Source organism: Podarcis raffonei, chromosome 8, assembly GCF_027172205.1.
Source record: "Podarcis raffonei isolate rPodRaf1 chromosome 8, rPodRaf1.pri, whole genome shotgun sequence".
In the NCBI taxonomy this organism is placed as follows: domain Eukaryota; kingdom Metazoa; phylum Chordata; class Lepidosauria; order Squamata; family Lacertidae; genus Podarcis; species Podarcis raffonei.
Genome location: NC_070609.1, coordinates 76,684,732 through 76,755,174, shown reverse-complemented (window position 1 = coordinate 76,755,174; position 70,443 = coordinate 76,684,732). Strand labels below are relative to the sequence as shown.

The 70,443-nt window shown below is 49.8% G+C and overlaps 2 protein-coding genes across 2 annotated transcripts; both read left to right on the top strand.

The window, feature by feature from the left end:
* The first annotated feature begins 49,544 nt into the window (after positions 1-49,544).
* Positions 49,545-55,909, top strand: LOC128420330 (uncharacterized). Its single transcript, XM_053401935.1, has 6 exons — positions 49,545-49,791; positions 49,945-50,113; positions 54,720-54,861; positions 54,939-55,057; positions 55,172-55,321; positions 55,736-55,909. Exons 1-6 carry the CDS (start codon positions 49,694-49,696, stop codon positions 55,907-55,909), a joined length of 852 nt encoding a protein of 283 aa, XP_053257910.1. The 5' UTR covers positions 49,545-49,693.
* A 2-nt stretch (positions 55,910-55,911) lies between these two features.
* LOC128419811 (uncharacterized) lies at positions 55,912-63,787 on the top strand. The gene is made up of 14 exons (XM_053400960.1): positions 55,912-56,146; positions 56,258-56,394; positions 56,579-56,698; positions 56,832-56,946; positions 57,325-57,453; positions 57,621-57,785; positions 58,056-58,214; positions 58,323-58,427; positions 58,545-58,650; positions 58,906-58,968; positions 59,215-59,397; positions 59,483-59,652; positions 62,658-62,769; positions 63,734-63,787. The coding sequence occupies exons 1-12, from the start codon at positions 55,976-55,978 to the stop codon at positions 59,494-59,496; spliced, it is 1,467 nt and encodes a 488-aa protein (XP_053256935.1). The 5' UTR covers positions 55,912-55,975; the 3' UTR covers positions 59,497-59,652; positions 62,658-62,769; positions 63,734-63,787.
* Positions 63,788-70,443: the final 6,656 nt, after the last annotated feature.

Sequence of the window (70,443 nt, the reverse complement as noted above, 5' to 3'; positions counted from 1 at the left end):
TCACTGCTCTTTGCCCAAGAGATTTGCTGCAGCAGAATGGATTTGATTTCTTTCTTCTTCTTTTTTTGTTGGGAGAATTCAAGACGGGGATGCCATGAAGCCAGAAGCCCTGGTTTCACTGGGACTTAGCAAGATAGCTTTTTGTTGGGCAAGGCAGGCAGACTCCAGGTTGGACCCAGTGGAGGCTTGGTGACCATTGGGACTGACAGGGCGAAAGGCTGGGAGACCAACAGTAGGGGGCACCAGAGCCAATGATAGGTGGTTTCAGACAGAGAACCTTTCCCAGCCCTAGCTGGAGATACTGGGGATTGAACCTGGGACCTCCTGCATGCAAAGTGATTGCTCCACCACTGAGCAATTGTCTTTCCCCAGATAGGAATTTGCTTTATACCAAGTCCATTTAGCTCAGTATTGTTCACACCAAACACCATCAGCTTTCCAGGGTCTGAGGCAGAAAACACCCTCAGCCTTACCTGGAGATGTTGGGCATTAAAACTGCAAAATTATTCACACAAAGCGGATGCTCTACCACTGAACTATGGTCTTCCCCACTGTCGCAGAGTGGCTGGATGCAGAGGAGTGGTGGTCGGCACCACCGGGGCACTCCCTAGTGAAACCTCAGGGGAAGAAGGCTCAGAGCCAGGGGACTGATGGTGGGATGATGATGAGTGGCTGGGGGAGAAGGAGAAGGCTGAGGGGAGGAGATGTCAGAAGCAGAAGAGATAACAGGGCTTAGTGAGCAGGAAGAGGCTGCATCAGAACACAGTTCAGACTCAAGTGCAGAAGTGGAGGCTGGAGAGGCGTGGAGCCAGGAGACCAAGAGGCAGGTGGCTGAAGAAGCCAGAGAGCCTCCTCCTACTGCTGTGACCAGTTCCCCTCCTCCCTGGTCTCCTAGAAACCGTGAAGAAATGAAACAGGCAGAACAGAGGGTGGTTGTGTGCAAACACAGCCTGAGACTGCTTGGGAAAGACCCTGGAAAGGAGGAGTCCTACTGGACACTGGGAAGGCAGGGTCCTTCAGTCCTTGCAACTACTTCATTGGGGCAAGACCTCCTGAAAAGAGTGGCTGAGACCACTAGGTTGGAGGAGTGGATTGTTGACTCACTGGCCTCAGGTTGTCAGTTCCTGCCTGAACCCTGTCCTGCTATCCTGCCGGAGCTCCTGACCTCACCCGACTACCTGCCCTGCATCCAGCTTCAACTTTTATGGACTGCCTCCATACTGCACCTTTGACCTCGGACTGGACTCAGACCTCGCCTCTCGGTGAGCCCACGGGACCAGCACAATAACTAAGCAAGTATTAGAAGTCACCCCAGAACTGGCCCGACTAAACATCTTCCAAGACAATAATGCCCACACACATTACAAAGAGTTCATAACCCACCTACTCACAGCAGCCAGAAACATCATAGTCAGACACTGGAGGGATTTGTCAGGAGTAAGCATAGACCAATTGTATCAAGTAGTATGGGAAACAGCCTTATTAGAAAAACTAACCACCAAATTGAAACTGACATGGGGACAAATAGAATAAGATGCCTTCACCCTGATATGGTACCCTTTATCACATACACAGCCCAACAAGACAATGACAAGAACCCACCAACAGCATTCAAATCAATCTGGCTAACCTGATCCAAAAACACACCCCACTCACACACAAAAAAGAAAGCTCACCACAGCCAATCTAAGACAACCAGCCACACCCTAGGCCAACTCCACCCTCTCTCACCGCCAAAGGAATACAAGCGAATAGTAAAGAGAACCCACACAAGCAACACTAACACAACCCCCCCCCCCACATACACTATGTAGAATAGAAGCATTGCCACCCCACCCCAGCCACCCACCACTCCCCCATCACCTCTTTCTCCCTCTTTCCCTCTTTTCTTCCTAATGTAACACTAATGTCTCAACAAATGAAAGTGATCTGCAGAAAATGTAACGTGAAAAAAAGAGACATTGCACATGCTTTCGTAAACCAAGAAATCTTTAATAAAAATATATATAACCAAAAAAAGTAAGGTAATTTGGAAGGAACCCGGGCCAGAGCAGTGCATCAGAGAGAAGCAGGGGGTTGCCTCCTCAATGGGATTCCTTCAGACTCGTGGGAGGCTGTAGTAATTGAAGGGATTTATTTATCATGATACACCTGCGATTCTCTTGAGGCACACGCACACACGCTGGGGAATCCAAAACCAAAGAAAGCAGAAAGTAAGCTAATTTGTACGCTCCAGACCTGCAGGCTCTCCATGGGGAGGGGGAAAGCTTTAATTACTTATGAATCCATTGATCTGCTGCTATTTCAGGAGCATCTAATGACTTGGGGAGGGAGAGAGAGTTGTATCCTAGACAGAAGCTCTTCATCTATCACCTTACTGGGTGAACACAGAGGAGAACGCAGTCAGAGTCTGACAGGGACTGAGAGCTGGGAATGGTCACCTATGCCCATTGCAGAACATCACCTAACTTTCAGTGGAAGTTCAGAGGTTTCTTCTCAAGTGAAGGGTTGAGGGAGAGGATGGAAAAGACAAGGGTGGGGAAGCCCACAGACTGAATGGGGCTTCCCAGATCCACACTCTTTTCCAACAGGCCACAGCTCTTGCTGGTTCTGCTTCTCAGCCTCCTTTTGGTCTTCCTGGAATGTGTCTTTGAACTCTGATAATGCCTCTTGCTTGCTTGGATAGTGTCAGGCTGCAGGGAATCTGATCCCTCCCACGGTAGGCAGCCAAGAAGTAGATAAACAAGAAGAGTTCTTACCAACTCTTATATTCAGTATTCACCAAGAAAGGGATAGAAATGCCATCTCTCTTAGATAATGTCGTTGCTCCGAGTAAAGCCCCACCCCTCCATCTCATCTCACCTATTATACGTAATCCCTACGTTGGCTTTCTGTCTCTGAGCTTTCTGTTCTCCTACTTTCAATGCCTGCCGAGTTTGGGGGGTGGGGTCTGGCATGCTCTCTGAAGACACTAAGTCTGTCCGCTGTCTATCCCCTGGTGCTTCTTCTTCTTCCTGGGCCTCTTCCAACATTCCCCAGCTTCTCCTCTCTGCAGCCTCTGAGCTGTGACTTCCTGCAGACCACTGTTGTGAATCTATACTGTCTCCCTCTTCTCTGGCAGGTTCAGGCTGAGGAGGAGGTGTCCACCATTCCCTCCTCAGTCCAGTCCCTGACAGATAGGGAGCCATATGTGTCTATGTCTGTCTGTAGAAACTTGCCTACACTGCAAAGGTTACTCCACCCCCTTTTGCCTCTGGCCCCACCCACCTCTGGAATGTGGCCCTCAATATATTTTTAAAAAGTTTCCCTACTCCAGCATAAGGAATAGACTAAACAGCCATCCCCTTGTTCAGTCTCCTCCCCCTAACTTTCACATGTTTTTAAGCCTATCTTAAGGACTAGAAACGAGATGAAAAAAATGTTGAAATATACATTCATAAAGAAACCAGAAGCATTTTTACTGGGCATTGTGGAAAGTGATATAAATAGAAAGGAATGTAAGCTCTTTTTATATGCAATAACAGCAGCAAGAATATTACTGGCCCAAAAATGGAAGCAAGAAGAGTTACCGACGACTGAAGAATGGAGGATGAAGTTAATGGACTATGCAGAACTAGATAAACTAACAGGAAGGATTCGAAACTGGCGGGACCAGAAATTCATGGAAGACTGAAGTAAATTTACGGACTATTTGAAAAGTATTTGTGAAGATCAGACGACGTTTGTAGGTTTGCAAGAAGTTTTGTGAGGAGTATTGTTGGAAGTATTGCAAAAATGGAGAAGAGGGATGATTTGCTAAGAGATGTAAAGGCAATATAAAGTTAAGAAATGCATAAGAAGTGGTTAAAACGGTGGATCATCAGAGGTGCTGATGGAAGTCTAAAAAGATTGTATAAGTGATAAGTTTTGTGGTACATTTTATAATTTATATGTTAAAATCAATAAAAATTAAAAATATATATCTTAAGGACTAGAAACTTCTGGGGTCTTAACAGGCACTTTCACATACTGAAGCCTACCTGAAAGACTAGAAGCTTTTAATTCCAACCCAAGGTTGGCAGGGTGTTCAGTTTTTCACCCAAACCTGCTTTTCCACCCTTGTACCAGGTGAGAAAGTGTACTTCCCTCCATTAATGGTTCTCCCTCTTAGACTTTTCGCCAGATCTTCCCACTTCCAAATTTCATTACCAACTCAGTTGGAAAGGATGCATCTTGCCCTCTCTCTGTTTTCACCATCTTTAAGAAGCGATTCTTCCAGAGCTGGAAAAAGCCACCCCTTCACATCACAGTTCGGGATGTCTTAGATTCCATCTGTCAACGCTTCATTTGTCACGCTGTCTAATTAAATCCCAATTATCCCTCCAGTGAATTGTTGAGCTTCAACTTCAGCTGAAGCCTTAAATAAATTATCATCTTTATTAAGCATTTAAACTCTAAATAAAGTCAACAGAAGCCAAACAGTGCTGATACATCTCCCCCAGTAAACCAATGCCCAGCTGAGCGACAATGAAGCCTTCCTTCCTTTATTTTAAATTTCTCAAGGATGCCAGCTTTCCATCTCCAACCTTCAAAATATCAGAAACAACCAGAGCTTCCACTCAAATCCACGCATCTTAGGGATGCTGAAGAATTCTGACAAAAACAGAAAAAAGAGGAAGAAATTGTGGGTGTTCACGGATGTCCAGAATGGAAATCAATTCAGTGGATTATCATCAGTAGTCACTGTTGTTTTGTCTGAAAATGATGTGTAATTGATTACGTCCCTCCATGCCCAGTTTGCATTATGTTTCCTTTGCATTCAAATGAATGCAATAGAATAATGTAAACAGACAAAGTAAATTATGCCATTTCAGCACAATGGACAGCGGGATGAACAATGTCGCTTTGGGTGAAGGAGGAACTGCAGCAGCATGAAAACAGTGCTGCAAGTGGCAGATTCAGGGCAGAGGGGGGAAACAGTGCTTTCTTGCCTTGCTGACTCTTCTCCGACAAATAATTTTCATTCAAAACAGCCTTGCCCAGCCCGATGCCTCATCCCTGGCAGCTGGCCATCCTGCCTGGGGCTGATGGAAGATGGAGCCCAACAAAGCATCCAGTTTAGTCTGCAGCATGTAATCTGTGCCTGGAAGGTGAAGGTGACTGGAACCGGCTTGGCTAAGGCGGGACTCATTGTTGTCAGGATCCATTTCTTTTCAATAAAGTTTTCCTTAATGAGGAAAAGGGGAGGGTGGCCTTGGCAAGATGGTGGCACCTGTGCCACCCTTGCTTAAGGGTGCTGCTTCCTAAGGACTGTCTCTCAACACGCTGCTCTCTTGCTAACTGGGTGGGGTGAAGACGCCACTATTCAGAAAGCTTACCCCAGGGGTCAGCAAACTTTTTCAGCAGGGGGCCAGTCCACTGTCCCTCAGACCTTGTGAGGGGCCGGACTATATTTTGGGGGTTACACTTTTGGGCAGCTGAGAAAGCAGTTGGTGGCATTTGAATGGGTGCTAATTCCAAAGCCTTGTTAATTGGCAATAGACCTTTAGAATATTATGAGTTTCTGATCAAAGCCGAGGAACTGGTGAGGAACAACAAAAAGTTGTACAATGCCTGCAGAGCCGTAAAGGCTACAGAATCAGTCCAAAGCACATATTTTATCAAAGCTGCAAACTCTGCAGTTCAATGGAAAACTGCAACCTGAAGCCAGATCCCATGGGATAGTTAAAATGCAGTCCAACCAGCAATTCATGTTTTGCTAGATAGGCACATGATAGGAACTGAAGCTCACACAGTTCTCCTGTAAGCTTGCTAGAGAGGACTCTACAAGAAACACTCCCCTTGTGCCCTGATAGGGGAAGAAGAAGAAGAGCTTGGATTTGATATCCCGCTTTATCACTACCCTAAGGAGTCTCAAAGCGGCTAACAATCTCCTCCCCCTTCCTCCCCCACAACAAACACTCTGTGAGGTGAGTGAGGCTGAGAGACTTCAGAGAAGTGCGACTAGCCCAAGGTCACCCAGCAGCTGCATGTGGAGGAGCGGGGAATCGAACCCAGTTCACCAGATTATGAGTCCACCGCTCTTAACCACTACACCACACTGGGGAGGGTATCCCTATATAGTCTCTTACTTGCCTGGGCACACTCTTATTCTCTTCCTCTTCCTTTTTCCCTTCATCCAATCATGTGAGAAAATCGGCTGAATCTGAGCTCCAAGCACACTCCATTTTTAAGCTAGACTTAAGTATACCTTTGTAACTGAATTGCCATTTTAAGCCTGCCAGAACAAAGCTGCTGCATCTGTTACTCTTCAACAAGTATTCTGAGTAAATGTTATTTTTACCTTTTACAAGACTATTCTGCGTGTGATTGTTATTTTAAGGGGGAGGAAAGGAGGAAATACCAGGAGAATCCAGTCTGCCTTAAAGCATCCTGGATTACTTAGAGGCTGAAACTAGCCCAAGCTTCCTTTGAAGCTGCAAATGGATGGAACTCACAAACCTGAGGTAGGAAGGTTAATATCTAATAAATGTAGCCTCTCCTAGCATCTATTCACATCCTTACACTTCCGTCCACCCCACTCATTCCCCGCAGAAGCAGCTGCCTCCTTCTGCACCACCATGTCAGCGAACGTTCAGCTGAAGAAGTTTCTGAAATGTGGAAAGAGCAAGGGAACAGAGTGTGGACTTTTGCATGGAAGAGCTGTTGAGTCTTGTGTAGTTCTTCTACTTAAAACCCAATTCCCGAGCTCCAAATCAACCTCACTCTCTCTCACACACATACTGCCTTCCCTTCTGCCTCTGTATCAGAGGATTCCAGTTCTTCCTCCTCCTCATCCCTGCATATTTCCTCCCCTCCTTCCCCTTCTCATAAAGTTTAATTATCTTCTGAGATTCAATGAATAATTATAAATCTTTTCAAGATGCAATCACGGGTACTTGCCTGGTTCATTAACAGTAGACAATCAATTGAAATCTGCGTAATTCTTTCCCCTGGGTTGGTTGGTTGTTCATAGCCTCTGAGCCTTGGTAGCTTTGTGGACACCAGAGGTAGGGAAGTGCGTGCATTTTGGGGTGCTCCATCAGACATCCACAGTGCTACAATTTAAGAAGGATATTGACAAGTTGGAACGTGTGCAGAGGCGGGTGACCTAGGTGATCAAGGAACTGGAAGCCAAGCCTTATGAGGAATGGTTGAGATCGTTGGGTATGTTTAGCCTGGTAAAGGGAAGACTGAGAGGCAGCGGGATTTTTCCCTGGATCCAGGATATCTAGGTAACCACTAAAAGGTAAAGGTAAAGGGACCCCTGACCATTAGGTCCAGTCGTGACCTACTCTGGGGTTGCGGCGCTCATCTCGCTTTATTGGCCGAGGGAGCTGACGTAAAGCTTCTGGTCATGTGGCCAGCATGACAAAGCCGCTTCTGGCAAACCAGAGCAGTGCACGGAAACGCCGTTTACCTTCCCACCAGACTGGTACCTATTTATCTACTTGCACTTTGACATGCTTTTGAACTGCTAGGTTGGCAGGAGCAGGGACTGAGCAACGGGAGCTCACCCCGTCGCGGGGATTTGAACCGCTGACCTTCTGATCGGCAAGTCCTAGGCTCTGTAGTTTAACCCTCAGTGCCACCCGCGTCCCTTAACCACTAGCCAGTTGCTAACCTCTCCCTCTTGGGCAACATTCTTGGGTGGTGGTTGCAGACCAGATCCAAGGTCTCTTGGAGGAAACTGATTTTCTAGATCCATTTCAATCAGGGTTTAGGCCTTGTTTGGGCACAGAAACTGCTCTGGTCCCCCTGTATGATATCCTCTGAAGGGATAGAGATGGGAAATGTGTCCCTATTAATTCTCTTCAACCTTTCAGTGGCTTTCAATACCATTGACCATGGTATCCTTTTGGAGCAGCTGTCTGAGTTAGGAGTGGGTGGCACCACTTTGCGGTGGTTCCAGTCTTACTTGCATGGATGTTTCCAGACACTTGAGGAGTGCTCTTTGTCCCCGTGAAAACCTCAATGTGGGATTCCTCAGGGTTCGATATTATCCCCTGTACTGTTTAACATCTACGCGAAACCACCGAGTGGGATTATCTGGAGGTTTGGGGCACATTGTCAGCAATCTGCCAATGACACACAACTCTACTTCTCCTTTACATCTGTAGATGTGGCTGTGGATGTGCTGGACCAGCGTCTTGCATCAGTAATGGGCTGGATAAGAGCCAACAAACTGAAGCTCAATCCAGACAAGGCTGAGGCACTGTTAGTGGGCAGTTCCCTAGACTGGATGGATGGCAGGTTGCCTGCTTTTGATGGGGCTACACTCTCTCTGAAGGAGCGGGTATACAGCATGGGGGTAATTATGAATCCTTTGCTGTTGCTTGAGGCTCTGGTGGCCTTAGTGGTGTGGAGTACCTTCCATTAGCTCCAGCTGGTGGCCCAGCTGCACCCCTATTGGGACAGGGATAGCTTCTGTCTTCTATGCTCTGGTATCCTCTACGTTAGATTATTGCAATGCGTTATACATGGGAATGCCTCTGAAGATGGTTCAGAATTCCACTGCTGGGTTGCAAGACTGTGGAATGCTCTCCCCAGGGACATTTGGCTGGCACCTTCATGATGCACCTTTAGGTGCCAGGCGACAACAATCCTCTTCAACCAGGCTTTTTGCTAATTAACATCCTATATCTTTTTAAATGTGTTTCTGGGAGGGGGGGTTATTGTTTGTTTTTTGTTGTTCTTGTTTTTATTATGTGTGTGTTTTTATCTTGTATTTTTATACTTTGAACCACCCTGGGATCTTTGGCCGAAGGGTGGCGTATTATTATTATTATTATTATTATTATTATTATTATTATTATGATGATGATGATGAGTTTGGATTTGATATCCCGCTTTATCACTACCCGAAGGAGTCTCAAAGCGGCTAACAATCTCCTTTCCCTTCCTTCCCCACAACAAACACTCTGTGAGATGAGTGAGGCTGAGAGACTTCAGAGAAGTGTGACTAGCTCAAGGTCACCCAGCAGCTGCATGTGGAGGAGTGGTGACGCGAACCCAGTTCCCCAGATTACGAGTCTACCACTCTTAACCACTACACCACACTGGCTCTCTTTTTTTTAATAAAAAAGAAACATCTTTATTGCCTTGCTCTGAACAGCAAGTTAATTTTGCCTTTACAACGAAGTCATGATTTTAATTTACAAAGTCATTGTTAACGATGCATTTTTCCTGAAATGGAAATTTGCCTTTATATAAATGTAAAAAATTAAAAACACATCAAGTTTCATCAATATATTTCTACAGAAGATTTAACAGGAAGTTATTATTATTATTATTATTATTATTATTGTTGTTGTTGTTGTTGTTGTTGTTGTTGTTGTGTGCTAAGAGGCAATGGGGTACAGGGCGTGCTGGACATGTAAATGATTATTAGATCTTGAGAAGCTGGCATCACTGAATCAAGTTCATTGCCACCTCCTGTCTCTCTCAGACTCCTGTATGCTATCAAAACAAGAGGAGTTCTCCTAATACTGCAGAAGATAGCCAGTAGCTGAACCCCTCTGGCTCTATGGTCTTTGTCAAGACTACAGGGTGGTGTCCTTCCCTCCTGCCATCTCCGTCACACTTTCCTGGGGCCTCGCTTTCCTCACCACAACCTTTCTAATTGCAAATTCCTAACCTTTCACCTTCAATTACCGTGGCACTTTTTCCCCCCATGCAGAATTTTTTAAAAGGGGCCGATTCCTCCCCCTCCCCACTATTTTTTTCTAAAGGTTAAAAGACAAAAGATAGAGAAGAGGGTGGGAGGGAGGGAAGAAATAGAGAGGCGGAAATAAACCGAGTCAAAGTTTGCCATTCTTGGCAATCCCCGGAGAGCTTTGCGACGGCGATGACATTTCCATACAATTGACATTTCCGCGGCACCAGCAATCTGAGCCACCGTTTGCCTGAGAGATAAGAGAGAGATATAAAGAGTCAGACACCCGTGAAAATGCCTGCTCAGATGCTTCTTCTGATGGAACGCACAACTTTTGCATCCACCTGTTGCAGCGTTGCCATAGGTAGCAGCTTCCCTGTGACATCTGGTTGCAAGGCTGATCCACAGTGCAGAGTGAGGAATGATAGAACTGGAAGGAAGCCCATCTAGTCCAACCCCTGCAATGCAGGAGTCATGGCTAAAGAATCCCAGACAGATGGCCATCCAACTGCTGCTTAAAAATCTCCAAGGAAGGAGAACCCACACCTTCCGAGGTAGTGCGTTCCACCGTTAAATGGCTCTTGCCATCACAGTCCTTCCTGATGGTTAGTCAGAACATCCTTTCTTGTCATTTGAATCCATTGGTTTGGGTCCTTACCTCTGGAGCAGCAGAAAGCAAACTTGCTCCAACTTCCATGTGACAGCCTTTCAGATAGTTGAAGATGGCTATCACATCCACTCTCAGTCTTCTTTTCTACTGGGAATTTAACTGGAGCTCGCTGTTGCCTGATGTCATGACTCCCCAGAGTCCAGCAGTGACCATGCCTACCTAGCTGGCCCTTGGGACTTTCCCTGGGCACAGCCCTCACTGGCTTTGCTCGGCATCCTCCCTGGGTGCATTTGCCTGGCTGGAATATGCCTGGTGGTTCTGGGCTGCAGAGTTACTTGCTACAGAGCCAGAGCAGGTTCCCAGTTTTGAACCTCATGCTAGCGATCAGGGGAATGGTGAACTCAAGGATGACGGGGTTTCTGAACTAGATCCCACACCATGAAAGACCCATGGAAGCCAGGACCCTCACAGGTGTACCTATTATTTCTTTGAGAGAGAGAAAGAGAAAGAGAAAGAGAGAGAGAGAGAGAGAGAGAGAGAGAGAGAGAGAGAGAGAGAGGACTTGGACTGGAAACCATATTACTGTATTGGCCTGAATATAAACCTTACATTTTTCATAAATTCCGACCATGAAAAGTTAAAGTGTGGCTTATATTTGCGACCTTACAGTATGCAGCCAGGAGGACGGGGCAAACAGTGCCAGCAGCGAGGAATGGAGCAGCTTATATTTGGGTATTTTTTCTTTATTTCCCTCCCCCCCTCCAATTTTAAAGGTGTGGCTTATATTCGGGTGCAGCTTATATTTGGGGCAATACGGTACCAGAGATACCAACTAGGACAGAGCAGGCAGCCACATTGCAAAGGCTTCCCTTTTAAACTTTAAAAACCTCTTAAGCGAAGGAAACCCAGCTCTTGGCTCTTCCCAATTGCCAGCCAATGAAGCCACTTCCAATCAACATAAATTTAAATAAATTAGATCATGTCCAACCTCAACCCCCCCTCCCTGTGGGTCAACAATGGGGGGATATAGTTTCACTCCCTGGTAAGCCATGTCCCGTCCCTGCATCCAGTTTGTGATGAGGTGGAAACTACTCTGGCATCTATTAAATTAAAATCTCACCAACCACAGAGGGAAGGATAACGAGTGGGGGAGATTGATGGTGACAGTGGTAATTATCCAGGAGACCCCGGCTAGCCTCGTAAAACCCACACGTCTCTGTGCAAAAAGCCCTGCAAAGGAGTGGAGGCAAGACAACAGCATCCTCCTTTATATCTTTCAAGCATAAAGGGAAAAAAAATAAGAACTTGTGAATAATAAGTTGCCAACCCACAGAAATCCTCCCGGGGAAGCTGGTCTATTAGGGCAAAGGGGGCACTGCTCCACCAACCTGAGGCCTTTGCTGGAACCACTTGATTACTTAGAGCTGTCTGTGGTGCTGAAATCAGCAGCTTGTTTTTATGCCTCTGATCTCATGTGTACTCAGTGCAGGCAGGTTCAGAACAGTGCTCAGGAGTCTTCTCGCAAAGCCGCCAAGCATTCTTTCCTTCTGAAGACACGGCAGCCTCCAAGTATTATTTATTTATGAATTTATTTCAGCAATCCATATGCAACACCGAAGACTCCAAGCAGTGAACGGTAATATTGGGCGGGGGGTGGAAGCACATGGTTGATTTTTAAAAAAAACGATCAAAATGAATCCTAAAAACGGAAAGTGTCCTTAAAACACCTATTCAAATAGAAAGCATTCTGTCAAGTGCTTGACATTCAACAGGGAAAGTGCCTTGCTTGATCTAAGCAGGGAGGCATTCACAATAATGAATGCATGGCTCTTGGTGGATACAAGCCTTGCAACATTTTGCACCAGTTGGAGATTCTGGGCCAAGCCCAACGGCAGCCCCAACACAGAGTGCATTGCAGTAAGCAAGCTTTGAGGTTCCTAACACATGAATCGCCACTGCCTTGTAGTTACATCTCAACAGTGATTTTGATCCATCTTCTTAAATACCTTTCCTTTGATTGCCAATCAGCGGAGTGTTGCCATTGGCAAGGACTTCTTCCTTTTGTTGTTGCCCATACAATGAAATTTGCTTGCATTGTATACCCGTCTCATGCGGTGCCATTTCTCGAACCTTTTTCACAAGAAAAGGCTTTTGCAATTGAGAGAAACGGTTGTATAATACCCCATATCCATGTCCTCTCCTGCCCTTCCCTTCCTGCGCTGCTTTCGAATTGCCAGGAGGGTTTTCTGGTGCATCATCTTAACCTTGATGCTTCTTTCTTCGCAGTAGGCTCACCCTGCCTCTTCAGGCTTGCCTCTGTGATCTCGGCCCATCACAAATTGCTGGCCCCAACACCCCAGGCACCGTGGGCGACAGACGCTTCCCAGAGAGTGACAGGAAGCCCGAGTCAGCAGAACGGCAGCCCGTTGCCATGGAAACCCGACCCCCTTTTCCCTAGCATCTTTGCCGTTTTTCAGGAAGGCAGCCAGATCCTTGCCGAGAACGGAGGGGGGGGGACGGACACCTCCTTGCAAGGGGGCTTATGGCACTGTTGTTTTTTTTCTAGTGCCCAACCGTCGCAGTCCGAGCCAATTATGAGCTCTGGCAAGAGAGAATGGGACCACAGCATGGCTTGAGTTGGTGACGTCAAGGCCGTATTCCCCAGCAGAAACGCTTGATCACCAGAAAGAGCTTGGAACTTCTGTTCCAGGAGAACCAGCGTCTCATTAGTTTTTAATATTTCATGTGTTTGGCGTCCCTTAGCGAGAGAACATTGCTAGAATATGCTCCCTGCTAAACCGCTTTTTCTTTTTTCTTTTTTTGGAATCCTTCCTTCTGCCCTTCCTCTCCATCCATGTTTTATTGTCCCATCCGCATATCCTTGGCTGTGTGGATCAGTAGTTCCCAACGTGGGCAGTGCCACCTCCTGGGGGTGGGTGGGATTACCTAGGGGGGTGCGAAGAGGCAAGGAAGCTGGAGGGATAAACAACCATCAGACTTTGAAAAACTGGCATTCACCCGTTTAGTTGAATTCGTTAAACTAAATAGTTTTAATTGGACTTTGAATAAATGTGCAATTAATTGTTGCCGTTCTGAATGTTAATGTGCCATTATCCTCTTTAGTGGGTCATGCAAACCACTATTCTGAATGATGCTTTTTATAAGGTAGAGGGCACAACACCTGCAGATCAACGTTTCACTTTATTTGTAAGACCAGCAAGCTTCCCGTAAGGGTGGTGAAGAAGCTGTTGCAGACAGCAAGGGAACTGTTCAGCAGAGGCACACCAAAGGAGGAGTTAGCTTCAGCAACAGCTAACCCCCCAACTGAGAGGCTTTATCTCTGGATTTGTTGCCCTGCTCCTTCCAAGCAAATCATGCATTCCCTCCTGGAGCACTTGAGGAAACTTGCTCCCTCCTCACAAGTAGGGCCAAGGGATGGGATGTTTGAGCAGCTGGATGGTCACTGCAAGACAGGGACATAGGAACCTGCCTATACTGGTCCACCTAGTTCAGTATAAATCTAAAAAGGTAAAGGGACCCCTGACCATTAGGTCCAGTCATGGCCGATTCTGGGGTTGCGGTGCTCATCTCGCTTTACTGGCCGAGGGAGCCAGCGTACAGCTTCTGGGTCATGTGACCAGCATGACTAAGCCGCTTCTGGCCAACCAGAGCAGCGCACAGAAACGCCGTTTACCTTCCTGCCAGAGTGGTACCTATTTATCTACTTGCACTTTGACATGCTTTCGAACTGCTAGGTTGGCAGGAGCAGGGACCGAGCAACAGGAGCTCACCCTGTCACGGGGATTCGAACCGCCGACCTTCCGATTGGCAAGTCCTAGGCTCTGTAGTTTAACCCCAGCACCACCCGAGTCCCTCACTGGTCCACCTAGTTCAGTATAATTCTAAACAGTGCCAAATCCAAGCCTTGCTACTTCTTGTCAATGGAAGCTGACATTGATTGCTTTCCCCCCACTTTCCATACATATATAAAATATAGGATTGTATCCAACTCAGTCCTACTCAAAGTAGGCCCACTGAAATTGATGGGCACAATTTAGTCAGTTTCATGCATTTCAGCAGGTCAACTCTGCAATAACCTCTAACCACAGCATCATAGTCAGACAAAGTGATGGTCTCTTTGTGTGGTGAGGCCCCAGGCCCCACAGCCCCCTCCAAAATAAATACACAAACACAGGTATATTAGATTAATGGGATAAATAAGGCCATGACTTTATTGGTTACAGATGTGAGTGGTTTGGCTTAGGCAATTAGAATGGAGGCAAAAGGAGGCTGCTTCCCCGGCCGCACCGCAATATAAACGCTTGTGGCCATGCCCCCAGGCAAACCCAATTGGCCGGCCGGGGGGGGGGGCATGATGTGGACAGGCATCCTCCTGAAGTGGACTACGTTCCTCTGCCCAGTGCCAGGTCACTGTGAGGACCCGGATTCCTGCCTTCAAAGCAGCCCCCCCAAAAGGGGGAGCTGACCTCTCTCTCTTCCTTCCCTAGATGCAGAGACAGTCTCTAGTTCATGGGTAGGCAGGCTAAGACCTGGGGGCCAGATCCGGCCCAATTGCCTTCTAAATCCAGCCCACAGGCGGTCCAGGAATCAGCATGTTTTTACATGAGTAGAATGTGTGCTTTTATTTAAAATGCATCTTTGGGTTATTTGTGGGGCATAGGAATTCGTTCAACCCCCCCCCCAAAAAAAATATAGTCCAGCCCCCCCCCCCAAGGTCTGAGGGACAGTGGACCGGCCCCCTGTTGAAAAAGTTTGCTGACCCCTGCTCTAGTTAGCAGCCATCAGCCACCAAAAGCCATCAATGCCCATTTAAGCAAGCAGCCTCTAGCTGTCAATGACCATCGAGGAACCATCCTTAGCAATCAATTAAATAAGAGAGTAAGCCTTTAGAAAACAAACTCGCTCTTTAGATGTGTTGGGAAGGAGAACAGATCAGAGCACAAATGTACATATTCTCCTTCTCGGCTCAATAAAACCTGCGCCTTTAAACATCTTCTGACAGGCAGGATTTCTCGCCCTCCACCCCACCCCGCTGACTGCCCAAGAGTCGCCTTCTGACAGCTTCATTACGAGTGACCTTCAGCACCAGCTTTGTCGGAGGAATGATTTAGAACCAATTTACCAACACATTTTCGCCTTCTGACTCTCTCACACACATACACGCACACACCCCACCAATTCCTGTTCGGTGCATTCAAGTGCAACACACGTCATTCCTCCCAAAGGCACAACAGAACTTGCAACTTCCAGAATACCGATTCTAAAAGCATCCCCAAAGTTTCCCTGAGCTTGTCCAATCTTCTGTCCCTATAACCCAAGGGCGGCACCTTGCAAACGCTGCTGAAGGAGCTCGCTTGTTTGATTTTCACCCTCTGGACATTCCACTGGTCCTCCGGGGATGTCTCGAGTTCCCACAAGTCCAAGTCCTCTGTGGGAAAAGGGCCCAGAGAGAGACAACGCTGTTGTCAGACAGCCCAACATGGTCAACAGGTGTGGAATGCTCACTGATACTTAGAGGAGGAGAAATAGAAAACAGGAGGATGGAAGGGGAATGGAATGGAGTATCTTAGAAAGGGTATGCCTGGCCTAAAAACATAAGAAGAGACTGCTGGATCAAGCCAGTGGCCCATTTATTCCATTTGTATCTGGAGATTGCTATGGTTCATCCCGTAAGACACAAGAACGCAGGAAGCTGCCATTTGTCCATCTAGCTTGGTCCATCTAGCTCAGTATTGTCTACACTGACTGGCAGCAGCTCTCCAAGGTCTCAGACAAGGCCTTACCTGGAGATGCTGTCAGGGATGGAACCTGGGATGCTCTACCACTGAGCAACAACCTTCTTCTTCTTCCTTCTCACTTTCCCACATGCATATTGGATAAACGGCGCTGAAAAGTCAAATGCCAAATCTCTTTGACATCTGATGTGAGGGCAGGCGCCACTACCAAGAAGGCCCTCTTCCTAGTTCCCTGCAGCTTGACATCTCTCAGTGAGGGAACTGCCAGGAGGCCCTTGGAGTAGGACCTCAGTGCTGGATGGAAGGAGACCCTCCTTCAGGTATACAGGGCTCAGGCCATTTAGGGCTATTAAAGGGCAACACTAACACTTTGAATTGTGCTCGGAAATGTACTGGGAGCAAGTGTAGATTTTTTTGTGATGCCTGCCCAGCTCCACACACCCAGGGTGGGGTGTGAGTGTGCTTGTGGGAGGCAGAACTTCCATCCTCAAACCTTTCTGTGTCCCCCCCCCAAAAAAAAATCATGTAGCAGATCTGCTCTTTTAAAAAGGGCTTTGGATCAACAAATCCTTCATGCCCTCAGCCAGAAGAGAAAGGGAGGGTGACAACACAGAGAAACCCAAGCCATGATCGCTCCAGCTTTATTATTTATGATGCTTTAGTTAGTTCACATATAAATAATCCATGACTGCAAAGCGAGGTTTGCACACTGAATATTCATGGCTCATATTTCGTAGGGAGGTTTTAGAGTTGTGTTGTCGGGGGTGGCAGTGAAGGTAGGCTTCGTGTGTGTGTGTGTGTGTGTGTGTGTGTGTGTGTGTCGTTGTTGAGAATCCAAGATGTCAAAAAATTCCAGACACAGAAATCATAATAATAGCATTAATAAACAGCAATCAGACAAAAGGAAGCCAAAGAAAGGGAGCTATCACAATAGAGACCTCATCTGTCATCTGGTGCCTTGCAAGTCAGAAAAGGGAGGAATGCAGCGATCCGTCACCGTCCCTCTGCCTCTAAGGACTTGCCTGTGCACAGCAACAGAAGAGGGTGGGGGGTGTCTGGGTTAATTTGCAAGGCAAGCGGACAACTCCCAGCAGGGGGGTGGGGGTAGGTAGGAAGGATGGTGCGGGACTGACTGCAGAACTCTTTGTTTTTCCACCCTCCTTTTCCAGAACACAGGGGGTAGTTTTTAACACCACTGCTGCTCAAAAGTCTCCACTGGGACCCGATCAATTTATTGTACTTTCAGAGATTTTCCTCGCTGTGCATGAAAGCAGCGTGTTAGACCTCGAATCATTTAACTTGCCCAAAGCATTGACGACATAAGCATTAGCTGTCTGCATTCTGTAAATGGCTGGGCATCTTAGGAAGCTGGCTTTCTCTTCTTCTTTCTTTTTATTAAAAAAAAATAAAAATTGAAGCTTCTAGCAATTACATTGTTGGCATCCATCTGTCTCAAAAGACAACCGAGTGCGTCCCTGGGGGTTGGCCCAACCACTGGAGAATCACAGCGCCTGCTGTGGCTGCAGAAACCAGTAACTCGTAACTGCTGCCTCCTGCATTGGTTTTGCTGCATTAGCAGCACCAAAGTGATCTGTCTGAGGTACAAGCCTGGGCAGTGTTTTATGGAGATCCTGGGCTGCCCAGATGATAAAACCTCCCTCTCAGCAGCACTGATGTGGTCCAAAGGTAAACAGATCAATACATCTGGCACCAGTTTGGCTGCCGGAATTGTCAGAAGGAAGCGTACAAGATGCCATCAAACCATCTTAGGGATCCCACTCCAGATTTGTGTAGGGTTGGTTTGTTTGCTTGCTTTACATTTGTATACCACCCTTTTATCCATAGATCTCAGGGCAGTTGACAACATAACACAACAACATAAATATACTCCTTAGCCTTTTCTTCTCCCAAAGATGTCCCGCAAGGCAGCGGGTACAGAGTTTTCCTCTGAGATCCAAACAGGGGCGTCTTACCCATAGAGGCTAGTGGCACAGGGTGCCAGGGCGCCAAGATCTGTAGGGCGCCAGGGAAGAGGCGGAGGCTGGATGCAGTGCCTCCTGGCATGAGCTTGCCACCCTCGTCCACCTCTGCCATGTTGCGCCAAAGCAGCACCGCACCCAGAGTCTCCACCTGCCGTGGCCACCATGGCACAAAGTGGCCAGCTGAGCCGGGAGCTGCCACGTCCAGCCTCTGCCTCTTTCCCACCGAAGGAGTTGCCCTCCAGCCACTGCCCACCTGTGCTTGTCCCAGGGGTTAACCGTGAGGTGAGGTCCGAGTCCAGTCTGAGGTCGAAGGTGCAATATGGAGGCAGTCCGTCAGAGCTGAAGCAGGGTGCAGGGCAGGGAGTCGGGTGAGGTCAGGAGCTCCAGCAGGAAAGCAGGACAGGGTTCAGGCAGGAACTGGCTACCAACAATGTTGCTCCCGCAACTTGGGACTGGGGCTGGCTGACTTTTATCTGTGGCATAGGGCAGCCCCGGTCCACAGGTGACTCGCCTCTCCTGGCCTGGAGGCGAGCACTCCTCCTGTGGGAACTTAGTTCCCTCCACCTCTCTGCCCTGAGCCTCTGCAGCCCAGGAGAGGCTGGAGGGTTACCGGACCCAGAGGCAACCTCAGCTTCCCCTGATGGGGCTGAGAGTGGAGCACCTGCAGGCAATGGGTCCTCCATCCCCTCAGGAGCCAGAGCAGACTCAGCTGGTGCCTGCACCTGAGGATCCAGCACAGGTGAGGACCCTTCAGGCTCATGCCCCAGCCCGGGCTCAGCTGGTTCTGGAGGAAGGGAATCCTGTGCAGGCTGGGATTCCTCAGGTTCAGCATCCGAGTCCGAATCCCAGGCCATCACACCGCCTCCTCCAGCCCCACAAAGCTGGGCGTGTCGCTGGCAGTGCCATCCTCCCTAAAAAGGTTGGCAACTCTGGGATATGGGGAGGGGGCCCCACCGGAGGGATCTTTGCACCACAGCACCGGATATGCTTAAGACGGCCCTGGTTCCAAAGCCTCTCTCATGGATGAGAATAGCCAAAAGGCAGTAGAGGTTTCGGAACTGAGTTTACCTTCTCCAAGATGGGCTCCCTTTCCAGGTTAATGAGCCTCGTCTGCCCCCCACTTCCCTCTAAAGCATGAGCAGAAACTACCTTCTTGAGCATCTGGCCCACTATTGGTCTCCTCTGCTCAATCCACTGGCGCCTGTCTTCGCATGCATGGGAAGTCCCTAACTCACTTAGGGTTTGAGACTCATCGGCTACCCTCATCTGGTTTAGCTGGTCATTCAAAGCCATTCCTGGGGTGTGAACGCTGTAACATGCTGACAACTTCTACGAGCCACAGGTGACAGCTGAGTGGAGGCTGGGGACCAAAGGTGGACTAACAACCCCTCTTAAGATGACAAAAAAATAAAAAATAAAGGTCATTGGAAAGGATGCAGGCAGTGTGTTATAACCAGAGGGGGGTGGGGATTGAGGATGTGTGCATACCATATATTGAAAAGCAATTTAGAGCGCAGGTCAACAATGTTGGGAACTGTAGTTTACTCCTCACAGAGCTACAATCCCTAGCACCTGCAACAAACTACAATTTCCAGGATTCTTTGGGGAAATCAATGTGCTGTAATTGTATTGACTTGAAATTAATCAGCACAGCTGTGGCTATTCCACCCCTCCCCCCAAAAAAGGAAACCCTGCCCTAATACAATCTAGGGGTGGGCACCCCTTCATTCTGACTACATCTGGCTTGTAGAACACCAGAAAGAATTTCCGCATCAAGGAACACAGGAAGAGTCCTCTGGAATCAGATCAAAGACATATCTAGCCTAGCATTCAATTTTCAACAGCGGCTGATCAGATGTTTGTGGGAAGCACCACAAGCAGGAAATAAAAAACACTAGCTCTACCCAGTTTGTGGTGCTTAGGTGAGGCACACGACAGGCTGGATGCTGCAGCTGTACTCAGTGAGCACAAATCTTTTATGATTCTTCAGCCAGGAAGGAACTATATCAGCCTTATATAGGAGCAGCACAGATGCCTCCAAATTTTCTCTACCAGAAGGCACTGCTTTGCTTAAAGGGACCCTGACATCTGTGGTCACCCTGCTTTCTCCATGGAGTCATCCAAAACAAGGGACAGTAGGGTCACAACCCTGGGTGGTCCTGTAGGCTCATTGAGTACCAACGCTTCTAGGGTGTGCCCTGTGGTTCCTACCCCTTCTGTTTAGAATTCTTTCACTTCACCACCTAAAGAGGACTCTGACTCCTCATCCCTGGCAGCTTCCAGACTCTGCTAGGGCTGCAGCTTAGTGGTAGCACATCTGCTTTGGATGCAGAAGGTGTCAGGTTCAGCCTCTGATATTGGTGCTGAGAATTTCCATTCCACCTTTAGTTACAGACATGGAACTGTTGCATGTCACATGTCTGTTTACATTCCAGCACAGTCTGCTGGGAACTTCCATTTGTGTATAGCTTTTGGTTTTCTCTGTCTCTCCAAGAAGACAAAGAGAGAGACGACATGTTTCTTTGTCCTGATTTATGATTAATAAATCCGTAGTTGTAGTATGCTTCCACAAGCCTCACGCCTATTCTGTGTGCGCAGTTCACGCTGCTGATATAGTGTGCCCTGGCTTTGAAGCCTGGGTCGGTGATTTACGTCGGAGCAGAGGCCAATGGGTCTTCACAGCGGGACGGCTGGAAGGAGACAACCCAGCTGGGGCTAGCCAGCTGGCCTTATGATCCTCTGCATGCCTACGGTGAATCAGGCCTATTGGTCCACCTAGTTCAGTTTTGTCTACACTGACTGGCAGTGGCTCTCCAGGGTATCAGGCACAGTTTCTTCCCAGCCCTGCTTGGAGATGTTGGGATTTGAACGTGTGATCTTCTGCATACAAAGCAGGTGCTCTGTTAGTGAGCTAAGGCCCTTCCCTCTGTAGGAATATAGGAAGCTGCATTATATTGAGTCAAACCGTTGGCCCACCTGGCTCAATATTGTCTGCACTGATGGGCACCAACTATCTAGGATTTCAGAGTCTGTCTAAGGCCCACCCGGAGATCCCAGGGATAAAACTTCGGACCTCCTGCAGGCAAAGCATTTACCCTACCACTGAGCTAGGGCAAAAACCCTCAATTCTGGCATTACAGGAAAGAGGAGCCTTTCTTTACCCAGACATTTGATGCCCTGATGCCCTGCTGACAAGGCACCTGGGTCCAACATTATCCAGTCCCATTCCTGAACCCTAGGCTGTGTACATGGACAGCAACACAGTAGAGCCATAGTTGTTGTTGTTGTTTAGTCGTTTAGTCGTGTCCAACTCTTCGTGACCCCATGAACCAGAGCACGCCAGGCACTCCTGTCTTCCACTGCCTCCCGCAGTTTGGTCAGACTCATGTTTGTAGCTTCGAGAACACCGTCCAACCATCTCGTCCTCTGTTGTCCCCTTCTCCTTGTGCTCTCAATCTTTCCCAACATCAGGGTCTTTTCCAGGGAGTCTTCTCTTCTCATGAGGTGTCCAAAGTATTGGAGCCTCAGCTTCACGATCTGTCCTTCCAGTGAGCACTCAGGGCTGATTTCCTGAAAAATGGATACGTTTGATCTTTTTGCAGTCCATGGGACTCTCAAGAGTCTCCTCCAGCACCATAATTCAAAAGCATCAATTATTCGGCGATCAGCCTTCTTTATGGTCCAGCTCTCACTTCCATACATCACTACTGGAAAAACCATGGCCATAGTAAATCCAGAGCCATAGTAGAGTAAAACCAAAAACCAGAGCCAAAGTAGAGGGTCAGTATCTTTTCAGAACCATGGATAGCAACCATCATGGTTCCAGGAGTCTTGTTGCGGGTGGAGTATGCCTTAAAAGGTAAAGGGACCCCTGACCATTAGGTCCAGTCGTGACCGACTCTGGGGTTGCAGCACTCATCTCGCTTTATTGGCCAAGGGAGCCGGCGTACAGCTTCCACTATGCCGTTCTGGCGAACCAGAGCAGCGCACGGAAACACCATTTACCTTCCCTTACCTATTTATCTACTTGCACTTTGATGTGCTTTCGAACTGTTAGGTTGGCAGGAGCAGGGACCGAGCAACGGGAGCTCACCGCGTCACGGGGATTCGAACCGCCGACCTTCTATTCGGCAAGTCCTAGGCTCTGTGGTTTAACCCACAGTGCCACCCGCGTCCCCGGAGTATGCTTTACATGTGCTTAAAATGTGTGTTGTGTATCCAGCTCCTGTATCCAGACTCTGAGCACAGAAGTTGTGCTGACATATGAAAGTTGCCACTCTATGACTCACCCTCCTCAGATGGTCTTAATTATTCACAAATGTTCTCCAGGAACCTGGCCCCTCTTGGGAGGAAACCATCAAAGCCGCCCTGCTTCACAGAGAGCTGAGTAGACACCTCCCTAAGCACGGTTACTTATCTCCCCCTTTGAGAGTCAAAAGCTTTCTCAAATTGCTTCAGGGGAGCACCAAGTGAGAGAAAGATTCACCTGAATCAATCAGCAAGCAATGATCATGATTGTCTGGAGACAGAAATGTAAACAGGGCTTTGTTCTCTGCTGGTGCAATCTGCAAGAAACTCAATTAAAGCTCCATGCTGCAAAACGGTATTTAAAGGGTGCCTTTGCTACAGGGAAACTCTTGCTTAGGGGGCATTGCAAAGGGCTGAGGGCAGGGCAGGGCATGCTGCCACTTCTGAAATTTTAAACTAGTCCAGTATCCTGTTCTCACAGGGGCCAACTAAATGCTTGCTGGGAAACCTTTGCAAGCCAGACCCAAGCACAACCACACTCTCCCTTCCTGTGTTTTCCAGCAACTGATATTCAGAAGCACTGTTGCCTCTCACTCTGGAGGCAGAGCACGGCCATTGTGGCTACTAGTCACTGGTAGCCTTATCCTTTTTTAAAGCCATTCAAGTTGGTGGCCCTCCCTGTCTCTTGTGAGAATGAGTTCTGCAGTTTCAGCATAGATTGTGTGAAGGAATTTCCCATGAGTTTTAGTGTTAGGAGAGAAGGAGTCAAACCTTCCTCTAGCCACTTTTGCCATGCTATGCATAACTTTAAAGCCTTCTGTCATGTCCCCTCTTACCTGCCTTTTCTCTAAACTGAAAAGTCCCAAAGGCTGCAGCCTTCCCTTACAAGGAGGAAAGCCCTCTCCAGGAACCCCAAACAGTAGGTGGAGCCAGAGCCCATGACAGTCAGAACCAGAGCTATTTCATCCTCCTCTCTGCTGAGTTCTTCAACGGGTAACACTGAGTGTAAAGAGGATGAAGCTGGTCACACTACTGGCAGCCACATGAACTGCTGTGTGATGACAGGCCTTACGTTTTTAGTTATATAGGAAGATAAATACACAGTGGTCCCCATTGAGACAGGTAGGGCAGAAAGCAAAAAGCCCAATAAGAGGTGGAACCAAAGCCATTGACAAGCAGACCCAACTAATTTCATTTTTGTCCCTATCCTCCCTTCTGAGTTCTACAAGGAGCAGCAATGAGACTGAAGAGGAGGAAGCTGTCGGCAGAGCTATCTCTAGTCTGGTTGTACGTAGGAAGGAATACAGGTTGCAGTTGGTGGGACAGTGCCCCACTGACCCTAATGGACTGGTTTAATAATCCTCATTTATCCTACTACACCTGACCCTTGGGGTCAGCCTCTCATCAACAGCTGGTGACAGCACCCTGCAGAAAGATCCACTGTGCCTTTTCAAAGCGGGTTGCCATCTGGAGTGATTTATGGGCCCTGTCAATCTGACAGTGTGAACTGTAGCAGTGGCTGGAACACGCAGCAAGCTGAAGAGCAATCCATCAGCGCTGGCTGGGAGTCTCCAGCGAATCCATCAATAGGTTCATGATGGTGACATCATAGTGAAGGCAGAGAAGAGGAACTTGGTAAGAGTGGGGTGGGCAGCTTGGTTGTCAGAGTGAGGAAACCCGGAAGAGTTTCTCTGCTTTGTGAGATAGGTTCTTTTTAAAAATATATAAAAAATGACAGGCTGAAACATATTTGCGTATGTTTTTGACAAGAACTTGGAACAGTCCATAGGAGCTCTCATACTGCTGCAATTAACACATATCTGGGTTGAGTCTGTTGCAGTCAGATGTTGGAAAACAGACAGAGATCTATTGAGGGAGGGTGATGACAAGTCACAGCTGTTTTATAGCTAAGGTGAAGGTGCTAAGAACATAGAAGACCAAACAATTAAACCCCTGTGTTGCAAAAAATCATCAGTAATATCCAAGGCAGCACGATGACCAAGTACAACAATGCAATGTCAATATAAACTTTATATAATCTATACGGAACACTGAACAATATGAAATATATGAAATATGCACTCTCTGCAAGACCAAATAAACAGAAATCTTATAAATCTCTGAAAGTCATAAAATGTGCACTCTTGATGGATTCTCTTGAAAACATAGAACCAAATAAACATAAGTCCTATAAGTCTCTGAAAGTCTTTGTAGACTATACAAGTCTCTGAAAGAAGCAATGGATCAGATTCTTATCTGGTGAAAACAAGCCATAAAGCTTTGTTTTATGATGTCAAACGCTGCTGAAGTGGTCCGCAAACAGACATAGTGAACAGTGATTCCGGATAGTTCTTACAGTTGGCAACCATATGCCCTAATGTGATTCTCAGCAACTGGTATTCAGAGGTATACTGCCTCTAACAGTGAAGGTAGAACATAGCCATTGTGGCTGCTAGCCATTGAAAGTCTCATCCTCCACCATGAATTTGTCAAATCTTCTTTCAAAGCCATCCAAGTTGGTGGCCATCACTGCCTTCCATTATAATCTACCTGGACAATATTTTATAGAAGCTCCCTGTGGAATTGGGCAAAGTCAACAAGGATGGTCTTATTTAACAGCACACAGCCAAACTCTCCAGAGGAAGAAGAAGAAGAAGAAGAGTTTGGATTTGATATCCCGCCTTTCACTCCCCTTCAGGAGTCTCAAAGTGGCTAACATTCTCCTTTCCCTTCCTCCCCCACAACAAACACTCTGTGAGGTGAGTGGGGCTGAGAGACTTCAAAGAAGTGTGACTGGCCCAAGATCACCCAGCAGCTGCATGTGGAGGAGCGGAGACGCGAACCCGGTTCCCCAGATTACGAGACTACCGCTCTTAACCACTACACCACACTGCAGGTCTTCTTTCCCCCAAAACCTTTGTCATTTATGTTAGAAAGGTGAAGGGTGTTCTGCTTAAAGGTAAAGGTAAAGGGGCCCCTGACCATTAGGTTCAGTCATGACTGACTCTGGGGTTGCTGCACTCATCTTGCTTTATTGGCTGAGGGAGCCGGCATACAGCTTCCAGGTCATGTGGCCAGCATGACTAAACCGCTTCTGGCGAACCAGAGCAGTGCACGGAAAAGCCGTTTACCTTCCCGCCGGAGTGGTACCTATTCATCTACTTGCACTTTGACATGCTTTCGAACTGCTAGGTTGGCAGGAGCAGGGACCGAGCAACGGGAGCTCACCCCGTTGTGGGGATTCGAACCACCAACCTTCTGATCGGCAAGCCCTAGGCTCTGTGGTTCAACCCACAGTGCCACCCGCATCCCTGTTCTGCTTATAGGAATAACAAAGTTATTGCAACCTGGTTGATAAGAAACAAAAAAGTAGCTTTGCAGGAAAGCAGCATTGCTTGTCAATAGCACTCAAACATTCTATCCTCCCTTCCACCTTTCACTCACCTTTATTTTGACCCTTTCTTTCCACTCTAAGGGAAATGTGGCTTTAAGATAGAAACCAGCTCAGGCCTTGCAGATCCCAGAACCATACATTTTGCTTCTGCAAGGGCATTGCTGCCTCCAACAATGGAAGGGTGAAGAATTAAAGCACTTGACTTTCCCCAAAGGAACCTGGGAACTGGAGTTTAGCCCTCTCCCACAAAGCTACAATTCCCAGCACCCATAACAAACTACACTTCCCAGGATTCTTTGGGGGAAGCCATGACTGTTCAAAGTGGTACCATAGTGCTTTAAATGCATGGTGCAGATGGGGCCTTAGAGTGATATGAATGCCTTGTATACCATTTTCCTATTCCCAAAGTGGAGATGATGTACAGGTAGGAGACAAGAGAACACAGGGCTTACAGAAACCCAGCTATGATGTTTATTAGCTTTGGGCTGTTCCAGCAAACCCTGAGCTCTTTCCAGCTGCGCAGTCCTGATATAGCAATTTTCTGGCGGCACATGTGAGCAGCAGGGGCACTCAGTGCATCATGTCATTATTTCAGAGAGTGGAGAGAAAGATGGTGTACGAGTAAGGGATGCTGGTGAGGAAGGGTTTTAGAAACTCATAAGTCATCTTACGGGATACTCAATCCAGAAAGAGACGCAAGGTTTGTATCCAAAGCTAGTCCTATACCCAGAGGAGACCCATTGAAATGATGGATTTTGTTTTTTGTTTTTTAATTTTTTTATTGAAGGATTTTTTTAAAAAAACAACAAAAACATAACAATACAATACCTTAAACACAACAAACAAACAAACAAAAAAACCAGGTACAATTTCCGATCTTATTTTCTTATACCTTACTTCTCCGACTTCCTCATGCCTCCCTTTTCTGTATTCCAATTTCTAATCATTTATTCAGCAAATCTTCCCTTGTTTTAATTTAGTTTGATCTTCCTTATTCTCCTTATCTTATCCATTACTAATAGTAACCATTTATTTTCTAATCCAACATCATTTTAACTTTCATTAATTTTGTAATATTTCTTTAAATAGTCTTTAAATTTTTTCCATTCTTCTTCTGCTGCTTCTCTTCCCTGGTTTCGGATTCTGCTCGTCATCTCTGCCAGGCCCATGTAGTCAATCACCTTCATCTGCCATTCTTCCAGAGTGGGTAGATCTTGTGTCTTCCAGTACTTTGCAATGAGTATTCTTGCTGCTGTTGTAGCATACATAAAAAAGGTTATATCCGTCTTTAACACCCCTTGGCCGACAATACCCAAGAGAAAGGCCTCTGGTTTCTTAGGGAAGGTATATTTAAATACCTTTTTCAGTTCATTATAGATCATTTCCCAGAATGCCTTAATCTTCGGGCACGTCCACCAGAGGTGAAAGAATGTACCTTCCTTTTCCTTACATTTCCAACATTTATTATCAGGCAAATGGTAAATCTTTGCTAGCTTGACTGGGGTTATGTACCACCTATAGATCATTTTCATAATATTTTCTCTTAAGGCATTACATGCCGTAAATTTCATCCCGGTGGTCCACAACTTCTCCCAGTCAGCAAACATAATGTTATGACCAATGTCCTGAGCCCATTTAATCATACTTGATTTAACCGTTTCATCCTGTGTATTCCATTTCAGCAGCAAATTATACATTTTTGACAAATTTCTAGTGCTGGATTCTAACAGTTCAGTCTCCAATTTTGATTTTTCCACCTGGAAGCCAGAAATGATGGATTTTGTAGGTAGGATGGGATATATTGTCTTGCAATTATTCTCCCTGTTACATGTGTGTGCAGAACATTTAAAGTAATCAGTCAAGTGTTTAACTTAAAACAATTAGCAGAGTTTAAAACACCATCCCTTGCAACATTAAACTGGAAACTAGGCTGTATAGTCTTATTTTTATTTAGCCAGGCTGTGGTAACAGTCTGGTTTTCCCCCCTTTTCCCTTCTTGATAAAAGACTCACGTAGCAGATTGTAAAGTAAGCATAAAAATAGTGTTTACTTACATAAAGTCTTGCACTCAATTCCAGCAGCAGCAGTAGTAACCAAAATAAGTCGGGCAAATTCTACTTCTAGATTACAAAACACATAATTGAGTTTTTAAAAAATGGACTCTCCACTGGAGCAGAGACCACATGGACATCTGTCTGCCTCAGAAGCATGGTGGGAAGAAAGAATGAGTTCTGAGGCAGCAGAAAAAATTTAAACCTTTTGTCTTTTTCCCGCCAGGTAACTGTCTCTGACAGTTACACTGCTTTTGTTTGCAATCCACCTGTCTAGTAATTTGCAGCTCTGTGGTTGCTAGTGCCTAGAATTACTAAACAGTAAGAATGTGTTGTTATTTTGACTGCAAACCCCACACAAACATGGCTAGTTCAGGTCCATTATTTCAATGGGTCTACACTGAGTAGGGATAGAAGAATCTGCCAATTTCAATTTCTCCCTCTTTTCCCCAATCTTAAATTCAGTTTTCCACAGTCCCACATCAGTTTGCAATTTAAGTCCTCATTCAAATTCACCCACATGCACACACACAGACACACACACACACACAAAACTGCCCCAATATAATGCATTTTTGCATTTTAGCTTCACGAATCAATGCACTTTTACATAACACTTTCCCCAATGTTATAACATTGTTTAGAGATTCAGTGTGGTGTAGTGGTTAGAGTGTCAGACCATGACCTGGGAGACCAGGGTTCAAATCCCCACTCAGCTACAATACTCAGTGGGTGATGCTGGGCCAGTCACTTTCTCTTCGCCTAACCTACCTCACAGTTGTGGGGCTTAAATGAGGAGGGGGGGAGAGCCTAACATCTGGCCATTTCTGGCTACCCTTAGGAACCCCAGCAAAGGCAAACCTTCTCCTGTATACTGTGAATGGGAACAAAATGATCTTTGATGTCCTGAAAATAAACTGCTTTCTTTCTTTTCTCTTCCTTTTAAAAAGGCAGCCAGCAGAGATTATGCTAGCTACTGAGCTATCAAGAAGCTGCATTTTTTAATCCCATTGTTCTCTGCATGCAGAAAATCGCCGCCTTCCACCCAGGCCTTCAGGTTTTCGTTACGGCTTGTTATGTTCCTTTCATTATTGTTATTCGGATGTTTTAGTCCATTTCTGCTCAGTGCAGAGGTCTATTTGTTCCCTAGGCAGTTTCTTGCCCCTCAAGACCGTATCAAACTACCTGACAGCATAAGTCAGCCTGGGCGCTAGACATACGCCCACCACCCGGCTCAGTGGCATAAAATATTCGGGAGTGGGATTCCCACAACACCACACTTGGCGCCTCATTCTTCCTGTGCCTCCGTGGCACATATTTCTCCATTTGGTGCATCCTAGTTCCTTCCTGCTGGAGGAGACTCTTGAGAGTCCCATGGACTGCAAGAAGAACAAACCGATCCATTCTTAAGGAAATCAGCCCTGAGTGCTCACTGGAAGGACAGATCGTGAAGCTGAGGCTCCAATACTTTGGCCACCTCATGAGAAGAGAAGACTCCTTGAAAAAGACCCTGATGTTGGGAAAGATGGAGGGCACAAGGAGAAGGGGACGACAGAGGACGAGATGGTTGGATAGTGTCTTCGAAGCTACAAACATGAGTCTGACCAAACTGCGGGAGGCAGTGGAAGACAGGAGTGCCTGGCGTGCTCTGGTCCATGGAGTCACGAAGAGTCGGACACGACTAAATGACTAAACAACAACAAAGTTCCCTCCATCTCCGAGCGCGTCGGGAGATCGTTTGGAGGATGTGCATATCAGCCGCCAGGGCGTTCCGCCCAATCTCTCTCCCTCTCTCGCTCTGCGTGCATTACCGTTAATCTTGACAAAAACGCATTATATTTAATACGGCTTCTGCAGGCCTCACTTACCGGATGCATAAACCTGGAAGACGCTTTGGCGGAGGGACGTAGCGCAGAGGCAAATTGGGCTTTGCTATCGCTTTGCAACCAGCACAGACTTCCCCCCACGAGAAGAAAGATGGAAGAGAGAGGGAGGTGGGAGAAGGCATTCGCACACCCAGCTCAGGATGGGGTTGACATCGGAAGATGCCTTAAACTGAGCCAAGGTGGTCCATTGTTCAGTACAGTGGTACCTCAGGTTACATATGCTGCAGATTACATACACTTCAGGTTACAGACTCCGCTAACCCAGAAATAGTGCTTCAGGTTAAGAACTTTGCTTCAGGATGAGAACAGAAATCATGCTCTGGCGGCGCGGCAGCAGCAAGAGGCCCCATTAGCTAAAGTGGTGCTTCAGGTTAAGAACAGTTTCAGGTTAAGTACAGACCTCCGGAACGAATTAAGTACCATATTTTTTGCCCTATAAGATTCACTTTTTCCCTCCTAAAAAGTAAAGGGAAATGTGTGTGCGTCTTATGGAGCGAATGCAGGCTGCACAGCTATCCCAGAAGCCAGAACAGCAAGAGGGATCGCTGCTTTCGCTGCGCAGTGATCCCTCTTGTTATTCTGGCTTCTGAGACTCAGAATATTTTTTTCTTGTTTTCCTCCTCCAAAAACTAGGTGCATCTTATGGTCTGGTGCGTCTTATAGAGTGAAAAATACGGTACTTAACCTGTGGTACCACTGTATTGCCTACTCTGTCTGACAGTGGCTTTCCAGGGTTTCAGGCAGGGTTTCCCCCCACCCCTACCTAGAGACAGCAGGGATCAGTGGTGTGACAAGGGCGGGGCAACAGGGGTGCTGCCCTGGGCACAAAATTCTTAGTGGTGCAAAATTTCAAAAGAAAATAGTAATAATACATTTAAAAAATAGCACACCTCCCACCTCACAAAGAAAACCTCCCAATATTTAAACATTCTACACCATTTTCCAACATGTCAGGAAAAATAAACACTGTATTCAGAACATGGGTGTGACCAGGATTTGTGTTAGTGGGGGCAGGACAACCACCTGCCATCGTCCTCCATCTGCTTCTGTTCAGGAGATTCAAAATGAAATGTCTCCACAACAGTTGCTTTAAATTTCTTTCTTTTGACCCCCAAGCGCTCAGAAAAAAATCTGTCAAAATCTTCAGTCATCTGAAAACCATGAAGTTACCTTAAAAAAAAAAAATTAACATCACGGAATGCCTTTCATGAAGTTCCTGAGTATATTTTGCAAAATTACAAACAGCATGCCTTTTTTCATCTTCTTTTTTTTAATCTAAACTAAAACAAGTTTTCCTGGATTTGCTGGAAACCTTTTCAGCACTTCCTTCTCAAATTCCTCCTTTTTTTCTGTGCAAACTCACTAAGTCCATTGAGGTGCTCCCCTGTCATTGTCAACCTTAAAGGTAAAGGGACCCCTGACCATTAGGTCCAGTCGTGGCTGACTCTGGGGTTGCGGCGCTCATCACGCTTTATTGGCCGAGGGAGCCGGCATACAGCTTCCGGGTCATGTGGCCAGCATGACTAAGCCGTTTGCAGGGAGTCAAACCACCGACCTTCTGATCAGCAAGTCCTAGGCTCTGTGGTTTAACCCACAGCGCCACCCACGTCCCGCTTTGTCAACCTTAGTCAGGTCTTAACTCTCTGCGAGGTACTAAATGAGCATTCTGCATTATAAGTAGCCTCAGCGAGCATTCCAATTTCAAATAGTCTTACTTTTTCTACTTTTAGTTAACTATTCTTTATTTCTTCACTTGATTTAGTGGGGGGGGGGGGGAGCTGCCCCCTGCCCCCCCCCCCCCCCGGCTACACCCATGATTCAGAAATATTGGCTCCTCCAACTGTGGAGGCATGACTAGCGCTATAGCTCTCTCAATCCCTCTTTTTTCATTCCAGCAGTGTTCCAAACGTTTTTTAAAAAATTATCCTTCTTCCACCTCAATATCCGAACATGCCTTTCTAGACCTTCCATTCCACCCCCCCTACCAGCAGCCACAGCCCCCTGCCCATGTTTAAAAGCAGCTTTGGGGACTTCCCAATGCGAGTCGCCCTACAATGACAGGCTTGAATGTCCACCGGTGTTATAATCTACTTTATCTTAATGCAATCTTTCCCCGCTGAACTCTCCGGGAGCCTTAACAGACTATTTTTGACAGAGGGCCTTTTATATGATTATGATGGTGATGATTCGATACTGTGATTACTCTCACGCTCCTGAACTTTGCGGGGAAGGGGTGGGAAATTAATAAAGGCTTTGTTTTGTTTTGTTGTGGATTTGTGTTGCTTTCCTATTAAGCACCTGAGGATCTTGCTGAATACCAATCAGCTGCGCACAGAGACTCAGCGTTTCCTCTTTACTCTGAAAAAGGTTCGTTCTGTTACTAATTCAGGCGAGGATGTAAGGGGAGCTCTGCAGCATCAGACCAGAGGCCCATCTCGTCCATCATCTTGTTCTCACAGAGGCCAGCCAAATAATGATAGGAAGACTTTGGTAGCCTTCTCCTCCATGAATTTGTCCAATCCTCTTTCAATACCATCCAAGTTGGTGGCCTTCACTGCCTCTTGCGGGAGTGAGTTCCACAGTTTAACTATGGGCTGTATGAAGAAGGATTTTCTCTTATTTGTCTTGAATCTTCCAACATTCAGCTTCATCAGATGCCTGCAAGTTCTAGTATTACAGGGGAGGGAGGAAAAAATATATATCTGTCCACTTTCTCCATGCTATGTCACCTCTGACTTGCCTTTTCTCCAAACTGAAAAGCCCCAAATGTTGCAATGTTTTGTCATCAGGGAGTCACCCTTGATTATTTCACTTGCCCTTTACTGAAAGGCACACACATTGTGACCTGTGTTCTTTCAACAGGGCTAAAGGTAAAAGGTAAAGGACCCCTGGACAGTTCAGTCAAAGGCGACTAAGGGGTTGCAGCGCTCATCTCGCTTTCAGGCCGAGGGAGCCGGCATTTGTCCGCAGACAGCTTTCCGGGTCATGCAGCCAGAATGACTAAATCACTTCTGGTGCAACGGGACACCGTGACGGAAGCCAGAGTGCATGGAAATGCTGTTTACCTTCCTGCTGCAGCAGTACCTATTTATCTTCTTGCACTGGTGTGCTTTCAAACTGCCAGGTTGGCAGGAGCTGGGACAGAGCAACGGGAGCTCACCCTGGTGTGGGGATTCGAATCGCCTTCTGATCGGCAAGCCCAAGAGGCTCAGTGGTTTAGACCAGCATGATGCCTTGGTTAGTTCAGTTGGTTAGAACACGGTGCTGATAATGCCATGGTTGCAAGTTCGATCCCCATATGGGACAGCTGCTGCATAATCCTGCATTGCAGGGGGCTGGACTGAATGACCCTCAGGGTCCCTTTCAACTCTACAATTCTACTAGTCAAACATGTTGCTGGACTCCAACTTCCATTATCCCTTGCCTTTAGCCATGTTGGCTGGGGCCAACAAGAGGAGTGATCCATGAGGATGCCACATTGGCTATCCTTGCCACACACTTACAGCATTTGGAAGACTGTGGACAGTTCTGGCCTCCTGACCTCAAAAACGATATGGTGGAGTTGGAAAAGGTTCTGGAAAGGGCAGCCAAAATGACCACGGGGGGTAGATTTTTCCATTTAGACAAATGGTAAATAAGAGGTGACACAATAGACATTTATAGAATTATTCATGAGGTGGAAAAAGTGGATGGAGAAAAGTTTTTATCCCTCTCTCATGCCTTCCAACATCCAATGAGGTTGAATATTTGAAGATTCAGGACAGGTAAAATAAAGTCTCTCTTCGCTCGGTGCATAAGCTATGGGATTTATATGGGGATGTGGGTGGCGCTGTGGTCTAAACCACTGAGCCTCTTGGGCTTGCCAATCAGAAGGTTGGCAGTTCAAATCCCCACGACAGGGTGAGCTCCCGTTGCTCTGTCCCAGCTCCTGCCAACCTAGCAGTTCAAAAGCATGCCAGTGCAAGTAGATAAATAGGTACTGGTGCGGCAGGAAGGTAAATGGTGTTTCCGTGTGCTCTGGCTTCTATCACAGTGTTCTGTTGTGCCAGTAGCGGTCTAGTCCTGCTGGCCACATGACCCAGAAAGCTGTCTGTGGACAAACGCCAGCTCCCTCGGCCTGAAAGCGAGATGAGTGCTGCAACCCCATAGTCGCCTTTGACTGGGCTTAACCGTCCAGGGGTCCTTTACCTTTACCTCTTACCTTTTAGCTCTTCCCACAGGCGCAGAACCTTCTGTTGGAAGATGCGAGGCAGGATTTTAAAAATCTTCATGCAGCACATAGTTAAAGTGTGGAACTTGCTCCCACAGGAGGCAGTGATATCCACCCACCTAGATGGCTTTAAAAGAGGATTAGACAAAGTCATAAAGAGAAGGCTTCGATGGCTGCTAGCCATGGTGCCTTTGCTCTATCTTCAAGCTTGGAGGGAGCAATGCTTCTACAACACAGTTGCTGGAAACCACAGGAGGGGAGAGAGCTCTTGTGCTTGGGTCATGTTTGCTTCTTGCATGCATCCGGTTGGCCCCTGTGATGGGCACCCTTTCACCTGATCTAGCCATCCTTATGTTCACCGTTCTCCCGTAACTGCATTAAAAGTCCCCCCCCCCCGCTCCTTCCTACATCCTGCCTCCATCTCCCTCCTGACAGGCGTGGACCAAAACATTTCCTGCCACGCAGTGAGGACTTTATGAATACGCCATTAAAAGGAAACATTACCAAGAAATGAAAGGCACTAATGGAGGAAGCTAAGAATTTCTCCCAAGAGGAGCCTCCGTCCCCTCTGCCAGCAGTACACTGATCCTGCTAATGGATTTGGAGGGGAGGGAGAAAGAGAGAGGTGGGGGAGAGGAAATATATTTCCGGAGGCCGCCTGTGCTCTGCTAATGTCCAGGAAATAATGTCTCTTGATGACAGCTTCCCTCCATCCCCAATTATAGCCCTCGCTGATGGGCTCCTTCACTGCAACTTCAGGATTTCAGCTAGGGCCAAACAGGACCTGGAAGCTCGTTCTTCTTCCCTGAGCAAATTAAAGCGATTTGTCATCTTAATCGGTTCTCCATGTGTCGGTGAGATGTGGACGCCGTCAGTCATTATGCCACACTATTAACAAATTAAAGGGCAATTGTACCGTGACTGACCAGCCTTTTTGTGCATGCGTGCGACAGCAGGCACACAGATCTCTCTTTTAACTGACTCAGGCCATTGGTCAACCCAGCCCAGTACTGTATGAATTTAGGATGGGCCAATCGGCATGCTTCCAGTTGACTTCACTTCTGAATGGGGTTTGTTCATAAAGCCATCACATTCTGCTCATACGCATTTGGGAGACACCCTGATCTTGCAACTGCAGTTCATAGAATCATACAATAGGGAGGGATCTCATCTGGTTTCAACCCCCTGAAATGCAGGGGGTTCAAACTGCTTTCAATGTTGTGTTTTAAATTGCTGTGACCAGCCCTGGGATCCTAGGGTCAACAACAACAGCAACAGCAACAACAACAACAAATACATGGACTCTCCTTCCTTGGATGTTGAGAAGCTGGAATGAGTGCAGAGGAGGGTCTGGAAACCAAGCCTGATGAGGAATGGTTGAAGGAGCTGGGTAGGTTTAGTCTGGGAAAGAGGAGACATCAGGAAGACCTTTCTGAGGGTAAGAGCTGTACAACAGTGGAACTGTCTCCCTCGGGAGGTTGTTGACTCTCCTTCCTTGAAGGTTTTTAAGCAGAGACTGGATGGCCGTCTGCCATGAATGTTGTAGCTAAGTTTCTTTCAATGGACTAGATGGCCCTTCCAGGTCTATAATTCTGTGATTTGCATGTGAAACATACTCTGCTACAGATGTACCATCCTTCCCTTAAAACATGGAAAACTGCCTTAAACGAAGTCAGATCATATGTCCGTCTTGTTCAGCCTTTCTCAACCTGTGGGTCCCCAGATGTTGCTGAACTACAACTCCCATCACCCCTAGCTAGCAAGGCCAGAGCTCAGGGATGATGGGAGTTGTAGTCCAACAACATCTGGGGACCCACAGGTTGAGAACCGCTGATCTAGCTCAATATTGTCTACAATGACGGGCAGCAGCTCTCCAGGGTTTCAGGCAGGGGACATTTCCAGTCCTATATTGGGGATTGAACCTGCTGCAGGCAAAACAGATGCCCTCCCAGTGAGCCCTTCACTCGCAACATAGGGACACTGCTGTATATTAAAGGTAACGGTAAAGGGACCCCTAACCATTAGGTCCAGTCGTGACCAGCTCTGGGGTTGCGGCGCTCATCTCGCTTTATTGGCAGAGGGAGCCGGCGTACAGCTTCCAGGTCATGTGGCCAGGATGACTAAGCCACTTCTGGCGAACCAGAGCAGCGCACGGAAACGCCGTTTACCTTCCCGCCGGAGCAGTGCCTCTTTATCTACTTGCACTTTGATGTGCTTTTGAACTGCTAGGTTGGCAGGAGCAGAGACCGAGGAACAGGAGCTCACCCCATCGCAGGGATTCGAACTGCCAACCTTCTGATCGGCTATTGGCTCGAACCATTTCTCCATATTAGCTCAGTATTGTCTGCACTGACCAACAGCAGCGACCTCCAGGATTTCAGGCAGCCCTGCTGGGAGATGAATCACAAAGATACCACAGGTGCTCCAATCGCCTCCTCCCCTTAGCGTCTAGTTCCCCCCCAGCAGCCCTTAATTGTTTAATTCATTCATTCCTCATGGCATGCTCGAGCCATTCCCCATTCGCCAGGCCGATCGAGGGGAAGGACCGCTATAAATAATGCATCACCCCGCTTATCGCTAGACTGCCGGCGGGACTCATCTATCACAGCTCCTGCCAATATGCTTACAAGCACCCTTAACACTAACACCGCTCGTGCCTCGAACGGTGGTTTACTGCTTCCGTTCTTGTAAACTGCCGCCTTAAAAAATGCATGAGTTCAAAACAAGGGTCGGATTCTGCCTATGTGATCGGGCTGGCCCCAAAGGCGGATAATCATCCTGGACTGGAGCTTCACTATTCATCTCAATTCCCTTCTTTCTTTATTTCCCCCCAGCCCTCCCTCCTTAGACTTGTAAAGGTTGCATCCAATGAAATTCCTAGCCGCTGAAATTAGAAACATAGGAAACTGTCTTATACCAAGTCAGACCAGTGGCTCCATCTAGCTTAGTTCTGCTAGCAATGACTGGCAGCAGCTCCCCAGGGTTTCGTCCAAGGGGCATTCCCAGTTCCACTTGGAGATGCTGGGGACCTTCTGGCACAGAAGGGGAAAGTGCTGTTGGGCTCAGGTTCTGCTTGCAGGTTTCCCACAGGCCTCTGGTTGGTCACAGTGAGAAGAGGGTGCCAGGCTAGATGGGCTGTTGGCCTGATCCAGTGGGCTCCGCTCATGTTCTCATGTTAACTGGCTGAAAGGTCCACCATCCAGCAGAGGTGTGTGCATGAACTTGTTTCACAAAAAGAAAAATGTCATTCGTTCTGAAATGAATGCCTTGTCCATGAGCTTCAGTCTGGAGCAAGATGGGAACTGGGAGCCGGGATCATGGATAAGCTTTCGCTTCTCCATCTCAAGCAGCAAAATGCATGTTGGAGATCCCTCCTGCAAAATTTTGCTGATTGGGACTCTTGGACAAAGCATCATAGAATTGTAGAGTTAGAAGGGATCCCACAGGTCATCTATTTCAATCCCCTGCAATGCAGGAATCTCAGCTAAAGCATCCATAGCAGATGGCCATCCAACCTCTGATTAAAAACCTCCAAGGAAGGAGAGTCCGCAACCTCCCAAAGGAGACCGTTCTACTATTGATGTGATGGCCTGGGAATCGGATTCAGAGGCCGAACCTGAGGAATCCCAGCCTGCACAGGATTCCCTGCCTCCAGAACCAGCTGAGCCGGGGCTGGGGCATGAGCCTGAAGGGTCCTCACCTATGCTGGATCCTCAGGTGCAGGCACCAGCTGAGTCTGCTCTGGCTCCTGAGGGGATGGAGGACCCATTGCTTGCAGGTGCTCCACTCTCAGCCCCATCAGAGGAAGCTGAGGTTGCCTCTGGGTCCGATAACCCTCCAGCCTCTCCTGGGCTGCAGAGGCTTAGGGCAGAGAGGCGGAGGGAACTAAGTTCCCTCAGGAGAAGTGCTCACCTCCAGGCCAGGAGAGGTGAGTCACCTGACGATCGGGTCCACCTTATGCCTCAGGGGAGATAAAAGCCAGCCAGCTCCAGTCCCAAGTTGCGGGAGCAACATCGTTGGTTGTCAGTTCCAGCCTGATCCCTGACCTGCTTCCCTGCCAGAGCTCCTGACCTCACCCGACGCCCTGCCCTGCACCCAGCTTTGACTTCTACGGACTGCCTTCATATTGCACCATCGACCTCGGACTGGACTCGGACCTCGCCTCTCAGTTAGCCCCCGGGACCAGCACAGTTGAACAGCTCTTACCCTCAGAAAGGTCTTCCTGGTGTTCAGTCGGAATCTCCTTTCTTGCAACTTGAAGCCATTGGTTTGAGTCCTACCCTCCAGAGCAGGAGGAAACAAGCTTCTTCCCTCTTCCATGTGACAGCCCTTGAGATATTTGAAGATGGTTATCAAGTCTCCTCTCGGTCTCCTCTTTTCCAGGCTAAACCTACCCAACTCCTTCAACCGTTCCTCATCAGGCTTGGTTTCCAGATCCTCCTCTGCACTCGTTCCAGCTTGTCAACATCCTTCTTAAATTGTGGGGCCCAGAAGTGGACACAGTATTCCCTCATCAAGCCCTGCCCTGGAGACACCACTGGATTCCCTGCAATCTTATAAAAAGTTGCACTTCTTTCTATAGGCAAAAGGCCTCCGCCTGGCAGGGTTTTCTTTATTTTCTTTCTTTCTTTATTTTTAATGGAAGAGAATGAAATGGGCATTGATTAAAAAACAAAGGAAACCATATCCATCTTATCTCAAGATGCATCTGTAGCTGTGTCTCACACACTGAAATTGGAACACAAGCAATGCATTATGGGTAAGGCCGGCTCTCATCGAGTGAGTGCTGCAAGCTGTTGGAAGGCTTTCTTATACAGTTGGGGATGCTGTTCCCTCCTTCCCAATGGATCAGCTCTCTCTCAAAATAGCACAGAGGAAAGAGATTGCCAATTTGGTCGTATTAAAGCTAAAGGGACCCTCCCTTTCCCAACACTGCTGTCTTTGTCTCAGCTCGACGTGCAAAAGGGCCATAGCTAAGTGACAGAGCACCAGCTTTCCATGCAAAAGGTCCCGGGTTCAATCATCAATGGCATCTGCCTTTTTTCTTTTAAAAAAAATGTTTAGGGGTAATCTCATTTTCCTACTCATATTGAAATACTGCCCCTCAATGAGGCCAAACTTAGATTCACAAAATGTTTAGGGGTATGCGTCCCCCTGCATCCCCCCCCCAAAAAAGCGCTGGGACTGTGAATGTCCTGTGTGGGCAATTACAGCTAGGATAGACAATGCTGAGCTAGATGGACCCAATGGTCTGACTTGGTATGAGACATCATCCTCATTTCCTCAACCATCCTCTGTTGGGTGAGGGTACATAATTCTGCCCTCTCTCTACAGTGTGATTACTTCACTCAGTTGTCCAAGCACTGGCCATGCTGGCTGGTGTGATGGGAATCCACAAACATCAGAAGAGCTGCACAACTCTCAGTCTTGCTGCATGTCACCAAGAGATTGTTTGGGGAAGGGCCGTAGCTCAGTGGTTAGTGCATCCAGTTGGAAGGATCTCAGGAAGAGAAGATGGGGGAAGACCCCTCTCTCTGCCTGAGCACCACCACCACCACCCCAAGAACTTCTGCCAATCAAGACTGAGCAGACAGCACAAGAGGATTAAATGGAGCTCCAAGACAAAGTTGCAAGGAACTGGGCAGGCAGTTCATAGAGATGAGCTAAGCGGCACTGAATGCTGGTGGTGATGTTGTGTTCTGAGTTTCAGGACCACTGACAGCTCCAGGTGATCCACTCCCTGACTGAACCTTTGGAGGCTCCTGCTCTTGTGCATCCAGGCTCATGCCCTAGAGATTCAGGAAGTTTTCCTCAGCCACAGGCCGGGTTGCTTCATGGCTGGCAGAACCCTGCATCCAGCCTGGCCTCTTAGCTGGAAAGTCTGCAGCCGCCGGCTCTTGAGTCTTGATTGCTGCTGGGCTCTGGGGTCATGGCAGGCACCCTTGAGTGACCTCTGCTCCAGGAAAAGAAGAGGCAGAGCCTGGGTTGATTGTCAGTTGAGAACTGAGGCTTCCGCTATGCATTGCAACTAATCTCACACCTACTTGGACACCGGCGGGGGAATTAAGCCAGCTAGAGCAAGCAGAGGTTGCAAAAGATGGGATGGAGCATGTGCAAACTTTGCCTAATCCCCCCGCACTCAGAGGAGATGCACCCCGCATTAGCTCTCTTCCTGGCAGGCCTTTTCTCCCATTCCTCCCCTGCAGCACTCCCTCTGGACATGGGGGTTTGAATCCTATGCACTAACAGCAAAAACATTCCCTGAGTCTCAGTATCTTTATGTAGCCAAGCCCAGCAGAATGAGCACATATCAGAATTTCAGAAGACCTCTCTTGGATCTGGCCAATACCCCATCTAATCCAGCATCCTGTTCTCCCAGTGGCCAACCAGATTCCCAATGGGAAACCAGCAAGCAGGACCCAAGGACAAGAGCAACCAGCAACTGATATTCAGAAACATTGCTGTCTCTGACTGTGGAGGCAGAGCATAGCCATCAAAGCTAGTAACCATCCATAGTCCTCTCCTTTCACACCAGATACTGACAGATTAGTGGGGGAACTCCAAGATTCATGGAAGCTTATATAAATCAAGTGGCAGGTGGAACCCCAAAACAACCCAATGAGTACTGAGCATACTCAGAATACTGGCTGACTGGTTTGGGACAGGGGGGTGGAATGGAATGGAGCATCCTGGATAAGGACATGACTACTGGGCTAGCATTTTGGAATCTGAACAGGAGTACTTCATACCACAACATTTGTTGAGGACCCCACTTTTAATTATCATTTTTTGCTGTCCTGGCCTAGACCCAGTTTACCTGAAGGAGTGTCTCCAGCCCCATCATTCAGCCTGGACACTGATGTCCAACTCCAAGGGCCTTTCGGTGGTTCCTTCACTGCAAGAAGTGAGGTTACAGTGGAGCAGGCAGAGGGCCTTCACGGTAGTGGCGCCCGCCCTGTGGAATGCCATCCCATCAGAGGTCAAGGAAACAACTATCTGAATTTTAGAAGACATCTGAAGGCAGCCGTGTTTAGGGAAGTTTTAAATGTTTGATGTCTTATTGTGCATTTAAAATTCTGTTGGGAGCCGCCCAGAGTGGCTGGGGAAACCCAGCCAGATGGGTGGCGTATAAACAATAAATGATGATGATGATGACACCCTTCTCTGCCCCCATCTTAGGGATGGGGTAGAAATTCAACTGGGTTTTCAGTTAAAGTCAAACTTGCTAAACTTGCACTTTATGCAACTTTATGCAAACCAAAACACAACCTTGCCACACAAACACGTGTATATAATCTTGCCGCACAAATACGTGTATATAAGAGTCAGTTGTGCCTATAAATGCACATATTGGTGAAAGGTAGCATACAAATATGCATTATATTAAGGAAGGTTGCTTGTATCAGTCAAAATGGCATTGCAAAAAAATTATTAGGAGGAAATTGCACTAAAATGTTGATGAATTCTCATGAGGACAAAAAACAACAACAAATAATCTGCAGGAATGTGGAGAACTGAATTTTAGATTGGGAAGAAAAATGCGAAAGGGAGGGAAGCAAACTTGAAAGATTCATTATCCCTACATGGTATATCTCTCATTTGTGGGTTTCCTTAATGGTCTGTGGTCTTCATAACTGCATCTCGGCCTGAAAGAGGCAGCAAGATAAAAACATTTTAAAAAATAAAAAATAAAGTTATTTTAAACATCTTTAAGCATCAAGGGCTTTTCAGAACATGTAAAACAGTTGCAGCTAATAAAGTCAAGGTTACCAGGGACCAGATTGCTTTATTCATCAAATGCCTGAGCGAACAGGAATGCTTTTTTAATTCCTCCTGAATGAGAGAATGGCTCAACTCGCCAGGGAGGGCATCCCACAAATAGGGAGCCAACACAAAAAAGGCCCTTCCCTGGATCAATGCCAACTTAACCTGCGGGAAAAACTTTTTTTTTAAAAAAAAACCCTAACCCGTGGGCTCACAATTTCACCAAAATATTGACATTCTCTGATTCACTCAAAAATGGTGCCAAACTGTTGCAAATTGTCCCCTATGGCGGGCTCTTCTGCTCTGTGGCTTAGCGTCAGTTTGGGGGTGAGTGTTGGAGTCCAGGGAAGAGCCGCCTGCAGCAGAAGAGCCGGCAGTGCTCTGACGGGCTCTGCTCTGCTAGAATGTCGGCAGTTCTTCCCCAGACTCCAGCCCTCGGCCCCGGACTCACGGCCTGGTGTCCCTGAGAGCCCGTGCCCTGCTCCGGTATAGGATATAGCCAGTGCCAGATTTATGTATAGGCTAAGTAGGTTGAATCCTAGGGCCTCTAAATCTAGGGGGCCTTGCTAGCCTGCCCGCTCCCCAGAAGGCAACCTCCCTGCTCCCAAAATTGCAAACCCAAGACTTCATGCGAGGGCAGGGCAACTTGGGCTTCTAAATCTAGGGAGCCTCACCAGCCTGCCATCTCCCCAGTGCTGCAGACTCTCCTCTCCCAAAATTGCAAACCCAAGACTTCATGCAAGGGCAAGGCAACTTGGGATCTCATGAGCTCTGTAAGGTCTTGCCTTTTCCAGTTGGCAATACATGCAGTGCTTAACAGCAACTTCGTCCTGAAGCCTCCAGGTTCCCTCTGCCTCTATGTCAGAGTCCTTTTACCAGCTGCCTGGGGTCATTCACAGGCCGACGTGTCTCTCTCTTTTCTCATTTATGGCACTTATATCCAACCTGGCTTCTCAGAGTAGTCTCGAAGCGGTTTCCTGTCTAATCAATACAAAATCTTAGAACAAAATTGTAGATTTGGAAAGAACGCCAAGGTTCATCTAGTCCAATTGCCTGCAAAACAAGAATCTAATTCAAGAATCCCTTGCAAATGGCCACCCAACCTCTGTGTATAAAAAACCTCCAAAGAAGGAGAGTCCACCACCTTATCCCATCTTTTACTCCAAGGCGCTCAAAATGATATACATAGTTCTCACCTTCTCATTTAATCCCCACAACCTGGCCCCAGGTCACCCAGTGAGCTGCATAGCTGAGTAAAGAGGTATTTGAACCCTAGTCTCTCCCAGGGTTTCCCCTTCTGAGAAACAGCTCTTTACTTCACTCACAGAAGCTGCTCAGTTCTGCTCCTGGTGAGCAGTTGCTGGTGTGGTTTTTTTAAAAAAAACACAACTGCAAGTATTCTATGATGTCACAGTAGGGGGCTTGCAGGCACTGGGCAATCAAAGTTGGCATGAGTGTTACACAAATCTGAAGGTGCACACATAGCAGACACACACCCTAGAGAAAAAACAATCCTTCACCATTCAAAAATTATAAAATATTCCCTGGAAAAAAATACACTTTCTTTGAGTTCACAGAGCAATCCTGAAGCAATCTCAACCCTCTTAATGACCCCAGATATTTACTCTGCAGTTGAAGGAAAAACCTTTCCCAACAGTTCTTTTCACTTACAAATCCTTCAAAAGCTATAAACATCTCACATAAATAGCAGTAGATCTGTGACAATAGATTCAAGAACTGAGGTATTTATTGTTTCAAGGGAACAGCTCAGACTGGCCAGGAGAGGGCAACCAGCAAGCATTGTCAGGTATCATGACAAGAGACAAGCTAGGAGACAAGACTGCCTCTTCTGTGATGTATGTATGATGCTTGTTGGGTGGGCAGTGGTTTTCAACCAGGGTGCTGTGGCACCCTTTGGTGCCTTGAATGATGGTCAAGGGTGCCGTGAGCAACACTGGCCTTTGTCCCTCTTTCTCCCCCCCCCATGCCTTCTTGCATCTCTGCCAACAAACAGCTGTTTGTTGCAGCACCCCTGGCTACAAGCTGCCCTGGCGAATGGTGCCTCTGGAGCTGGCCAGGGGGTACTTCCCAGGCCCCTGTGGGGCAACATGAGGAGGCACCTCTCTTTAGGGAAGGGGCGCCAGCTGCGGCTGTCCAGAGGACTCCTAAGGAGAGGGGAGAGGAGAAAAGGGAACACTCCACAAGGGAAGGAGTCAGAAAAAGAACGAGAGGCTGCCAGCACCGCTGGCAAGGGGTGACATAGCTGGGCTCCTGGGCCTCACAGAAAGAATGTAGTTGGTCAAGGCAGCCGTGGACTCGAAAAAGTCCAAAACCTCTGGGCTAAGAGAAACCCAGCCAGATTGGTGAGGGGTATAAAAAATAAATTATTATTATTATTATTATTATTATTATTATTATTATTATTATCATCATTTTGGGCAATTTCTCAAGTCGTTACACACACTTGTCTTGGCTCCTCACCTCAATGCAACATGTAAGGTGAGAAATTCCGTCGCAACAGTAAAATTAAGATCTGCCTTGCTTTGACTGGTTCCTGCCACCGCTCATTTTTCTCTGACCCATCATGGATTTAGCCCCAACCCCAAGAAACTAGTAACTGAAGGAGGTGGGTAGTGGGAATTGAAGCATATGCTTTCTGCATACAACACACCCACAGCCAAGCAGCTCCATCTCATCTGCCCTCAACCCCATACCACCCTCTCTCCTAAAATAGACGGGGGTCACTGAGTCCTTCCCAGCAATAGAATTAGCCATACTGGAAGATTCCTAAAATGTTATTAATCCAGAGTTCATAGTTAAGAATTCAAAGGTCCAAATATAAAATAAACGTTCATAAATGTACATGGCAAACACATAAGTAAGTACAGGGGAGCAATCCTGTCAGCTTCTTTAGGAGACAACAAGAGTCTGCAAAGCAGGATACAAATAATAGAAAAAGTATTAAACTGTACATTTCAAAGAATATATATATATCACCCTAGCGTTGTATGGCATTAACATTGTTCTAACCACAAGGCCACACGGACTCTCCTAGAACTTTGGCACTGAGGCCGGGAATTCCATGATCTCAACTGCCGTTGCCTAGCAACGGAGCTTGTGAGCGTTTGAGGTTCCTCAGCATCTCGAGGTTGACAGAGGTGGCCTGTAGTGACCTTCGCAAAGTCACTACAGTAGAGGATGGCATCCCAAAGACTCCAGGAGGTAAGTGGAGGTCGCCATGGCCAGGGGACTTACCGTATTTTTTGCCCTATAGGGCGCACCGGCCCATAGGGCGCACTTATTTTTTTTTCAGGGGGGGGAAATAAAGGGGGGAAAATTATTTCCCCCCCAAGCCCCAAAGAGCAAAGAAGCCATGACAGCGAGTGAGATGGATCCCGCTAGCTGTCCTGGCTTCGTTTTTAGCCTCGCGGCTGGGGGTCTGGGAGCGAAGGTGAGGTTGCTCCCGGAGCTTGCGGGGCTGGTGGCAGGGGAAGCCCGAGCTTCCCCCGACCCCAGCCCCCAGAACGGGTCCAGGAGCAATGGCAAGGTTGCGCAACCTCGCCATTCTCCCGGGGTTTGCTTGCCGGGCTGGGGCGGGGGAAGCCCGAGCTTCCCCCGACCCCAGCCCCCCAGAACAGGCTGCCATCCGCAAGCCTTGGGAGCCCAGTGGGAACTCCCGCCGGGCTCTCCAGGGTTGCGGATATCTGCCCGAAGCCCAGGGCGTGCTGCTCAGCGCCCCAGGCTTCGGGGTGCAGTCTGCTATCCGCAAGCCTAGGGTGCCAGGCGGGAACTCCCGCCGAGCTGCCAAGACTTGCAGGTAGCTTCCTGAAGCCTGGAGAGCGAGAGGAGTTGGTGAGCACCGACCCCTCTCACTCTCTAGGCTTCAGCGAAAGCCTGCATTCGCCCCATAGGACGCACACACATTTCCCCTTCATTTTTGGAGGGGGGAAAGTGCATCCTATAGGGCGAAAAATACGGTAACTCCGGAACCTAGATTAATGGTATCACCAAGTTTGACAAAGAGCTATCCAAAGTCAAAGAAAGCTTGGTTGAGCTTTGCCCAAGTTTTTGGAAGGGGAGAAGGAATGCCAACAAGGAAAATCCAGGGTCCTATATTGAAGTTGCCCCTTCATGGATCACTGCCTTGCCGTGGCGAAGGGGCTTGAATAACTCAGAGAAGCTATGAACTATGCCGAGCAGGGCACCCAAGATGAACAGGTCATAGTGGAGAGTTTTGACCAAACGTGATCCACCTGGAGGAGGAACCGGCAAGCCACTCCAGTATCCCTGCCAAGAAAACTCCATGGACAAAGACAACAGGCATATAAAAGTTATGGCGCTGGAAGATGAGCCCCTCAGGTCGGAAGGTGTCCAGCATGCTACTGGGGAAGAGCGGAGGACAAGTACAAGTAGATCCAGAGCTGATGAAGCGGCTGGGCCAAAGCCGAAAGGACGCTCAGTTGTGGATATGCATGGAAGCAAAAGGAAAGTCCAATGCTGTAAAGAAAAATATTGCATAGGAACCTGGAATGTAAGAACCATGAACCTGGGTAAGTTGGAGGTGGTCAAAAATGAGATGGCAAGAATAAATATTGACATCCTGGGCATCAGTGAACTAAAATGGACGGGAATGGGCGAATTCAGTTCGGATGACTATCATATCTACTACTGTGGGCAAGAAACCCGTAAAAGAAATGGAGTGGCCCTCATAGTCAACAAAAGAGTGGCGAAAGCTGTACTGGGATGCAATCTCAAAAATGATAGAATGATCTCGATATGAATCCAAGGCAGACCTTTTAACACCACAGTAATCCAAGTTTATGCACCAACTACTGGTGCTGAAGAAACTGAAATTGACCAATTCTATGAAGACTTTCAACACCTTATAGAAGTGACACCAAAGAAGGATGTTCTTCTCATTATAATGCTAAAGTAGGGAATCAAGAGATAAAAGGAACAACTGGCAAGTTTGGCCTTGGAGATCAAAACGAAGCAGGGCAAAGGCTAATAGAGTTCTGTCAAGAGAACAAGCTGGTCATCACAAACACGCTTTTCCAACAACACAAGAGACGACTCTACACATGGACATCACCAGATGGGCAACATCAAAATCAGATTGATTATATTCTCTGCAGCCAAAGATGGAGAAGCTCTATACAGTCAGCAAAAACAAGACCTGGAGCTGACTGTGGCTCAGATCATCAGCTTCTTATAGCAAAATTCAAGCTTAAACTGAAGAAAGTAGGAAAAACCTCTGGGCCGGTAAGATACAATCTAAACCAAATCCCTTATGAATACACAGTGGAAGTGAGGAACAGGTTTAAGGATTTAGATTTGATGGACAGAGTGCCTGAAGAACTATGGGTGGAGGCTTGCAACATCATACAGGAGGCAGCAACTAAAACCATCCCAATGAAAAAGAAATGCAAGAAAGCAAAGTGGCTGTCCAACAAGGCCTTACAAATAGCGGGGGAGAGAAGGCAAGCAAAATGCGAGGGTGATAGTGAAAGATACAGGAAATTGAATGCAGATTTCCAAAGAATAGCAAGGAGAGACAAGAAGGCCTTCTTAAATGAGCAATGCAAAGAAATAGAGGAAAACAACAGAATGGGAAGAACCAGAGATCTGTTCAAGAAAATCGGAAATATGAAAGGAACATTTTGTACAAAGATTACCATAATAAAGGACAAAAGTGGTAAGGACCTAACAGAAGCAGAAGACATCAAGAAGAGGTGGCAAGAATACACAGAGGAATTATACCAGAAAGATATGGATGTCTCGTACACCCCAGGTAGTGTGGTTGCTGACCTTGAGCCAGACATCATGGAGAGTGAAGTCAAATGGGCCTTAGAAAGCACTGCAAATAACAAGGCCAGTGGAAGTGATGGTATTCCAGCTGAACTATTTAAAATTGTAAAAGATGATGCTGTTAAGGCGCTACACTCAATATGCCAGCAAGTTTGGAAAACTCAGCAGTGGCCAGAGGATTGGAGAAGATCAGTTTACATCCCAATCTCAAAGAAGGGCAGTGCCAAAGAATGCTCCAACTACCGCACAATTGCACTCATTTCACACGCTAGCAAGGTTATGCTTAAAATTCTACAAGGAAGGCTCAAGCAGTATGTGGACCGAGAACTCCCAGAAGTGCAAGCTGGATTTTGAAGAGGCAGAGGAACCAGAGACCAAATTGCAAACATGCGCTGGATTATGGAGAAAGCTAGAGAGTTCCAGAAAGACATCTACTTCTGCTTCATTGACTATGCAAAAGCCTTTGACTGTGTCGACCACAGCAAACTATGGCAAGTTCTTAAAGAAACGGGAGTGCCTGATCACCTCATCTGTCTCCTAAGAAATCTCTATGTGGGACAAGAAGCTACAGTTAGAACTGGATATGGCACAACTGATTGGTTCAAAATTGGGAAAGGAGTACGACAAGGCTGTATATTGTCTCCCTGCTTATTTAACTTATATGCAGAATTCATCATGTGAAAGGCTAGGCTGGATGAATCCGAAGCCGGAATTAAGATAGCCGGAAGAAATATCAATAACCTCAGATATGCAGATGACACAACCTTGATGGCAGAAAGTGAGGAGGAATTAAAGAACCTTTTATTGAGGGTGAAAGAGGAGAGCGCAAAATATGGTCTGAAGCTCAACATCGAAAAAACGAAGATCATGGCCACTGGGCCCATCACCTCCTGGCAAATAGAAGGGGAAGAAATGGAGGCAGTAAGAGATTTTACTTTCTTGGGCTCCATGATCACTGCAGATGGTGACAGCAGTCACGAAATTAAAAGACGCCTGCTCCTTGGGAGAAAGGCGATGGCAAACCTAGACAACATCTTAAAAAGCAGAGACATCACCTTGCCAACAAAGGTCCGTATAGTAAAAGTTATGGTTTTCCCAGTAGTGATGTATGGAAGTGAGAGCTGGACCATAAAGAAGGCTGATCGCCGAAGAATTGATGCTTTTGAATTATGGTGCTGGAGGAGACTCTTGAGAGTCCCATGGACTGCATTCTTAAGGAAATCAGCCCTGAGTGCTCACTGGAAGGACAGATCGTGAAGCTGAGGCTCCAATACTTTGGCCACCTCATGAGAAGAGAAGACTCCCTGGAAAAGACCCTGATGTTGGGAAAGATGGAGGGCACAAGGAGAAGGGGACGACAGAGGATGAGATGGTTGGATGGTGTTCTTGAAGCTACTAGCATAAGTTTGATCAAACTGTGGGAGGCAGTGGAGGACAGAAGTGCCTGGCGTGCTCTGGTCCATGGGGTCACGAAGAGTCGGACACGACTAAACGACTAAACAACAACAAATATTGAAGTTGATTGAATATTATTTTGAACAGAGGATTCCTTCTGATTTATGTTCATGTGAATCTGGAAGAGACTTCATTTCTATTTATACATGCTGGATGTTATCTTTGTACTATAGTTTGGAAGGGAAAAGGGAAAACAGAAGAAGAGAAGAAAGTGTGAGTGGCTGGCCCAGTAGAGGGGAAGGGGGTACCTGGTGGGGCTGGTTTTTCTGCAGAGCTGAGGCAGGGAGCCTTGCTGCCCACCTGTCCACAGAGTCCATCACAGGAAAGGCCTGCTCCCAGGTGCAGGCAAGGGAGAGACAGGAGCCCTGGCGGAGTTCTGCTCCTGGAGGAAGGATGGATGAGAAACAGAGCCATGGGCTCTGCTAAGACAGGCCAGCTCTCTCAGGTCTCCTCTCCCCCAGCTGTCATCTGGCAGCAGCCATTTCATCAGGTTGCCTCAATGGGAGAGATGTCAGCAGCATTCAAGACGCTGGGTGGGGCCTGAGCTTGTGAGTTGTCTTTTCCTCTGCCCTCCTTGCCCCCTTTCTTTGTGTGTTGTATTTCTGTTAGTCAGATTGTTTCTTACAATAGAAGTCTGCCATTAGGGAGTTTCTTGCATTTGATTTCATGGAAGGCTCTCTTGGAGCCTTTTTGGCTTAAGAGAAGGGTACAAATGCTCTAAATGAATACAAGGTTGAATATGGTCTCTAAGGAAATGGAGGACAGATATTTTCAGTTTGTTTCCCAACCTACCTCATCTGCGCTTTCCTGATCAACACAAAAACATGAATGGGTCTGATCCATTCTTCACATTCTGATGTTCCTGTTTCTCTTTTCTCATGGACAGGGAATTGATTGTGATGAAGATGAAATATCAGAAATCAGCCTGGAAGATGGGGAGGATCTTCCTCCAAGGTAATCCTGTACTAGTCCTCTCCCCCATAATCAATTGCTTTCAAAAAACAAACAAACACCCGGTCCATTTCTATGGTGGTGGTGCTTGGGGTCTTTGAAGGATGGGAGGCAATAAACCCTTTTGACAAAAGTGCTACTCCTCTCTCCCCTCAGCATCCCAACCACAGCTTCTCTGGATGCGGCTGATCTTCCTCCTGAAAGCGTCAGCAAGGAACATCTGAAGGCCAGATTTACGGAGGTCATCGCCACGATGAAGAGTGGGAAGATCCGAAGGAAGGCGCTCCGAGATCTTTCCGCCCTCCTGCAGAAGATCCAGGAATATGTGAGTTACTGAATAATAATAATAATAATAATAATTTATTATTTATACCCCGCCCATCTGGCTGGGCTTCCCCAGGCACTCTGGGCGGCTTCCAAAAAAATATTAAAATACTGTAATACATCAAACATTAAAAGCTTCCCAAAACAGGGTTGCCTTCAGATGTCTTCTAAAAGTCTGGTAGTTGTTTTTCTCTTTGACATCTGATGGGAGGGTGTTCCATAGGGAGGGCGCCACTACCGCGAAGGCCCTCTGCCTGGTTCTCTGTAACTTGGCTTCTCGCAATGAGGGAACCGCCAGAAGGCCCTCGGCGCTGGACCTCAGTGTCCGGGTAGAACGATGGGGGTGGAGACGCTCCTTCAGATATACTGGACCGAGGCCGTTTAGGGCTTCAAAGGTCAGCACCAACACTCTGAATTGTGCTCGGAAATGTACTGGAAGCCAATGTAGGTCTTTCAAGACCGGTGTTATATGGTCTTGCCGGCCGCTCCCAGTCACCAGTCTGGCTGCTGCGTTCTGGATTAGTTGTAGTTTCCGGGTCACCTTCAAAGGTAGCCCCATGTAGAGCGCATTGTAGTAGTCCAAGCGGGAGATAATCAGAGCATTCACCACTCTGGCAAGGCAGTCTGCAGGCAGATAGGGTCTCAGCCTGCGCACCAGTTGGAGCTGGTAAACAACTGCCCTGGACACGGATTTACCTGTGCCTCCATGGACAGCTGTGAATCCAAAATGACTCCCAGACTGCGCACCTGGTCCTTCAGGGGCACAGTTACCCCATTCAGGACCAGGGAATCCTCCACATCTGCCCGCCTCCTGTCCCCCAAAAACAGTACTTCTGTCTTGTCAGGATTCAATCTCAATCTTTTAGCCACCATCCATCCTCCAACCGCCTCCAGACACTCACACAGGACCTTCACCGCCTTCACTGGTTCTGATTTGAAAGAGACGTAGAGCTGAGTATCATCCACATAGTGATGAACACCCAGACCAAACCCCCTGATGATCTCTCCCAGCGGCTGCATGTAGATGTTGAAAAGCATGGGGGAGAGGACAGAACCCTGAGGCACCGCACAAGTGAGAGCCCAGGGGTCTGAACACCCATCCCTCCCCCCACCACTTTCTGGACATGGCCCAGGAGGAAGGAGCGGAACTACTGTATAACAGTGCCCCCAGCTCCCAGCCCATCTAGAAGGTCCAGAAGGATGTTATGGTTGATGGTGTCAAAAGCCGCTGAGAGATCCAGTAGAACTAGGATACAGCTCTCACCTTTGTCCCTAGCCCGCCAGAGATCATCAACCAGTGCGACCAAGGCAGTTTCAGTCCCATGATGAGGCCTGAATCCTGAATGGAAGGGATCCAAATGGTCTGCTTCTTCCAGGCGTGCCTGGAGTTGTTCAGCAACCACTCGCTCAATCACCTTGCCCAAGAATGGAAGATTTGAGACTGGGCGATAGTTGGCCATCGTGGCTGCATCTAAAGATGGTTTTTTAAGAAGCGGTTTAATAACTGCCTCTTTCAGCGGGTCTGGGAAGGCTCCCTCACGGAGGGAAGCATTCACCACCCCACGAAGCCCATCGCCCAGCCCTTCTCGGCTAGCTTTTATAAGCCACAATGGGCAAGGATCAAGGAGACAGGTGGTTGGTTTCACTCGTCCAAGCAGCCTGTCCACATCCTCGGAGGTAACAGATTGGAATGGATCCCACACAATTTGACTAGACAGGACTCTAGCACTCTCCCACCCCAGCTCTGCTCCCATGGTGGCGTCTACCTCTTCCTGAATCTAAGCGACTTTATCTGCAAAAAACTTTGCAAAATCATTGCAGGAGATCATGTGGCCCGTACTGGGCCCCGATGTAGCAGGTGGTTCTGCTAAATTGCAAATCACCTGAAAAAGTCTCCTGCTGCTGTTTTCTGCAGGTGCAATAGGGGTAGTGAAGAAAGTCTTCTTCGCCGTCGCTACTGCCACTTGGTAGGCTCAACATTGAGCTCTAACCTGTGTCCGGTCAGCTTCATAATGCGTCATCCGCCACCGGCACTCTAGCCGTCTCAATGATTGTTTCATTGTCCTCAGATCCGTGGAAAACCACGGGGCTGTTCGGGCTCCATGGAATCGGAGAGGGCGCTTCGGAGCCCAACAGTCAATAGCCCTGGTTAATTCCACATAACAGCGGGCCACCAGGGAATCAGCTGAAAGGCCATCAACATGGGATAAAGCATCCCCTACCACTCTCTGGAAACCATTTGGATCCATTAAGTGGCGGGGCGGACCATCCAAATCGGTCCCACCTCCCTGCAGAGGGGAAGGGTCCAATTGGAGAAGTCCAATTGCACCAGGAAGTGATCTGACCATGGCACTTCTTTCATTTCGCTTTTACTTAGTGTCAGATCACCAACATCCATAGAGGTAAACACCAGGTCCAAGGCATGTCCACGGCTATGGGTTGGGCCAGACTTATTCAGGGACAGCCCCATGGAGGCCATGCTTTTCACGAAATCCCGAGTGGCCCCTAGTAAGGTCTTGTCAGCATGGATGTTAAAATCCCCTAGGACAACCAAACTAGGTGTCTCCAGGAGAACATCCGCCACAACCTGAAGCAGCTCGGCCAGGGAATCCTTGGTGCAGTGGGGAGGTCGGTACACCAAAAGGAATCCTGTACTGCCCCTATTGCCCAACTTCCAGAACATGCACTCAGAGAACTGGGTCTTCCTAATAGGACGCCTGGTGCAAACTAATGACTTCCTAAAAATCACTGCAACCCCCCTTCCCACTCACAAGGCCTGGGTTTCTGTGCATAAGAGAAACCTGGTGGAGAAGCAGTGACAAGGACAGGCCCATCTGGTTCATCCAACCAAGTCTCTGTTACACATGCCAGGTCAAGTCCTCCATCCATGATCAAGTCATGGATGGCAGTGGTTTTATGAATCATTGACCTGGCATTGCACAGCAGCACCTTCAGGTCATGTGGGTATCCCTTGCTGATTCTAGTATCCCTCCAGTCAGGACCAGACCCGGAGGCAGGGATAGTCCTCAAAAAACGACTAAACCTGCCTCCTCTGTAATGACATGGTCTGGTCTTAGCGTAACTCCTCCTCCTACCCGTGATCATTGAGATCACTTGTCCCAGCGCATCCCCCCCTGTGGAACATGCCCGAACCATTTTGTTGGCTGAGACCCACTCCCCAGCAGCCCTGACTCCTCCCCTTAAGATCAAAATAAAACCTAAAAACAAAAACAAAACAAAACCCAGAAAATAATAAAAAATACAAACAAAAAACTATAAAAATTACAAATCCATCAAAATCAAACAAATTCCCAAGCCCAACCAAACATCCACCCCTCCCCCAACCCCCACATACAAAAAAGTCAAAAGGGAAAGGAAAAATTTTAAACATTTTAAAAAGAACTATCCCTGCCTCCGGGTCTGGTCCTGACTGGAGGGATACTAGAATCAGCAAGGGATACCCACATGACCTGAAGGTGCTGCTGTGCAATGCCAGGTCAATGATTCATAAAACCTCCTGGGCAGCAGCAGCAGTGACAGCAACCGTCCTTGTGAGGCCTGTCAGGCCCCACCCTGGGCCAGGTGGTGAGTGGCAGGAGCAGGGCCCTCAGGCACTCACACAGGGGAGTCCTCCTGGGCAGCACAGCAGTAGCAGTCCTTGTGAGGCTTCAGGCTCCATCGTGGGCCAGGTGGTGAGTTGTAAAAGCAGGGCCCTGAGGCACTCACACAGGGGAGTCCTCCTGGGCAACACAGCAGTAGCAGTTCTTGTGAGGCTTTAGGCCCCCCCGGGCCAGGTGGCGAGTGGCAGGAGCAGGGCCCTCAGGCACTCACACAGGGGAGTCCTCCTGGGCAGCACAGCAGTAGCAGTCCTTATGAGACGTGTCAGGCCCCGCCCTGGCCAGGTGGTGAGTGGCAGGAGCAGGGCCCTCAGGCGCTCACACAGGGGAGTCCTCCTGGGCAGCACAGCAGTAGCAGTCCTTATGAGACGTGTCAGGCCCCGCCCTGGCCAGGTGGTGAGTGGCAGGAGCAGGGCCCTCAGGCACTCACACAGGGGAGTCCTCCTTGGCAACACAGCAGTAGCAGTCCTTGTGAGACCTGTCAGGCCCTGCCCTGGGCCAGGTGGTGAGTGGCAGGAGCAGGGCCCTCAGGCAATCACACAGAGGAGTCTTCCTGGGCAGCACAGCAGTAGCAGTCCTTGTGAGGCTTCAGGCCCCATCGTGGGCCAGGTGGTGAGTTGCAGGAGCAGGGCCCTCAGGCATTCACCCAGGGGAAGCATTGCAACCATGCAGGGCTGTCAAGACCTTCAGGCTGCTCTTTCTAGGCCCACCCTGCAAGGTGCCCAAGGGACAATTACGCATCCCACACATACCCAATTTTGAGAACAGAGCTGGGCCATAGCAGAACGAATCCCAGTGAGTAAAACAGCTGATAAAAGAAGTAAAAAGCAAACATCATGAAAAGAGGGGTGGGAAGTCAAAAAGAAATGGTTTTTTTCTGTATAGGATGCTAAATGTTTTGGAATGTTTGGAAGATTTAATAAAAATGTTATAGGAAAAATGGTGATGGGTTGCTTCTCTTATCAGTCCCTTCTCTGTGTTTCTTCTCAGCCTTCGGAAGCGCTTCCTGCATCCTCCCTTGGCCAACTGGTGGCTATTTCCTCTCTGTGCGCACTGGATCCGGACCTGGAGTGCAAGCAGCAGGCAGCAGAGGCCCTCTGCCATCTTCTGCCCATTCTGCAGCACAACGAAGGTAAGACTGGAAGAATGCATCCCAGCATGGGGTGGGGTGAGGAAGACCCAAACTAACCCTTTGGCTTTCCTTTGCAGAGACACTGGCAGGAACGTTAAGCAACCAAATACTTATCACCAGAGCTGAGAAGGTCCTCAAATCCACTGGAGGACCGGTTCCTGCATTGTTCGTGAATAATTGTTACCATCTTGCCAGGGTAAGTCGCTGTCTCTCAAGCCACATGTTCTGGGTTCCGCAGAGGCAGCACCTGGGCTTTCTGCTCCCCAGCCCTGCCCTGTGGGCATCTCTGACCTTCCTCTCTCGCTTTCAGGTCTTTGGCGCCTTTCTCCCTGCGGAGCAGCTCTTGGAGGCCATGTGCTTCCTGGCCAGAGACCTAGTTGTCGAGAGCAGCTTCAACCCACTGGATATCTCCCACTTACTGCAAGAATTCATCAAGCAGTTTGGCGGCACAAAAGTGGAGGTAAGGTGTCTGCAAAGGTAGGAGAGAAGAAGATTCTCCGCTTTGGTGTAGGGGAGGCAACTTCATGCCATTGGGTGGCCAGGACACGTGTTAGTTGAAAGGGGCCTGGCAATGTCAGGACAAGAATCTCAGCCAAGGGTCCTGAGAAACATGGGTTCAGGGAATGGGGAATTCTCCTCCTTCTGGGAGCAGACTGGCAAGCTTCTTCTCTTGGCCCACAATGGATAGGGGAACTGGCGCCCTGGAGCTACCTGGGTCCAATACTCCCAAGGACCCTGAGTGGTACCATGGAAGGAAGATGGCTGTGGTGGCACAGGTCAAGGGTCCCTCTTTCAATGAGGGATGGAGGGATCTGCCTGCGGACAGCCCCACTTCCTTGTACTTTCCAAGCAACCCTCTCCTTTTCTCTGACAGGTGAAGGTGCTGCTGGAGGCCTTCTATAAGATCGCCCAGGGGCCTACAGTGCAAGGCAGAGACATGGCCGTCGTTGCTTTGTCCACCCTGTCACACCAGCACCTGGTGGAAGTGGTGGAATATCTCTTCCAGTTTCTCTTCAGGTATGGAGCCCTCCAGGTTCGACTGGGCTAAGGGGAAGGTTGGCAAGCTGCAGGGCTTGCTCAGAAAGCCCTTGCTGCCATTTCCTCTCTCTGGAGCATGGCAGCAAGCAGAAGACTTGAATCTGACCATTGCTTTTGTTTTTGCATTCACAGAGACTGTGAGAGAGTGTGGAAGGAGGTTTTAGCATTGGCCGAACCAGAAAAGTTGATCCATCTCATGGCCAAGCAGATTTACCAAAGCCCCTTGGCGGAATCTGCCACCCAAGTGGTAAGGACCAACCACCTGCTTTCTGGCTTACTTCTTCCCAGGGTAATATCTAGGGGTTCCCGTATTCTGCAGAAAAGCAGGGAAAGTGACTTGCACCTCTCTCTCTTCCAGCAACATCTCACCAGCCTGTTGCACGCCATCCTCAGGATGGAGGACTACAAGGCAGCTGTGCGCCAGAACTTCCCACAGCTGCTGATCGCTCTCCTGGGGATGGTTATGAACTTCCACTACGACCAGGAATTCCTCGGGTGAGTAGTGTGTTGCAAAGGGACCAATGGAGTCCTTTCCCCTTCAACCTCGGGGGGTTTCCAGTCCAGCTGGTTTTCCAAGGGAGGCTCTCCTTCAGGCGGCTGCTAGGGAGGAAGGATGGGGAAGGAATTTGAGTGTGTGGCAATGACCCTCCTGGTAAAACTGGCCTTGCTTTGGTTCCAGAGGGGCTAAGGAAGTTCTGCACCTCCTTCTTGGCACCACTGGAGAGGAAGTAGAGACGGCCATCGTTGACCAACTTTTCTGCCGGGAGAATTTCAGCCAGGGGTTGTCTGCCATGGTGAGGTAAGAGGAAGAACAGGGTAACCTTCCCCAGTGGTCTGGCAAACGGAGCTGAAGGCACGGGGTTGGACTGTGCCCCTGTTTGCTTCCTGCGGTGTCTTTCCCTTCCTTACCAAGATCTGCTTCTCCATTTCAGAGCTATCGGAAAGCGACGCTGGTGGATCCCTCCCATGGCGGAAAATATCACCGCTGCTCTCAAGGACAAGGCATTTGCTGGAATGCCACAAGTTGCGGCAGCTATCTACATCGAGGTGAGGGGGACTGAGGTGCAGGAGGAAATGTGTGCAGCAAGGAGGCCCTGGCTTGGTTTCGGTCGAGTGTTGGACTTTGTGTTCTTTAGCTCCCTTTGGGTCCTTGGTTCCCCAACCAGCCTTCATCAGAATTTGGACCTTGCAGTTGCCTTTACCTTCCAAATTCTGTGGGTTATGTCAAGGCTACTTTGAGCCTAAGGACTGTTGCCTGTTTTAGTGCTCCTCAGAGTAGACCCATTGGATTTGATGTACATGACAAACTTTGATCCATTCACTTCAGTGGGTTTGCTCTGTGCAGAATTGCAAATGGTGGGTAAAAGGAGAATGTGCCTCAGCCTCTCATCACTGAAGAGTTTCTTTCTCTTTGGGCCTCTTTAGCTGCTCAGCTGCCATCTGCTTCCCTGTGAGGATACACTGGAGCAGCTCTTCAACTGGCTGGAACATGACTACCTGCAAGTCCGGAAGCTCAGCATCAGAGGGATATCCCTGCTTCTGGACTCTGACATGGCAAGTGATGCTCAGAGGGAGGGAGGGAGGGAGGGAGGGAGGGTGGGTGGTACAGATCTCGATTCTAATCATGGCCCAGCACTCTTTTGCTGGCACAATACTGAAGAGCCTGTGCTAAAAGGCGTGAGGCATTTCAGACCTTTGAAAAGATTCTCTCTTTTGTGTAGGATCCTTCGCTTCTGCGGCTCTTGCTGCTGGATTCCCTCCTTGATGCAAAAGCCGATGTCCTCCCAGAGTTGATAGAGCTGGTACACCGAGCCTACCTCTCCGGGGACCTGGGAGAGAAAGAGCTGAAGATGCTGGCGGCAACTTACTGCGGTCTGGTTGCCCATGTGAGTATGAGAGAAAACATGACATCACACACGGTGGAGAAGGAATGCTTTGGAAGAGGAAGGGTGGGGTTTAGACTGGCATGCAGCGGAGATGTTCTGGCTTCAGGAGGCTGTTCTTCTGGAGCACCTTCTCTTGGAGGAGAGTCACCCCACCCCCAGTCTCCCCCAGGAGGAGGACAGGGGTCTGAGCAGCCTCAAAACACCCCAGTGGGCAGGAGAAAGGAAACTGCTCTGATGAGAAACACAGTCTCTGATGTTTTCTGCCTACAGGAGGAAGACTCCGTCCGGGCATCAGCCATCCAACATCTGGGGCTGCTTCGAGGCTGGGTGAGAGACCAAAGGCTTCCCATAACATCAACAGAAGAAGAAGCCATTAATGAACTGGTTGTCGTCCTCATTCACCTCGAAGACGAGGATGAGGTGGCCAAGGTAAGGGCCAAAGAGGTGGAATTATGCAGTAGGAGGGAGGGATTGTTCTCAGGAGCTTCCAAGACTATGTACTGCAATTTGTAACCCTCTTCTCTTCTTGTGTTGCAGGCCGCAAGGAGGGCTCTTTCCCATCTAGCCCCAGAAGTCAAGTGGTGGGCTCATCCCAACAAATTTAGCCTCCACTTTGCTCTCCACCAGGCTGCCAAGCATCTGGTAAGGTCCCTCTGCTTCTTTGGCAGCTTTGCCCAGGGATGTCTTTGGGAGTGCAAGGCTCTTCTGCCATGCTCTCAAGCCTCTCTGATGCCACTTCTCCTTTGTCTTTGCCGACAGAGCAAGACCTTCAGCGAGGACATCCTTCGGAGTGTTGCCTTGTTATGTACGAAGCTGTCTGCAAACAGGCTGCCAGCAGTCTCCAGGATGGCAGCTCTGCTTCTGGGTAAGTCAAGCAACGTCCTTCCCTGGTAGGGATGGACAGAAATGTCTTGGTAATGATGGCAGGGAGGCTGGGCATGTCCCCAGGTCACCTGCTAGGTAGGCCTCCATCTGTGCCCAGATCTTGCTCTGAGTGCTTCGCGAGGGTGGAGGCCTCTAGATGCAGCAGAGCATACCTGTCTTCCTTCCAAGCTGCCTCTGTCTCTGCTTGCTTTGCACCGAGATGATGTCCCTTTTCTTGCCCTCTCTGTCTCTCTAGGTCATCTGGCTTTCCAGGATGCCGGTTTCATCCATAATCAAGACATGGCATCCTATGACACATGTGAGTGAGACGTACGGAGGTCAGGGAGGGCTGCTTCTGCTGAGAAAGGTCTTCAGGGGAAGGCAAATTCCCAGATGTATGTTCAGACAGAGGTGCCACAAGATGAACATGCAAAGAGGAATGGAATGTGACTTCACTGCTCTCTCTCACACACAAACACACCTGATGGCTGTTTTCATATTGTTGATGGATGGCTCTTTTCCTGTGCATCTTCACCTTGCTCAACCTTTCTCCCTTTCCACTCAGGGCTGGAAGAGATGCAGCAGCACGAGGAAGAAGGGCTCAGGCAGACAGGGAGGAGCTGCCTGAACATCATGCAGCGGGCCTATAGACATCGGGAGGAAGGAAGGGTCCAGCGCTGTTTGAGGAGGATGCTCCACTGCGTTCACAGGGAACCTTACCCACAGGACTTCCTGAGCTGCATGCCAGGTGAGGCATCTAGTGGGCTATTGGGACATCTGGTCGGCTGTTTGGATGGGACGTTTCTCAACGAGCCCCTTTCTCCTCCTGACAGAACATCCGGAGTAGCGCCAGGCCAAGGCAACGCGGACACCAGAGTTGTGCTGCAGAGATACCATCTTCTGCTCTCCGCAGGATCCAGTCTGGACCAGCGCCAGGAACATCACCGCCATCAGGATCGACCAAGAGGAGTGGTGCTGCCCTCACGACCCTCCGTACACAGTGGTAGGAAACCTTTTTGTTGTTGTTTTGTTTCTTGTTGATGTTGTTTTTGATTGTTGATTTTATTGATTTGAATCTCAGGGTGGTCCACAACACCGAGTATACGAAGCACAAAATACATAATAAGAATAATCACGGCACAAAATTCATAATAAAAATATCAGAACATAATATAAATTAAAATAATAAATACCTACTAAAAATAGCCACAAGACTAATGTATGCACACTAATAAACAATACAAAAGCCCTGAAACAACACTCCAGCCCACAAATACAAAATCTAAACATAACACATTTAACAACCATTTAAAACAACCCCACCTTCTTGAAGAAGGCTGATATATTAGATTTAGAAGGTTGGAATGTGAGGTTTGGATGGCACGCCTACCTAACACACAACAAAGTGGCAGTGCATAAGGACTTTTTAAATCATATAGTCAGAATTTCATTATACAAGGTCTGGGATAAGTACCACAGACTCTTAGAGCCCAAAATATCCTGGTGGATATCCCGAGTGGAGATGATAATGGTAAAAAAGACAAACATGGACACAAATTGGGCGACTTACCAACAATTAATAAAGGTAGAACAGGGCCAATTAAAAATCAAATCGTATCAAGAAATTAAACAGTATTGTAACGGCTGGATTCAATATCACCAAATAGTGCATATATTTAATCAGGATAAGAAAAATGGTTTTGGAGAAAAGAAGTCATTATTACAAAAGGAATTAGTACAAACTAATAAAAAGATCCTATCTAGGATGTATGATCTACTTTTGGAATGGGAACTCAAGGATGAGATGCTAAAGGACGTTACGATAAAGTGAGCGCAGGATTTTGGCCACAACATAATGTTAGAACAATGGGAATAGCTGTGAAAATTTGGCATCAAGTTCACAGCATGTTATACAATAATCTAATGAAAATGATCTACCGATGGTACCTAACCCCTGCCCCGAGGAATCGGCAAAAATCTATAAGCAAAAAACCAATGTGTGCTGGAGATGTAGCACCGAGATAGGAATAATGTACCATATATGGTGGGGTGTAAGGAGATAAAAAGCTTTTGGAACAAAGTTCATGAAGAAATCATTAAGATTTTTAAAAAATCATTCAACAAGAAACCAGAAGCATATGTTGCAAGCATATAATCTTGATTCTTAAGATTTTAGCCACTTCTAGCCTTAACAATTTAAGCATTATTAGGATACATGGTTATACATAAAACATAAAGGTAAAACTCTTCCAGGTGGCCTTGCCACATTCCCCCCTTTCAAGCTTAGAAACAAGTCACAGTTGTTTCTCCAGCTTGACTCTCATGTTGAACCCCGGTATAGACAACAGTGCCTCTCAAGGGGATCTCTTCAGGGGGCATTTCACGAATTAGTCGAGCGTACTCATGCTCTTCTTCTGGCAGAGGGAGCAGGGCTCAGTATAAGGCCATGATGTGGGTTTTGGTGAGATTCTTAATGCTTCAGGCCACCATTCCTCAGACTAGAGATATGCAGCAAGGGGTGATGCAAAGAAGTATTAGGAAGACCAATCCTCCTACTGCAATGGCGGTCAAAAGGCTATGTAACCACCCTACTCCTGGGACCCAAGACCACATCCATTCCCAAGGATTCTAACTGGGTTGGTTATCATTTATAAGAGTCTGTAATTTTTGCAACTCATCCTCAATAGTGTTGTTGAGGTCATGAAACTTCACTCGGCATTTGCCTTCCGGGACTATTTTACAAAAACCTCCTGATTTGGCGAGGAGACAGTCAAGAGCAAGTCTATTAGCTGCTGCTATCTGGTTCAAATTCTCAATCTCAGACTGCAACTGTCGGAGGATATGTGTAGTGGCATTGATGGTTTTCTCCAACCTGCATGTTAGGGCAAATAGTGCTTCACAATTTTGTTCAGCCACAACTCCCAGATGTATGCCGATGGTGAGGATGCTAACGAAGCCTCCACCAACAGCACCCACAGACTGGTCCAGGAAAATCTCATCACTGCACTGTTCCCCTTGGACTTTAGAAAGTAAAGGCACCTATTCCCACACATTGATAATTACCAGGATGGTAATTAGTGGCTAGTTGTCAGGGAACTGCCATCGGAGAAACAGGAGGTGAAAGGGCTCACAGAGGCTGAGAGAGACTTATCAGCTGGGGAGGGAACCAGCAGGGGGAGAGGAAGGGCTCCAAGGGAAAGTGAGTCGGAGGGAGGGCTCAGAGACACTTCCAGCGAAAATAGTGGGGAGGTTTCAGGACCTCCCATAGGGACACCCACTCCTCGCCGGAAACTGTCACGCCGAGAGTCCAGAAGACGCGTTTCCGTTAAGGAACTTTTATGCTGGAAGAAGTTCCGTAAACGCCCACTGTCCGATTCTACGAGCGACTGATGGAGCCATGCTTAAGGAGCTCCGTCACAGACAGAGGTTTGTGGACTTAGCCAAACTCTGAGGGACTAGGACTTTACGCACAAGCAGCTCATCATCCCATCACACTAGTCCATTATACAAGAACCAACAGATGGATCCCTGTCCGGTGAAGTTGACTGTATATTGGGGAAAGTATGGATACAGATGTGAGGATGTGGTGTTGCTTTGGTAAGAGGCGTTGAAGGAACCCCACAACCAAAACTTATCAGTGCACTGTGTGTAATTTCCCAGCCAACCTTTATGTTGGTGGTGCTGGACATGCGGCCAATCTTTCCATTTGGCGTTCCATGATCCAGAGGCATAACAACAAAGCACAAGCCCTGGGTGGTTCTGGAGAACCGGAAATATCAGTAGGAGGTAACTTTCATTTCAGAAGGAGGTGTCGCGAAAAGGCCACTTTGATTATACAGCAGGCCTGCCAAGACAATGTCAGGGTCCCTGATTAGTCCTGGGATGAGGGACATGTCAGCTACCTTTCTAGGGTGTTCATAATAAAGGGTGACATTTTCGCCATATATTTGAAACATCTGCTTAGCATGCTTTACAGAAACATTTTCTTTTGTCATTGGTCTCCTCAAGGTCAAGATGCACATCAGGGTTAACATCAACTTCATCGTGATCAAGGAACTCCATGGGTTCAAGGAGACCAAGGATATCAACAACTCCTCTTTCTGTGCTGAGGTCCCTACAGGTAAGCGTTTGACCTCTACTATTTCTTCTAGGGTCACTATTACATATCCTGCCTTCCTTTTCCCTTCCCAGATGAAGCTGCTCCTGTCCATGAAGTATTCCACATCATGGTTCTTTAGAGGCTCATCTTTCCGGTCTGGGCGACTGGAGTACACCTCATCCATTACTTGGAGGCAGTCATGGGGCTCATAGTCCTCTGCCTCGGGGAGGGGCAATAGAGTGGCAGGGTTCAGGGTATTTACAACTTGCAGGTGCACCTGTGGGTTTTCACACAAGAGTCCTTGATATTTAGCCATGTGATCATTGGAAAGCCAGTATCTCTCTTTGTATTCCATAAGAGTTAAGACCGCAAGTGGCACATTCACATATATTTCCTGTCCAAACGTGAATTTGAATGCCTTCTTGACTAATAGAGCCGTGGTGGCTGCTGCTCGTAGGCAAGGGGGCCATCCTTTAGCTACTGAGTCAATAGTTCAGACAAATAGGCCACAGGTTGCTTCCAGCTGCCCATCCTTTGGGTCAGGACTCTTGCTGCCACCCCCCTTTGTTCATGTACATACAACTGAAAGGGCTTATTTGGGTTTGGCAGTCCTAGGGCTGGGGCCTGCATTAGCTTGGATTTCAACGCATTGAAGACCTCCTTCTGCTCGGTGTGTCACTCAAAATGAGAATTCTCTTTCCCCTTAGTGCTTTCATAAAGGGGCCGGGCAAGGTTGCTGAAATCTGGGATCCAGATGCGGCAGAAGCCTGCTGCTCCCAGGAATCTGTGGGGCTGTCTGCGGTTAGTGGGTTCTTTAATAATGCAAATAGCTTCCTTCCATTCAGGCCTCAATGCCCTTTGTTGATGGGAAATGTCAAATCCCAAATATCTCACAGTCTTTTGGCAAATTTGGGCCTTTTTGAGGGATACCTAATATCCAGCCTCCAATAATAGGTGCAACAATTCCTCTGTGGCCTCCTTACAGGTCTGATACTCATCACAAGCCACTATCAAGTCATCAACGTACTGAAGAAGCACCTTTTCCCCAGGTACTGATTTGAATTTAGCCATTCATACTTCAAAAAATTATTTAAATGTTCCTTTATACTTTATACTTTATATTAATTCTTTATACTTTTCCATTTTAATATTGTTTATATTCTTCATTGGTTCTTGGGCTGTGTTTGGATGGATCATACCTTCCTGCTCCCATTTAATCTGAATTATCCTTATCATTCTTTCTTTGTCGTTTATCATCAGTTTATATAACATCCCTGCTATCCCTTTCTCCGTCATTTGTCTTTTGTTCAGCACCATATCTATTTTCATTTCTGTCCTCATTGTTTCCTCTGCTCTTTCCATTTTTATTAAATCATAAAGTCCTTGCACTTTCAGCCAATATTGTTTTCCTATATTTTCTAAAAAAACTTTTTTTGTAATTAAATCCCCCTCTTTATCAAACATATCTTTTAATTTATAAAATCCCTGATCTTCTAATTTCTTTCATCAACCAGGTTCCCTTTGACCCTCCTGCATATATTTTAATGGCATCCACCTTGCGTATGTTGGCATCCATTTCGTATTCCAGTTCTTCCAGATTCCTAACACAGTTTTCCTTGGTCCTATTGTCTTCTTAAAAGCCATGTTAATATCTCTATTAAATAGCCCTTCTCTTCCTATTCATTTATTTCATTCTCCAGCCTTATCCATTTAATCCCTTCCTTATATCCAATATCTATTCGATTTTTCAATTGGAATGTTTCATAGTAAAATTCTAAGTTCGGTATTGCCCATCCCATCTCTTCTTGAGATGAATAATTTACTATGTCTGGGGTTCTAACTCTTTAACTTCCAAAAATCCAATTTTTAAATACCTTATTCCATGTTTTGAACCATATTTTCCTAATGGGTAGTGTAATTACTTGAAATAAATAAAAAAAAATAAAAAAAAATAAAAATAAAAAAATATATTAAAAAAATAAAAAATAAAAAATAAAAAAATATTTTAACTGCTCTAACCCTACCTAGAATAGATAAATTTTTATTTTTCCATGATTTTATATCCTTCTTGATCTTTCTCCACGCTTCTTTGTAATTTACATCTGGAATCCTAGCACTATTTTTAATAATATTTACCCCAAGTACCGTATTTTTCGCACCATAGGACGCACTTTTTCCCCTCCAAAAATGAAGGGGAAATGTGTGTGAGTCCTATGGTGCGAATGCAGGCTTTCGCTGAAGCCTGGAGAGCGAGAGGCATCGGTGCACACCGACCCCTCTCGCTCTCCAGGCTTCAGGAAGCTATCTGCAAGCCTTGCAAGCCCGGCGGGAGTTCCCGCGGGCTCACAAGGCTTGCGGGCAGCAGCCTGCAGCCCCGGCAAGTGTCCGCAAGCCTTGCGTGCCGGCGGGAGGTCCCGACGGGCGCGCGAGGCTTGGGGCGGCAGCCTGTCACCCGAAGCACGGGGAGCCCCCCGAGGGCTCTCCGTGCTTCGGGCGAGTGTCTGCAAGCCTCACGCGCCCGGCGGGAGGTCCCGACGGGCGCGCGAGGCTTGGGGCGGCAGCCTGTCGCCCGAAGCACGGGGAGGCCTCCGGAGGGCTCTCCGTGCTTGGGGCGACAGGCTGCAAGCCTTGCGCGCCCGGCGGGAGGTCCCGACGGGCGCGCGAGGCTTGGGGCGGCAGCCTGTCACCCGAAGCTTCGGGCGAGTGTCTGCAAGCCTTGCGCGCCCGGCGGGAGGTCCCGACGGGCGCGCGAGGCTTGGGGCGGCAGCCTGTCACCCGAAGCACGGGGAGCCCCCCCCCCCCGGCTCTCCGTGCTTCGGGCGAGTGTCTGCAAGCCTTGCGCGCCCGGCGGAAGGTCCCGACGGGCGCGCGAGGCTTGGGGCGGCAGCCTGTCACCCGAAGCACGGGGAGCCCCCCGAGGGCTCTCCGTGCTTCGGGCGAGTGTCTGCAAGCCTCGCAAGCCCGGCGGAAGGTCCCGACGGGCGCGCGAGGCTTGGGGCGGCAGCCTGTCGCCCGAAGCACGGGGAGGCCTCCGGAGGGCTCTCCGTGCTTGGGGCGACAGGCTGCAAGCCTTGCGCGCCCGGTGGGAGGTCCCGACGGGCGCGCGAGGCTTGGGGCGGCAGCCTGTCACCCGAAGCTTCGGGCGAGTGTCTGCAAGCCTTGCGCGCCCGGCGGGAGGTCCCGACGGGCGCGCGAGGCTTGGGGCGGCAGCCTGTCACCCGAAGCACGGGGAGCCCCCCCCCCCGAGGGCTCTCCGTGCTTCGGGCGAGTGTCTGCAAGCCTCGCACGCCCGGCGGGAGGTCCCGACGGGCGCGCGAGGCTTGGGGCGGCAGCCTGTGGCCCGAAGCACGGGGAGGCCTCCGGAGGGCTCTCCGTGCTTGGGGCGACAGGCTGCAAGCCTTGCGCGCCCGGCGGGAGGTCCCAACGGGCGCGCGAGGCTTGGGGCGGCAGCCTGTCGCCCCAAGCACGGGGAGGCCTCCGGAGGGCTCTCCGTGCTTGGGGCGACAGGCTGCAAGCCTTGCGCGCCCGGTGGGAGGTCCCGACGGGCACGCGAGGCTTGGGGCGGCAGCCTGTCGCCCGAAGCACGGGGAGGCCTCCGGAGGGCTCTCCGTGCTTGGGGCGACAGGCTGCAAGCCTTGCGCGCCCGGCGGGAGGTCCCGACAGGCGCGCGAGGCTTGGGGCGGCAGCCTGTCGCCCGAAGCACGGGGAGGCCTCCGGAGGGCTCTCCGTGCTTGGGGCGGCAGCCTGTCGCCCGAAGCACGGGGAGGCCTCCGGAGGGCTCTCCGTGCTTGGGGCGAGTGTCTGCAAGCCTTGCGCGCCCGGCGGGAGGTCCCGACGGGCGCGCGAGGCTTGGGGCGGCAGCCTGTCACCCGAAGCTTCGGGCGAGTGTCTGCAAGCCTTGCGCGCCCGGCGGGAGGTCCCGACGGGCGCGCGAGGCTTGGGGCGGCAGCCTGTCACCCGAAGCACGGGGAGCCCCCCCCCCAGGGCTCTCCGTGCTTCGGGCGAGTGTCTGCAAGCCTTGCGCGCCCGGCGGGAGGTCCCGACGGGCCCGCGAGGCTTGGGGCGGCAGCCTGTCGCCCGAAGCACGGGGAGGCCTCCGGAGGGCTCTCCGTGCTTGGGGCGACAGGCTGCAAGCCTTGCGCGCCCGGCGGGAGGTCCCGACGGGCGCGCGAGGCTTGGGGCGGCAGCCTGTCACCCGAAGCACGGGGAGCCCCCCCCCCCAGGGCTCTCCGTGCTTCGGGCGAGTGTCTGCAAGCCTCACACGCCCGGCGGGAGGTCCCGACGGGCGCGCGAGGCTTGGGGCGGCAGCCTGTCGCCCGAAGCACGGGGAGGCCTCCGGAGGGCTCTCCGTGCTTGGGGCGACAGGCTGCAAGCCTTGCGCGCCCGGCGGGAGGTCCCGACGGGCGCGCGAGGCTTGGGGCGGCAGCCTGTCACCCGAAGCACGGGGAGGCCTCCGGAGGGCTCTCCGTGCTTGGGGCGACAGGCTGCAAGCCTTGCGCGCCCGGCGGGAGGTCCCGACGGGCGCGCGAGGCTTGGGGCGGCAGCCTGTCGCCCCAAGCACGGGGAGGCCTCCGGAGGGCTCTCCGTGCTTGGGGCGACAGGCCGCAAGCCTTGCGCGCCCGGCGGGAGGTCCCGACGGGCGCGCGAGGCTTGGGGCGGCAGCCTGTCGCCCGAAGCACGGGGAGGCCTCCGGAGGGCTCTCCGTGCTTGGGGCGACAGGCTGCAAGCCTTGCGCGCCCGGCGGGAGGTCCCGACGGGCGCGCGAGGCTTGGGGCGGCAGCCTGTCGCCCGAAGCACGGGGAGGCCTCCGGAGGGCTCTCCGTGCTTGGGGCGACAGGCTGCAAGCCTTGCGCGCCCGGCGGGAGGTCCCGACGGGCGCGCGAGGCTTGGGGCGGCAGCCTGTCACCCGAAGCACGGGGAGCCCCCCCCCCAGGGCTCTCCGTGCTTCGGGCGAGTGTCTGCAAGCCTCACACGCCCGGCGGGAGGTCCCGACGGGCGCGCGAGGCTTGGGGCGGCAGCCTGTCGCCCGAAGCACGGGGAGGCCTCCGGAGGGCTCTCCGTGCTTGGGGCGACAGGCTGCAAGCCTTGCGCGCCCGGCGGGAGGTCCCAACGGGCGCGCGAGGCTTGGGGCGGCAGCCTGTCGCCCCAAGCACGGGGAGGCCTCCGGAGGGCTCTCCGTGCTTGGGGCGACAGGCTGCAAGCCTTGCGCGCCCGGTGGGAGGTCCCGACGGGCGCGCGAGGCTTGGGGCGGCAGCCTGTCACCCGAAGCACGGGGAGGTCTCCGGAGGGCTCTCCGTGCTTCGGGCGAGTGTCTGCAAGCCTTGCGCGCCCGGTGTGAGGTCCCGACGGGCGCGCGAGGCTTGGGGCGGCAGCCTGTCGCCCGAAGCACGGGGAGCCCCCCCAGGGCTCTCCGTGCTTCGGGCGAGTGTCTGCAAGCCTTGCGCGCCCGGCGGGAGGTCCCGCCGGGCGCGCGAGGCTTGGGGGGGGCAGCCTGTCGCCCGAAGCACGAGGAGGCCTCCGGAGGGCTCTCCGTGCTTGGGGCGACAGGCTGCAAGCCTCGCGCGCCCGGCGGGAGGTCCCGACGGGCGCGCGAGGCTTGGGGCGGCAGCCTGTCGCCCCAAGCACGGGGAGGCCTCCGGAGGGCTCTCCGTGCTTGGGGCGACAGGCTGCAAGCCTTGCGCGCCCGGCGGGAGGTCCCGACGGGCGCGCGAGGCTTGGGGCGGCAGCCTGTCGCCCGAAGCACGGGGAGGCCTCCGGAGGGCTCTCCGTGCTTGGGGCGACAGGCCGCAAGCCTTGCGCGCCCGGCGGGAGGTCCCGACGGGCGCGCGAGGCTTGGGGCGGCAGCCTGTCGCCCGAAGCACGGGGAGGCCTCCGGAGGGCTCTCCGTGCTTGGGGCGACAGGCCGGGAGGTCCCGACGGGCGCGCGAGGCTTGGGGCGGCAGCCTGTCGCCCCAAGCACGGGGAGGCCTCCGGAGGGCTCTCCGTGCTTGGGGCGACAGGCTGCAAGCCTTGCGCGCCCGGCGGGAGGTCCCGACGGGCGCGCGAGGCTTGGGGCGGCAGCCTGTCACCCGAAGCACGGGGAGGCCTCCGGAGGGCTCTCCGTGCTTGGGGCGACAGGCTGCAAGCCTTGCGCGCCCGCCGGGAGGTCCCGACGGGCGCGCGAGGCTTGGGGCGGCAGCCTGTCGCCCGAAGCACGGGGAGGCCTCCGGAGGGCTCTCCGTGCTTGGGGCGACAGGCTGCAAGCCTTGCGCGCCCGGCGGGAGGTCCCGACGGGCGCGCGAGGCTTGGGGCGGCAGCCTGTCACCCGAAGCTTCGGGCGAGTGTCTGCAAGCCTTGCGCGCCCGGCGGGAGGTCCCGACGGGCGCGCGAGGCTTGGGGCGGCAGCCTGTCACCCGAAGCACGGGGAGGCCCCCCCCCCCAGGGCTCTCCGTGCTTCGGGCGAGTGTCTGCAAGCCTTGCGCGCCCGGCGGGAGGTCCCGACGGGCGCGCGAGGCTTGGGGCGGCAGCCTGTCGCCCGAAGCACGGGGAGGCCTCCGGAGGGCTCTCCGTGCTTGGGGCGACAGGCTGCAAGCCTCGCGCGCCCGGCGGGAGGTCCCGACGGGCGCGCGAGGCTTGGGGCGGCAGCCTGTCGCCCCAAGCACGGGGAGGCCTCCGGAGGGCTCTCCGTGCTTGGGGCGACAGGCTGCAAGCCTTGCGCGCCCGGCGGGAGGTCCCGACGGGCGCGCGAGGCTTGGGGCGGCAGCCTGTCGCCCGAAGCACGGGGAGGCCTCCGGAGGGCTCTCCGTGCTTGGGGCGACAGGCTGCAAGCCTTGCGCGCCCGGCGGGAGGTCCCGACAGGCGCGCGAGGCTTGGGGCGGCAGCCTGTCGCCCGAAGCACGGGGAGGCCTCCGGAGGGCTCTCCGTGCTTGGGGCGACAGGCTGCAAGCCTTGCGCGCCCGGCGGGAGGTCCCGACGGGCGCGCGAGGCTTGGGGCGGCAGCCTGTCGCCCCAAGCACGGGGAGGCCTCCGGAGGGCTCTCCGTGCTTGGGGCGACAGGCTGCAAGCCTTGCGCGCCCGGCGGGAGGTCCCGACGGGCGCGCGAGGCTTGGGGCGGCAGCCTGTCACCCGAAGCTTCGGGCGAGTGTCTGCAAGCCTTGCGCGCCCGGCGGGAGGTCCCGACGGGCGCGCGAGGCTTGGGGCGGCAGCCTGTCACCCGAAGCACGGGGAGCCCCCCCCCAGGGCTCTCCGTGCTTCGGGCGAGTGTCTGCAAGCCTTGCGCGCCCGGCGGGAGGTCCCGACGGGCGCGCGAGGCTTGGGGCGGCAGCCTGTCACCCGAAGCACGGGGAGGCCTCCGGAGGGCTCTCCGTGCTTGGGGTGACAGGCTGCAAGCCTTGCGCGCCCGGCGGGAGGTCCCGACGGGCGCGCGAGGCTTGGGGCGGCAGCCTGTCGCCCCAAGCACGGGGAGGCCTCCGGAGGGCTCTCCGTGCTTGGGGCGACAGGCTGCAAGCCTTGCGCGCCCGGCGGGAGGTCCCGACGGGCGCGCGAGGCTTGGGGCGGCAGCCTGTCGCCCCAAGCACGGGGAGGCCTCCGGAGGGCTCTCCGTGCTTGGGGCGACAGGCTGCAAGCCTTGCGCGCCCGGCGGGAGGTCCCGACGGGCGCGCGAGGCTTGGGGCGGCAGCCTGTCGCCCCAAGCACGGGGAGGCCTCCGGAGGGCTC

Excerpts from the sequence above, each read along its gene's own strand:
- LOC128420330 (XM_053401935.1), top strand. The coding sequence starts at position 49,694 with ATGTTCCTGTTTCTCTTTTCTCATGGACAGGGAATTGATTGTGATGAA. Across the intron at positions 49,792-49,944 it reads GGGGAGGATCTTCCTCCAAG|CATCCCAACCACAGCTTCTC; the intron begins GTAATCCTGTAC and ends CTCTCCCCTCAG. Across the intron at positions 54,862-54,938 it reads CATTCTGCAGCACAACGAAG|AGACACTGGCAGGAACGTTA; the intron begins GTAAGACTGGAA and ends TTTCCTTTGCAG.
- LOC128419811 (XM_053400960.1), top strand. The coding sequence starts at position 55,976 with ATGGCAGCAAGCAGAAGACTTGAATCTGACCATTGCTTTTGTTTTTGC. Across the intron at positions 57,454-57,620 it reads TGCTTCTGGACTCTGACATG|GATCCTTCGCTTCTGCGGCT; the intron begins GCAAGTGATGCT and ends TCTTTTGTGTAG. Across the intron at positions 58,651-58,905 it reads GATGGCAGCTCTGCTTCTGG|GTCATCTGGCTTTCCAGGAT; the intron begins GTAAGTCAAGCA and ends CTGTCTCTCTAG.